We start from the raw sequence: 72,089 nt of genomic DNA, 5'->3' as shown, positions 1-72,089 counted from the left end.
CAGGTACTTCTGCCCGTGAAAAGGGTCTTCAGAGTTGCCTGAGCCCTTGGAAACAAAAACATTCCTTAAAACATTTTTTATGGTTAACATGCCTTCTCTGGAGAGATGAGTGCTGACCGTCCTGGGTGAGAACTGGGGAGGAAGATATAAGAACGAGGAAAACTGCGCACATGGCAACAAGGAAGACAGAAAAGCCTTCCTAGCGGGTTCATTCTCATCAGTAGCTTTAGTGACCTGGGCATTCAGAGAATGCCGGCGACCTCCCCTCGTGGCAGAATGTGGACTGTCCTCAGGCAGTGTCTCTGTTGGAACCCCGCCAACTTCAACTGGCCCCCCACTGCGGAGCAGATCCAGCAAGGGACCCCCGGCACGAAACTTTGCAAACCTCTTTGGACACATTCGATCCGTCACAGCACCTTCGCCACACACTGCACAAACCTTTTTTAATGTTTCAGTTGCATTTTTACCTTTCTTGAAGTGATAAAGCGTAATATGCCAAAAATGTTGCTTATTCCCTTCCATCTTCAATATTAAAAATGGCTGCACAAAAATCTACCATTCTGATAAGTTTTATTTTATAGGCATGCTGATATGACAGCTGTCACAACACAATCTGTCAAAACTGGTTCCAGTGAAGTTAAACACCACCGAGCACCACTACAGCCATTGTAGTGGGGAAATGGACTTTTTGGCCAACGCGAATTCTAGGTTTATTTACTCATTTTAGCGTTACAGCCACACTCTTGGTGAGATGCTGAAACAATAGCATGCCTTTCGAGGGGGGGTGTCAGGTAATGAAGCCTGGAATCATCCAGATGTTAGGTGTCCATGGTTGCCATTCTGGTTCCACCAGCCTATGGAACACAGGCGGCTGCCTTGGCACCGTGGTGGCCAGCATGGTGATTTACTTTGAGAGAAAGTAGACTTTTTTCATGGAGAGATCTGCATGAATTGGGAACATAAAATATTTATGCTCCAAAAAGGAGAAATAATGATTGTGTTTGGCGGAGACGTAAGTCCTGGTTGCATGTGGTTTGGGGAGTGTCTCTGGTGTGGGCAGCTTGTAACAGTAATGAGGCAGACGGGAGTCTCACAGAGGGAACCCAGTGCAAAGGCGACAGGGGCCGATAGTTTATGTAGTTCAGCAAAACCACAGAACCCTTACAGAGACCAGACTGATAAAACCAAGTATAACCGTTATAAAAATAAACCATAAAGGCTGAGCTCACTTTTAAAAAGGGCATTTAAAAATTCAGCTTCAGGGTAAGAAACCAAGCCCAGTGTTTACTCAATACCGGGAATGATTTAAGAAATACTTAAAACTGATTGACATAAAGAGATGTAAAAAAAAAACCTCATTAAATAAAACAAACAAATAAATAAAAGAGATGTAAATCTTACATAAACAGAACCCTCTGTGGCAAGGTAAATATATATTTAAACAAATTTACTCATGGAAATCATTTCTACAAGTTGACCTCGGTGGTTATTGTAATGGAAAAGCCAGCCTGCAGGGCTTGGGCCATGCAGACTGGGAGTAGGTAGGGCGAGGTTTGGAGTCTCAGTCGGGCTGCTCTCGGCCGAATGCTCTTGGACACCCTTCCTCTTGGAGAACTTTAAAAATGCAAAGCATAGTATTTCTATGGTTTGATGATCTATTTTTTCTGTTTTTGTGTTATCTTTTATTCATTTTCACATATCAGGCTTCTCAGAAACATGAAATTAGAGCTTGTCAGTCCCTTAAAGATTATGAACACACACACACACACACACACACACACACACGCACACACATTTTAAGAGATTAGTCAAATATGGCTCAAAGGTTGGAGGATGGTTGAAGCAGGCCGGGATCCACACCGAGCACAGAAATCCAGACTTCCTGGCCAGCACCTTCGACTCCCTTCGTCTGTCTCTTTGAATGTGTCATATAAAATGCATCAATATGCGAACATTACATTTGTTTAGAATTCTTAAAATTATGGTGCAAGAAGAAAGAAGCCCACATGAAACTCCGACAAGGTTGGTCATGGTGAATTCCCTCCGTAATCACGGGACTGGGTCTGGGAGAAGGGCTGCGGGAAGGCGTTGGGCTGGAAGCCTGTCAGCTGCAGACAGGCCTTCCCGGAGGGAGTGTCCCCCCGCGGTGTCCCTCAGAGGGGACACCTCATCCTCGACTCACACTAACTCCACAGTTTCCAATTTACTGGTCAAGAAAATTTAAATTACAGTTGCTTAAAAGACAATTAGGATTAATAAAATTATCAACTGACTTACCACGGATGCCAGGCAAATGGTGATTACTCAAATGTTTCTCAATAAAGACACTTTTTGCACATATTTGTGGAAAAGGGGCTCTGACGTGACATTTGGATTGCATAAAGGCAATAGAATCAGTGTGACATAAAAGGAGAGATTATGTCACACTGAAAACCCTTCAATAAGGCCACGGGGAGCTGCCCCTTCCCGCCTTCACTCACTTTCCTTCTGTGATGTAACCTCATGCTGGTTTCTCTCCGAGTTCTGCGGGGCAATAGCTTCAGGGAAAGGCAAGACTCGCCTCTTATTCCGAGTCGTGCTTTTATTGCGGTTGCTGTTTTCCCCAATTGACCCAATAAGGTGTTATTAAAAGCTGTCACCTTTTATCTCATGAAATACTTTGTGATGTTTAAATATTGCATGATCCCGTACAACTACAATAATGGGGTTTACAATGACAAAGCAATTTTAATTTATATCAAACTTTCCGTTGAAAACACTGACATGCTTTCGGCACGTTCGTATTTCGGAGGCCAAAAATCACCCAGCCAAGCAGGCATTAGGGCAGGTTGAGCCAGGTCAACATCAGCCCCCTCCCTGTGCACCGCGGTCTCGTTTGGCTGGCACGGTGCAGTGACGCCCCCTCCCCCCAGGGGTAAGTCCTAACGCCCCCAGTGGGTGGCTGACCCGTGGAGAGCACCAAACCCCAGATACACTGTTTTTCTGCATGCACACACCTGTGCTGAAGTATAAACCATAAATTAGGCACAGTAAGAGATTAACAACAGCTAATGAAATAGAACGATGATAACAATGTACTGAAATATGCGTTCTGTGAATGTGCTGTCTTTCTCTCTCCCAAACATCTCACGGTGCTGTACTCACTTTCTTCTTGTGACGCCGTGAGAGGGTACACACCCAAGTGCCGAGATGAGGTGAGGTGGAGACGCTAGACCCAGGGCGACTCACGGCCTGGGCAGAACGGAGTGGGCAGCGGGGGAGCTCACCACGCTACTCGGAAGGACGTACAATTGGCATCTTATAAAACGGCCCTGGAATTTCTCCTTTACTATTTTCAGACACAGCAGAGCACGCATCCTGATTCCGCAGGAAGCCAAACAGCAAAAGGTCGCCGCCGTTCTGGGGGTCACAGCTGAGTGCCCCAGGGGTCAGAGGCCGGGTCAGGGCAGGGCACAGGGCAGCGTGGATTCAGCCTTTGGCAGCTTCTCATTCTGACAACACAGCCAGTAAAAGGAAGTTGTTTTTCCTGACATAAGACTAGTTTGTTGATGGGATTATAAAGCCAGACCCCAAAATAGTGACCGGTGCCGGGAACCTTGGGCTTTGTCTATTTCAGTAAGAGGAGGACTTTTCTTGGTAAGGCCGTGAGGAATTTACACCAACACCATGCAGACGGTTGATTCCTGACTCACGCATCTGAGGTCTGAGTGCTCGCAACAAGGATACGGCCAAGAGCCAGCCCAGGAAACAAAATACAGTGTTCCCAAAATATGTTCAGCTTATGGTCCAAGTTCCATTTCAGTGCAACTATTTTAACAAAAGAATTTAAATCATATTCTAGTTATCAGAACAAGATGACTAATGGCATAAAGAATGCGGATCAGTGCACCTGTAGATACAGATTTACTATTGCAATGTTACTTTTCAGCTAAGAATTTCTATCCGTACCATATGATCTTGGAATGCCTACAGCGAAATATATGTTGCTGGATATTGCAGCAACAGGGATTCAGAGTCCTGAGCCGAGTACCATTCTAAGAGTCTCAGAATTCTTAGTGGTCAAGTCCACTCTGCCGAAGTCTCCTGAAAGGAATCAGGTTCTGGAATGGCGATCAAATAAGGTGATGGGGACCAAGCTCCTAGTGACTTCCAGGTAGTAACCAATCAGCATGTGACTGCCAGGACCTGGCGAATCAGGTGGTTGGAAGGAAACATCCTTATAGTTACCCGAAGAACTAAATGACACACTATTGTCACTTTGTAAACTTAAAATAAATTTCTCCTATATCAACTAACTTTTCTAACATCACTGAATAAAATGGGGCACACCTATTTTTGAAAATTCCAATAAGGTTGTAAAGTAATTCCCCTGATACTTAAATTTTTGCCCTTGAATTCAGTTGACGAGGTCCTGCCTAATGCAGCTACACCAGCAAGTCAGTGCAAGATTTCACACGTTCTCAGTTAGTTCCGTACTTAAAACTCTGTGACATGGATAAGACTAGTCATCGTGAGGGGAGAAGATGAAATAAAATATTTTTCAAAAGAAGATATTAATATTTTATATAATCAAATGCATTATTTAAAAGCATTCTACAGGGAGCATTTAAGGCACTGGAAATAAAATGTTGAGTGTCGACTGCATCACCTATTGCTCTTCTATAACAGGAGATGCAGAGAGAGATTTTTAAAAGCCAGCGAAAAGGACAAAACACTTACAGATCATTTCATCAGAACAGAGTGATGGTAAGGAAACCAGAAGGAGTGACTTCATGATCAACTCTCCGCCTGTGCGTTTTTAACCCCGTGTACTTTGGAGTTTAAAAATTGAAGAGCAACTTGTACCACATTAATAGATATCAACTTATGGCTATAAACTCGGTCACAGGATGTTATGCACAGCCTCGGGGACATGATCAGTGATATTGCAGTGATTTTGGTGACAGATGATACCTGGGTGATCATGGGGATGACAACCTGATGTACGTGAATATCAAATCACGATGATGTGCACCTGAAATTAGTAGCACAGTGTATGCCACTCTGTGTCAAAGACAAACTAATAAAACTCAGGGGGTGTGGCTCCAACAGTGAACTACTCACCTGTGAAAAAATCAATAATGTGTTCTACATGAGCGAGAACAGTGCTAAAATGCGAATAGAAGTGTCTTCCGGCAGCTATTTGAACAATGACTTGCCTGGAAAAAATTCAGAAATAAATAACATATTTGTGCAGAATGCTACAAAAGTTTCTACAAGAAATGAAGCTGCAGGAAACCTGTTCATGGCTAGAGAAACTCAGCGATGTGGTCAGGTTGGCTCTTCGCTCGTTCGCGCACCTGCCTGCAAACGAAACCCTATCACAGCCAACCACGCTACACAGGTCATTTGCAAGGCAGATTCTCAGACAAATCTTGAAGGATAAATGCACAGAATAAAGCCAATCAATTTGGGAGAAGATTTCTGGAAAGGCATCAGAATGTATTTACACAGGATGAGATAAGTGTATCAGTTGTATCACACAGTCTATGAATTTATTCAGGGATTCAGGGATTTCGTCCTAGGATGGCAGCTGCCTTTCAGACAAGTGGAGAATGAATGGATAATGAAGATGGCCATGCTGAGAACATCTTTGGAAAGTTAGATCTCTTTCTTGGAGCATTCACAAAAATAAGCACCATTAAAAATGGTCTAAAGTATTATTATAAAATGTAAGTTAACATGTTTATGACTTTAAACAAATCCTGTCGAAGAAAACATGGGCAGTGTGGATGTCAAGATTACAGAGACAAATGTGTGTGCAGTCTATACGTTTTCCTTAAAAAGTTCTGAACATCCGAGATGCATTGAGACACAGTAGCGAATAGAGCGGACAAACTCTCCTGGAGTTCAAATGTCACCGNTGAATGGATAATGAAGATGGCAATGCTGAGAACATCTTTGGAAAGTTAGATCTCTTTCTTGGAGCATTCACAAAAATAAGCACCATTAAAAATGGTCTAAAGTATTATTATAAAATGTAAGTTAACATGTTTATGACTTTAAACAAATCCTGTCGAAGAAAACATGGGCAGTGTGGATGTCAAGATTACAGAGACAAATGTGTGTGCAGTCTATACGTTTTCCTTAAAAAGTTCTGAACAACCGAGATGCATTGAGACACAGTAGCGAATAGAGCGGACAAACTCTCGTGGAGTTCAAATGTCACCGGGGAGACTTCAGATGAATACAACATAAAAGGGAAAAAGCACAGTACGGAGGCTGTGATGGGGCGTAAGAGAAGCTCCATTATTTTGACATCGAGTGGTGAGGAAGGAGCTCTGTTCAAGAGACCGTGCGCCCAAGGGCTTGGAAGCCTGGGCGTGGGTCCCGGCGCTCTCTCTGGAAGGAGGGTGGAGTGGTTGCTCAGAACCCCAAACTCCAGCCTCAGCGCAGCACAGGGGTGGCCAGGGGATTGCCAGGAGGCCAGGCACGGTCCTCCAAATGCTGTAGGCAGTGTCTGCTGCATTCGTGATGTGAAATCAAAATGAGGTTGCACATGTCAAACAGCAGATGGTTGGTGACTAGCCCCATCCATTCTGGCTGCTATCCAGCTGGCCTGACCTAAGACCGGTGGTTTTGTGTGTCCAGGGCTTCTGCTCGGGAATTGGACACAGCGTGTCCTCCGAGCTTCCTGGGAAGATGTGTGTTAGCAAAACTCTTGTTGAGCATGTGCTTGTGTGTCCAAGAGCACTCAGTCTTCAGATGGTATTCATGTTTCAGCAGATCATCTCTTTGTGTATCTTTGTATATTTTAGTTGTTTATATTTCATTGTTCTTTTCACCTTTATAACAGATTCATTGGAATATAATTCACCTACCATTAAAGTCCCAGTTTTTTTTAAAATTCTCATCTGAGGACATGCTTCTTGACTTTAGAAAGAGGGGAAGGGAGGGGGAGAGAGGAGAGAGGAGAGAAACATCGATGTGAGAGAGAAACACCACCAGTTGCCTCTCCTGTGTGCCCTGACCAGGGACTGTACCTGCAACCCAGGCGCGTGCCCCGACAAGGCATCAAACCCACCACCTTTCAGTTTGTGGGGCCATGCTCCAAGCCACTGAGCCACACCAGCCAAAAGTCACACTTCAAGGTCACAAAGTTGTACTACCGTCCGCACTATTTACAAAGGACTTCCTTCACCCCTTTTTACTCATCTGTTTCCTTTCTGATGAACCACACTTCCGGTCCAATGCCTACCTCTGCATTTCAATGCTTTTCATTGAATCGTTCATGGGGAACAGGGAATGGCTGTATGGAGAAGCAACCATAATAAACAGGGAGAAATGGGTCACATAATTCAGAATTACTTTTCTGCTGTTTAATACTTTATGGTATTTGGTAAATTTCTTTTTAATTGAAGTTATTGGGGTGACACTGATTAATAAGATCGTATAGTTCTGTGATATGTGGCTTCACATTGCATTGTGTTCCCACCACCTCAAGTGAGATCATCTTAGTCACCATACGTTGGCCCCTATACCCTTCGTTACCCCATCCCTAACCTGCCCTCTCTGGTCACCCCGACACTGTTGTCTGTGCTATGGGTTCCAATCTTACCTCCCGCATGTGAGTGAGGTCCTGTGGTCCTTAGCTTTTCCTTATTTCACTTACACAATATTTTCAAGGTCCATCCAGTGTTGTTGCAAAGAACAGCACTTCCTCATGTCTCACGGCTGAGCTGTAAGTATTCCGTCGTATTCATGCAAGACGTCTTCCTCGTCCTGTCCTCTGTCAAAGGACACTGTGTGGTCTCCGCGTCTTGGCCACCGTGAGTAATGCTGCAGTGACCACAGGGGTACAAGTATCTCTCTGAGTAAATGTTTCCGCGTGTTTCGGGTAGACGCCCAGGAGAGGGGTTGCCGGGTCACGTGGTAACTGTAGTCTTACTTTTTCCAGGAGCCTCCAGCTTGCAGTCCCACCAGCACAGGATGAGGGCTCCTCCCCCACGGCCGCTCCCACGCGTGTTATTACCGTCGTGCTGATGGCGGCCATTCTGGCAGGGGGGGGTGGTGTGTCACTGAAGCTTTGACCTGCATCTCCCTCAGAGGCAGTGAAGCTGACCACCTTGTCCTGTGTCTGTTGCGCGTCTGTGCGTCTTCCTGGGAGAGGTGTCTGTCCAGGTTCCCCGCCCATTTCATGTAGGTTTGCTTGGTGTTGAGTTGTGTGCGTTCTTTAGAGTGTGTTGGATATTAACCCCTTGCTGAAGCTGCTGTTTGCAGATAGCATCTCCCATTTGGTTGGTTGCCTTTTTGTTTCTTTTGCTGTGCAGATGCTTTTTAGTTTGATACAGTCCCATTCATTTATTTTGGCCTTTCCTTCCCTTGTCTTTGGGGTCAAGTTCACAAAATCTTCCCTAAGACCAAGGCCCATGACTTTAGTGCCTGTGCTTTCTTCTACGTAATTTATTGATTCAGGTCTTATGTTTAGGTCTTTGGTCCACTTTGAATTACTTTTTGTGCCTGGGGACAAACTGTAGTTTAGTTTCATTCATTTGCATGTGGCTTTCCAATTGTCCCAGCACCATTTATCGAAGAGGCTTTCCTTTCTCTATTGTACATTTTGGCTTCTCTGTCAAAAATCATTTGCCATGTACATATGGGTATATTTCCGGGCTCTCAATTCTGTCCCATTGGTCTGTGTGTCTTTTCCTGCCAATACCATGCTGTTCGGTCATTGTCACTCTGTGGCGTAATTTGAAGCCAGGTAGTGTGGCACCTCCGGCTTCATTCACTTTTCTCAGGATTGCTTTGGCTACTTGGGGTCTTTTGTGGTTCAATAAAACTCAGAATATTTTTGTTTTATTTCTTTAAAATGGTATTGTGATTTTGTTGGGGACTGCATTAAATCAGTATATTGCTTTGGGTAATATGACCATTTAACTATGTTGATTCTTTCAGTCCATGAACACTGAATATCTTACCATTTCATTGTAATTTTTTCAATCCCTTTTAACAATCTTTTGTAGTTTTCAGTACAAAAGTCTTGTTAAGTTTATTCCTGGGTATTTTGTTCTTTTTGTTGCAATTGTAAAAATAATTGTTTCCTTTTTCATTTTTTCTGAAATCGTATTATTAGTATATAGAAACACAACGGATCTTTGTACATTGATTTTATGTCCTGCAACTTTGCTACATTTGTTTACTGCTTCTCAAAGGTTTTTGGTGGAGTCTTCAGGGTTTTCTAGATGTAGAATCGTGTCATCTGCAAAAAGTGACACTTCTTCATTCCCAATTTTGATGATTTTAGTTCTTCCTCTCCCCTGATTGCTCTGGCTCAGGCCGCCGGAGCCGCGTGCAGGGAGAGTGGCGGGGGTGGCACCCTGGTCTGGTCTCTGATTGTGGAGGAAAGCTCCGCGGTGCTCGCCACTGAGCGTGATGCTGGCTGCGGGTGTGTCCCACGCGCCCGTCTGCATGTCGAGTGACTTTCCCGTCTCGAGTGTGTTAATCATGAATGGATGTTACAACTCATCAAATGCTCTTTCTCATCTGCTGATAAGAACGTACGATTTTTATTCTTTGTTTAGTTAATGTGCTCTATTACATTGATCGATTTACATTATGTTGAACTATCTTCTTATCTTTTCTTTGCATTATAAATTAATATAGCAGCTTGAATATTAAATGAAAGAAACAGTAAATTCATGTAAACTATAATTCATAATGTCAAATGAATGTATTTTAAGCAAGTCTGGATCCTGGCTGGTAGATATTGTATTTTATTTTTTTATGTCTATTTTATATAACATTCTTTGGTCAATGCAAAAAGGCCACCAGTAAATCAAATTTTCTAACAGGATTTTCCAACATCAGAAGGTGTTAATTTGTTTCCTTAGTGAAGATTACAAAATGCATTATTTCTATCATGGTGTTCTATATTTGGTATGCTTTTTATAAAAGAGAAATAACAATATTAAATATTATAAGTTATATAGTGCTGTAAGACAATCATGTAAAACTTCATTAAAATAACATTTTATGAAAATCATACATTTATTAAATTTTAGATCTTTTGTCTATTCCGGGATAATATATATGTATGTATATGGCTTAATTTTTTAAACTTATCTTTTAATGTTGTTTATCCTAGAACATTTATTCTGCAATTAATATTTATAAGTGTCCATTCAATTCTCACCTCTGATGAAGCTTTGTCTGAAATGCAAAGGTTTTCTTCACCATAAATATTAAGGAGATCAGTAAAAGTGGAATCTAGACACAGTAAGCTTTCACCCAATTTTCTAACCTAAGTGGATCTTTTAAAACTCAGTCAAGACCAAATAGAGCTATTTGCCCTCTCAAAAGCTAATCTGAGCTAGCATTTTCAGCTCTGCTTAGCACAGAGATTTGATAGCCAAAGACACACTTTACAGCCAGTTTCAAACTAGAAAGGCGTGACTGCTCTTGGTGAGAGTGATAAAAAGCCATTCCTGCTTAGTATTCTTGAAAGATCAGACTAAGTATTCCCAGAGAGAGGTGCCACACTCTGTAGTGGGTGATCGGATATGTCGGGCGCAGTAAGTAGTGTGGGTTTGACATATATTTTCTTTCTCAAGACAGTAAGACCACTGTAGACCCTCTCAATAAACTAAACTAACGAAGTCTACTTTTTAACTCTCAGAGATTGCCTTGTATATTTGGGGGATCCCTGGGAGACTTTTTTATGTATAATCTAAGAAAATAGTTTATTTCGAATGACAGTGTTATGAGTTAATAATATATAATTTCTATAAAAGTATATGTCAAAATTATGAGCTGTGTAATAACATCGGAATACACATAACTGTAAGACAAACCCTTAGTTCTGCTACTGAATGAATGCATACAACTGAGGCGAATTCCGAAAGAAAAACGACTTTCCCGATCGGCTCAGCTCCAGCATCTGCTAGACCCCAGCACAGACCCTGGGTGAGCAAAGCCGGATTAGACAGCGCTAAGATTCACGTTAGATTCAACTATCATTTAACAAGTTACAGTTTCCCACTCAGTGACCATTTAAGAACTGTAATGTGTTATGCTTATACAAATGTATGCAAATATGTAATATATTACAAATCTTGTCGAATTCAAATGTAAGGGATAAATTGATGTGTGATATTCTTGGTAATCAACAATACTGAGATTGCTTTGTAATATTCATCCACAAAAAATAATTGCTTATATGTTAAAAGCCAAAGTAGCATTGATAAATAAGCCATTGATCTCCTATAAAATTAATTAGTTCAACATGTAATTATCGGCTATTATTTTTAAACATTTCAATAGTTGTTGGGGTAACTAGACAACTTATAAATGGACATTTAGGAAATACAACATGGCCAGTCCCAGTTTTCATGGGGCTTGTATTTATTAGGAGAGACAAACAGAGAATTAAGCAACAATTTTATTACAATTACAAAAAGCAGCATTAGCGTGAAGTGTGATAAAGAGTTTGTACAGTAACCTGGTCTGTCAGGGATGACAGGAACGTCTCTTCTCGGGAAGGAGCACGGAGCTTGGAGTGCAGGGCAGCTGAGGAAGAGGATGGCAAAGCCAAGAGCTTGGGACCGAGCTCGCTCAGGAGCCCGAGGTTACGGGGACTGCCGTCAGCCACGCCGTCCCTCCGTGCCAGTACAAGTGGGGGTGTCGCAGCAGTGGCGCCCTCACAGGCGATGCTCAGCAACCGTTCGGAGGGTAGGCTTGCCCAGATGCAGCAGCGAGACACACGAGGTTCACGGTCCCACAGACTGACTTCCTCTGCGCAGCCAGAGAGGAGGTGAGCAGCCCTCTGTCCTGGGGCCCGAGTCTCTCTCCAACCTTGCATTCCCAAGGGAGGAGACAGGTAATAAACCGTGAGTGTAATATGTCAAATGGCGAGAGACACACACCGTTTTACTGTATCAGTATAATAGATACGGCAGAGTGTGGGAGGTTAAGAGGAGATCTGTGCGGGGTTTGTAGCGGGTGGTCCGTCACTCGGAGTGCAACGATGGAGGGAAGACAGAGACGGGGAGCAAAGCGGCCTGCGTCGAACAGGAGGAAGAGGCCAGGCGCAGGGAAAGCCCATGCAAGCGAAGGCTGGCATATCCAGGCAGCTCGTGGGTGGGCAGAGAGGCCGGGGGGGCCAGAGGGGTGAGGGGCCAGAAAGTCAAAGGAACGATGGAGCGTGGTGAGGACCTTGCCTTTAGACTGAGTGAAAGGGACGCCATTTAAGAGTCTCAAGCAGAAGACTAGAATATCCTGAAATATGTCAAAACTGCCTCGGTACCGGGGTGCAGAAGAGACCTCCTGCACCGGCGAGGGTGGAGGCCGGCTGTTGCTGTGCACGGCGACGCCCCGGGCCCAGCAGGTGGGGAGACGTGGTCAGGTCCCAGTCCAGTTTGACGGCGGAGTTCGGAGGACTTCCTCCTGAAGCAGATGTGGAGTGAGACAGAAAGAAACAGGAAAAGTTGGAGAGAAAACATCCGTTTTTGCCGTGGTGACTGGATGAAAGCAGGTGCCGACAACCACAAAGGGGAAGGCGGCAAGTGGGGCTCATTTGGGCAAATTTCGGGAGATTGGTTCTGAACGGGCAAAACTGGAGCTGCCCACGGACATCTGACTTCAGCGGTTAGAACTGATGTCGGAGTCAAAGATGCGAATGACATGAATGTGGGATTCTGACCAGAATTAGACGCCACCGAAAGCTCTGAGACTGGCAGCACCCTGGACGCAGGGCACCGTGCCGGAGAGAGGCTCCACAGACTGCCCATCTGGGAGGAGAGAAGGAACCAGAAGGAGCAGGGAGAGGGTCAGAGAGGCAATGACCCTGAAGACATGAGGCAGCCAGGACAGACGCTGGCATTGGCCAGAGCCACGCTGAGGCTGTGACCCTAGGAAGAGGTAGCTGAGGCGAGTTAGGGACTGGGGGACCCAGGATGCTGTCATGTCAGCCATGACCTTGTTGACATCTGCAAGCGCTGCAGTGTGATGGCCGCGGGTGAAGGTCACGAACAGCCAGGCATTACACTCAGGGAGAGAGCAGACAGACCGCGCCAATGGCTGCTTGATTAGCCCGAGAACGAGCAGTGGGGGCCATGCAACTTGATGGCGTGCGTGGGAACCCAGCAGGGACACAGGTTTGAGACTGACGAGGGGGAAGGAGGAGGCCTCCCAGCCCCCAGTCCCAGGGCAAGGACGGCAGAAACACCAGCCCCTCCAGAGCGAGAGAGGGCTGCAGGCAAGCCGTGTCTCCAGACGAGCTCCANACATCCGTTTTTGCCGTGGTGACTGGATGAAAGCAGGTGCCGACAACCACAAAGGGGAAGGCGGCAAGTGGGGCTCGTTTGGGCAAATTTCGGGAGATTGGTTCTGAACGGGCAAAACTGGAGCTGCCCACGGACATCTGACTTCAGCGGTTAGAACTGATGTCGGAGTCAAAGATGCGAATGACATGAATGTGGGATTCTGACCAGAATTAGATGCCACTGAAAGCTCTGAGACTGGCAGCACCCTGGACGCAGGGCACCGTGCCGGAGAGAGGCTCCACAGACTGCCCATCTGGGAGGAGAGAAGGAACCAGAAGGAGCAGGGAGAGGGTCAGAGAGGCAATGACCCTGAAGACATGAGGCAGCCAGGACAGACGCTGGCATTGGCCAGAGCCACGCTAAGGCTGTGACCCTAGGAAGAGGTAGCTGAGGCGAGTTAGGGACTGGGGGACCCAGGATGCTGTAGTGTCAGCCATGACCTTGTTGACATCTGCAAGCGCTGCAGTGTGATGGCCGCGGGTGAAGGTCACAAACAGCCAGGCATTACACTCAGGGAGAGAGCAGACAGACTGCGCCAATGGCTGCTTGATTAGCCCGAGAACGAGCAGTGGGGGAGGTGCAACTTGATGGCGTGCGTGGGAACCCAGCAGGGACACAGGTTTGAGACTGACGAGGGGGAAGGAGGAGGCCTCCCAGCCCCCAGTGCCAGGGCAAGGACGGCAGAAACACCAGCCCCTCCAGAGCGCAAGAGGGCTGCAGGCAAGCGGTGTCTCCAGACAAGCTCCAGGCGTCTCGGAGGAGAAGAGTGGGAGGGACGATTCGGAGAAGAGGCTGGAGAAGTGATGGAGTTTGCTGGTGAGGGGTGCAGGTCCCACGGGGCGCAGGAGGAGCTGGGAGGGCACCCGGCCATGGCTTTAGCGGACAGCACTGTTGTAACCTAGGCAGGCTTCGCTGGATGTGCGTGCGCTGCCCTGACACGCCCCACGCCCAGGACACACGTGCAGAAGGGCTCCTAGCATCATTAGTAACAGCAGTACTCACACCGGAAGCAGCCAACGCCCCTCCCCAGCAGAGTGGGGAGGTGCTGGGTGACAGTCTGTGGCTGTGCAGGCCGTCGTGTCAAAGGGTGATGACGAAGTCGGGGCTTTCTCCGGGTGACGCAAACAGAAGAGGGGAATAAAGCAGTTGTGGCGGATTCAGGGTCACTAGAAGGTGGGAAAGCGAAGGTGTCAGGGCAGCCAAGGGGCCTGGGGACACTGGGATTTGGTTCCCTGAGCACCTGGTGGCTGGAGTGAAGCCTGGAGGAGATAGGTCTCAGCCCAAGGGGATGGACTCACCTCAGTCCATGGCAAGGGAGAAGGGGGTCGCCCCTCGGCCCTCAGTGAAGGCTTGGGTGGGTCTGGGCCCCTAAAGGTGCAGTGTCCCCCTGAGGTTTGCAGAAAGACAAGCTCCAGCCCAGTGACTCTGGCGACCTGACGGGCGTCATTAAGCAACTCGTGGGTCAGGCAGCGTCTCATCCAGCAAGAGTGGGGCACTCCGCGGGGTCGTAGGGACGGGGGGCTTGCGGGCGCCGATGACTTGGTTCTGATGCGGGACGGCATGGGCCGGATCACGCCATCACAGCAGAACTCTCCCGCCTTCAGTAAACTCCGGGGGCGGGGGGACAGACACAGACATGTGACGGCAAAGTCCGGAGATGACGGTCGTTTGGACCTGGTGACAGGAACCGTGGAGTGGGCGGCACTTTGTGCAAAACAACCCTCTGTGGGCTGAAGAGTCCCAGGGAGGAGTGGGGACACTCCGGCACTCCTGGCTTCGGCCACCAGGCGGGACAGGCGGGCGGTAGCTGGGACGAGAAAGGCTCTCAGCCGGGCGCGTTGAAAACGAAGGGCCGGACGTGCCTTGGGACGTCTGACGCTGGAGCCGCTGGTCCGCAGCCCAGGGGGCGTTCCGCGTGGAACGGGACGCGCGGGCGAGGTTCGTGGGGAAGTCGCCGCAGGAGACGGAGGCGTGGGGGTCAGAGCCTCAGCAGCTCTCTGAAGCCTCGTGTAAGCTCGGCTTCAAAGAGTTTTACGTATGATTAGCTTCTCAGCACAGAGAACTCCGGGGTTCAGGGCTGACGGCTCCGCACCCAGACTTTACTGGAGAAGAAACACAGGAGGAGTTCAAGGACTCCTCAAGGTCACACAGAAGTTGGGCCCCGAAGCTGCTCCCATTGAAACGCCTTATATTCATTCACTCATTTATGTTTACAGCAGATTGTTGAATAAATGATTCAGAACAACTTTCCAGTAATTTTTTAAAAAAGGAAAAGAGGGAGAGAGAAGAAAGGAAGAAGGAAGGTTGTCCACGGTCCTGAAGTCTCACCTCAGATGGATTAGATAAATTAACAAATATTTCGGTAAACTCCATGGACTATTCAAAACTCGGTATTTCTCTTCTAGAAATTTTCTTGTGGAAGACTGATTACCTTCCTGCCTTCTCCTCCATGCTAAACAAACAGAGGTGTTTGATGGTTTTGTATTGCCTGTGCTACAGTCCACAGAGACTGTAATCTCTACGGTCTATAGAGATTGTGTGATGGCTTTATGAGTGTGGGGGAGGGGCGGGGAGCTGGAGGAGCATATGAGGGACAAATGGTGGCGAAAATAATGGACAATAAAAATGGGTAAGATGATAACTTTTTAAAAAATGAATGCAGTCTAGATAAGGGAAAACAACTACAAAAAATTTTAAAGTATGTGTGAGGAACAGGGAGTAGGTGACGTTCCAGATTTTAAAAAGGAAGACTCACTGATCTTGCTAATAGCAGTAATGAGGGGAGTCACTGATTACAAGCTACACCATCACCAGTGCACAGAGGTCTCCATTGGGGTTTGTAGCGGAGGGTTAAATTCGCTGTTTCATCTGCGTGACGGTAGAGCCAGCACAACCCAAGGGCGCCTTTATTGGGGTCCAGTAATTTTGTTTTTAAATTCTACTCACAATGGGACTAGATGCTAATGCTTTCTGGAAAATAGGTCACCATTATTAAATACAACTTTCTCACCTTCCCTTCCCTCTAGAAACGCTGTGTCTATTTTTACCAGAAGACCGCGTGCTATTAAGGTTTGGGCGGTGACTCACCGGTGAAACAGGAACAGCAGAGGGGCGTGTCAGGAAGTAGTTTGTAGAAATGGGAAAATCAAAGTTCCGGATGGGACGCAGCTCACTCCAGCACAGTGAGAGGCACCCAGCCCTGTCTCCATTCGCCCAGAAAAAATAACATTTACATTCACTGTCGTTCATCCAGTTCCTGGAGGAAACACAGAGATTTCTTTCACTGTCACAGCTCGTCCTGTCGTCACCATCCTTCCTGTGCATCCGGCCCCCACGCAGGGAAACGTTCCCTGGAGTGACCGAGTCCAAGGCTGTCTCAGCTTCCCCCTCCCCCTGGGCCTCAGCGCCAGTAAACTGACCTCAGAGGGGACACTTTCGTAGGAACAGATGTAACACTGCCTCGTCTGACTCATTTAACCTTTAGCAACTGTGTCAGCCTTCGGGACATTTTATATAGTCATTCATGCCAGAAGGTGGCACCAAAAGACCCAACTTCCAATGCCGTTATTAATACATTCACGAGCTTTTTCTATATTTGGATCTCCAAGTGCAGGGAGACGGCCACGTAAATGCGGCTTTAAGTGACGGAGATGGCACAGACGGGCCGAGGCTGTGGGTGACGCGGGGGCGAGACTGTTCTCGGTTCCCATGTGGCACCGCAGAAATCTCACACTGTCTGCTTGTCCGTACAAATGTCTTCGTAGTCCTGGGCTTTGAAAAAATAGTTACTTGTAAATCCTCAAACAATAGTCCACAGGCTGAGGGGAAATGTCAAATCTCCTCCTTGCAGGATGTTTCAGACGCCACGTGGTTTAACTTCTGTGACTAAATTTCTGCCGTTTCGGTCAGTGTGATCACTTTGAAGATACAGCCGGTGCTGCATTAAGAGAGAACTTCCAAGCTCCACCAGTGTTTGCAACACCACAGCACTCCTTTCTTGTTTCCCTCCCCGTGGTCAGGAGCTCACCCCCTGGCGCCAGATGCAGGGCACAGACCAGCTGCGGGAGCCGGGGCCACCTGGACAATGTCTGCGGTCTCTCTCTCTCTCTGTTTCCCCTTCTCTTCCCTTGTTTAATTTCTTAGGCATGCATTTTTATAGACTCACAATGGAACTTAAATAAGATAAACATTTAAAATGTGATGACACTCAGTACCTTGTAAGCGTTCAACAGATATTGTCATTAATGTTATTTCAAAGAGAAGACGTCCCTTCTGGAAGTTGTCCCCAAACACGCCTTGACTTTCACTTTCCACATGTTGTAATAAAACCCCTTGATTAGAAATAATAGAAATGGTATATGATTAGCTTCTCAGCACAGAAAACTACACTGATTTTTAACTTCCCCCCCAAGTTGTCCCAAATAAAAAAATATAAACATTTTAACCCACTATTACAAAGAACTTCTTGCAAACATTTATTCCTGAGCACTCACTTTTCTGTAAAATATACAAAGAGAAAAATATATGGAAGAAATAAAATGTATGCAATGACAACACTTATGAAGTCAAAAAAGCTAAAAGTTTATTTAGACAGAGAGAGCAAATTTGATCAAATAAGGCATATTAATAATGAGCTCTATAGACAAGACAAATAAGGCCTTTACTGAGTTTTACATATGTATGTAAATATATACATGAATTTTACCTATGTACCATATATGTAAAACCGATGCGGGGCTGCTGTGAACACATGGCTCACTCATCTTTGGGCCACGAACATCTAAACTTGAAACTCGAACACATTAAATACACGTGTTGCGGGGAGAACGCCGTTCCCCTTGTACGTGACGCTGCGGCTGCTTCGTGGGAACGGAAGCGTGGGTTCAGTTCGTCACTGTTGGCAGAACGGGTCTGCCCGACGCAAAGCCCGCGTTCTCGAGCCACAGAGGCCAAGGGGACCGGGGGCCGTTGCTCAGTCCCGTTTCCAAGCAGACTCTTTCTGAGGGGCTGCCTCATGCAGAAGACATTAGAACGTCACTCTCTCTCCTGCTCCCCACTTCGTGTGGGGGTTCGAATGTCACAGACACTTTCTATGCCGGCAAATCTGAAGCGGGGAGAAAAAGTGCGTTAAGGCTTTTAGTTAGATAATCTGACATAACACCCACTAGAATTAGTTGTACATTAGATTGGAAGAACTGATTTACTCATATAGGTATTTTGGGATCTTCCCCCCTTTCAGTATATGTTAAACTAATGTCCTTGTTTGGCACAAAATAAGATTTACTTGTATGTCTCCTTGCAAGCAATTCTGGTCTTTGTTCTTACATTCGGGTCTTGGATGCAGCTGGGCTAAATCTGCACACAGTGTGAGGCGAGGCTCTGCCCTCGGCTTTGGAACGGGGCTCTTTGGGGGTCCTGGCACCGTTGGTGGGAAAGGCTGCTCACCCCCCCCCCCCGGAATGGTCTTGTCCCCTGCTGCAAATCGGTCGACCGAGGAGGTGTGGGGGTGTTTCTGGGCTCTCGAGTCTGTGCCATGAATCTAGAGGACGCTCCGCCCATCACATGCTCCCGATTCCTCCTGCTCAGCGGGCACTGAGGTCCTCAATGTGAGCCGTCTTCTCCGGGCCTCATTTCTTGGCTGTTGAGGCCGTACCATCGCCTTGCATGTCCACGTGGCTTGAGAAGAAGCTCATCGATGTCCACGAAGACGTGAGCTGGGACTCTGGCGGGGACGCTGTTGGGGGCCCAGGTCAGATGGGGCTGTTGCCCTTCAGCAACATCGAGTCCTGTGACCGCGAACAGGGGGCATTCTCCATTCTTTAGGTCTTCCCGGATTGCTTTTACCAATCTTTTGTGCCTTTCAGAGAGTACGTTTTACACCTTTGATTAAATGTATTCAAAGAGTTGTGTTCTTTTTAATGCTCTTGTGCATGTAATTGTTTTCTTAACTTCATGTTCAAATTGTTCAGGGCAGGTGTAAGGAAATACAGCGGATTTTTGTAGTTAAATGTGTGCCCTGCAACCTCACTGAACTCACTTATTAATTGTCGTAGTTCCCTAGTGCGTTTCTCAGGATTTTCTGCAAGACTGTATCATGGGTGAATAGAGACAGTTTTACTTCCTCGCTTCTAATGTGAATGCCTGTCTTTTTTATTAATTTTATTATAGTCAGGTCCATAAGCTCTCTAGTATTTATGAACTTTTGATTTCATTTATCTACTAATATTTTAAATTTCATTTTAATATCCTATCCAGCATTTTTTGTTTTGCTTGAGACATTTTTCTTCATTTTGTTAGTTAAGCCAGGTCCAGGGAGCTGAATATTGTTTTGTGTTTTTCTATTTATAAATATCTCACCTGTGATGTATCTTGCAAGTGCCCATAAACTCTTCCTAGAAATGCTGGGTCTTCTGGACATTTGTAATATTTAAATTTGCTTATGACACGCTATCAATCCATGGTCAATCTACTTAAGAATAAAAATACAGGCATTGATTTTAGCATTAACTCTTGCATTGACTTTAAAATTATTTCCAAATCTCTCTTCATCAAAACCCTTTAGGCATCTTTGGAAACTTTTGTGTTTTTCTCTTCCCGTATCTCACCGTGCGTGCCGCTGGCTGCACAGGAGGCAGATGCGATGCCGTAAGAAATGTGCTGGGTGGGTGCCGCGGGCACGTCGGCTCAGCAAGGCACTCGGGCCGCAGCGTTCAGCGCCAGGCGCTACCACACACGCTGTATCCTTATTCAGCGATGAACTATGAGCACCTTTTTTAATGCTTTCCTCTTGACTTACTTCGTTATTGAACTCCTGTGGCCAACTTGTATAAACATTTTCTTCTCAGATACAATTGTTCAATGTTTCAGGAATCATTTTAAAGCCTGAAAAAATTACCAATACTGTATAAATTCTTACTGATAAATATCATCCTCTATCAAGGTTGCTAATTATTTACTACAGCTCAAATATAATTACCAAACTATACTCAATATGAAGAAGATGTTTGGCCAGAACAGAACAGTGGTTATTCTCCCATTTTCCCCTCTAATCAGCAGGTCTTTGAGTAGGACCTTTTCTCACTTCACGACAGCCCCCAGGGGACTATTGGGCACACCCGATGTGAGCTCCCAGCCTCCCCAGCCGGTGGTGTAACTCAGCCCCCGACTCTGACCGGGATGGATTCTGTACCTTATGGATCTTTTTATCTACTGATTTGCTAAAAATTCTCATAGAATGCAAATTGCGAACTAAGGGAGTAGGCTCAATAACATTTTAATAAATCATGCCACATTTAAGCCTTCCACCCACTTAGGGACATTTCTATGTCCCTTACCTGAGAGCCCTGGGGCAGCATCGGGCACACAGCTAGTACCCTCCCAGGCAAGCACTTGCCCCGAGTTCAGAGCTGATGCCGACACGGTCACCATCGGTCCCATCTGCAGGCCTGAGTTGTATCCCAAGGACGAGGTGACCAAGGACAATCAGAGGGCAGAGCTGACGTGGGGTCACACTGTCAATCGCCACAGGGTGAGGACTCCATGTGAGGCTATCCAACTCCATCCCAAGTCACCATTACTGCAAATATTCCGGCCATAACTGTTTTCTAACGTGAGCCTGTGAAAACAAATGAAAAACAATCCTGATCCCTGATTTTCAGCAAAGGAGATGAAGTCCAGAGTGTAAATCAAACATTTACCGGTAAAGCATTCACTCTAAGTGTCTGTGGGATGTGCAAAAGAAGAAAATATATATGTGTGTTTTTGTACATATATGTGTGTGTATGCGAATATTGACTTTTAAAGAAATTAGGTAGTAAAAAAACAAAGACAAAATAATTGAAGTCATCAACTTATAGTTTAAAAACGTGACCTACTTCAGGGAAGGAGAGAGTGTGGCCTTGACGAAAAAGGGCTTGTGGGAGAGAAGATGCCTGACCCACCCAAAACGGAGGCTGCGCAGAGTGCACAGGCCCTGGGGGGCCGCCGCCTGGGGGCCGAGGACTCCCCGAGAGCAGCAGTGCTGGCCTACGGCCGGACCGCAGCACCCTGCGCCAGGGGAGCCAGGAGAGCCGGTTCGATTTGACAAACTAAATAACAGCGCGGACTTGCACACATACAACAGGGGGGGAAGCAATGATTTGTGAATGTTATGGTGTCAACAGCCTTCGGGCCGAAATGACGGACACAAGACAGCAGATCATAACCATGAACTCATCCAACAAATATTTAAAATCTGAGCGGAGATGTGGCTTTGCATCGAAGGACAGCCAGTCTGGGTAGAAAGTTTCAGGCCAGACTCCAGGGCAGAGAGCAGGTGTGGACAGCGTGGGGGGGGTCAGTCCTCCCTGTGCCCTGCTCTGTCTGGCACCTGGCACCGGTGAGGTTGGCACTGCACCTGCTGGCTGCCTCCCGCCACACCGCTCCGTCCCCTATGCATAGAAGGAGCGGTCATTGCGTCCTGGGTGGCGGAGAAGTCAGGGAGCGGATGCCTCCAGGTGTCCAGCGTCTAGTTCCTCCACAGTCAGAGTCGCGTCTGGATGTGGCCTGCGGCCACCAGAAACATCAGAGAGAAAGTGGCTGCGAGGAACCACAGAGACCAGCGGTAGAAAACACGGGGCAGAGAGTCGGTTCAGAGGACACGGTCACAGGAGGAGGTGCTTAGGAAGAAATAAGGAGAACAGAGAAGAATCGAGAGCAGCCAGGAAGGAAGCCAAGCGCTGTATTTTCACTCGGGTGTAAACCTGGGAGACATGTCTTGGCCACAGTGCTGAGCCGAGCTGGGACCCGAGCTTGTCCCTCTGCCTGGGGATGGTCCTCTCCCTGGTCTTCCCTCCCACGAGACTAGCTGCTGTGGAAGCAGGGACTTCGATTCACAGGGACTTGGATGGTGGAAACTTTGACTTCCCAGGGAGGTCCCTGGGCGAGACTCAGCTTCTGAGCACCGGGCCTCTGCTGCCCCAGTGCCTGGTCTCGGGCCCGTCTTCCCCGCCCATTGCAGCAGAGGCGCCACAGGCTCCACTGACCTCAGGGACGCTCTGCACCTCGGAGGGACATGCTGCAGCCCCCAGGGTGTGAGTTCCGATCTGGTGCCTCTGTGCGGTCAGGAGCCCTTCCCTTGCCCTCCCCCCACCCCCGCTCCCAGGATGCGCCTTCCAGGAGGCACAGCATCACTGGGACATGTGCCATCCGTGGTGGTGGGACTCTAAGCTCACGGCGGGTCTGTGGGACAGCACTCTGTCCGGTAGGCGAGATTCTGGGACCCTGAGTGGGGTGCTGGGCAAGCTCAGTCGCAGGAACAGGCTCAGTGGGGGTGAGTCTGACACAGCGAGGGTGAAACATGCTCTTTCCCGTGGTGGGAGCAGGCGCTGGGAGCAACCTGCCACCGAGATGCCAGGTGGCCTCCTGCCGGGCTCACGGCCTCGGCCTTTATTGCTGGCAGGACGGGTGCCCAGTGTGAGGACTGGTCGGTGAGCTTTGGCGACAGGAGGTCATCGCTGTTATATGTACTCAGACAGGTAACAGGTACTTGAATGGAAAAGTTCAAAACATCAGTTTCTGGAGAATATAGAGACTGTAAGTAGTTATAAATAGTAAAACACAGAAAGTAATCATGTATGTGTATGTGTACACATGTATGTGTGCCTGTGGATACATGTGCACAATGTGCATGTATGTATATATACTAGATGTGTATGCATATAGAGTGACTTCCTTAGTTAAGGGATTTCCCATGCACAAAATGTGGGAAAACAACAAAGGAGTTTGTGGAAATTGCAGAAACCATGAGCGCTGGGGAGGGTGGGAAATACAAACAAAAGCCTTGAGCAGAAACGTATGAGCAACTGCATATAATACGACACGTACAGTGAGTTTGGGACATTGTAGGTACCGTTACCTATCATTCATGAAACAGTTAACCGGGTTTTAAAGAGACGCTGTGCTCTTATAAGCCACTGCCAAGTTAGATAGCTATTTTGTTCCCAGAGATCTTGCTATTTTTATTTTCAATAATTGAGCCTATTCGTTATAGTAATGCACTGAATTTAAATTAAACTTAATGACTTTATACTTTCATGTACAAAACTCAAAGAAAACCAGAGAAGTCCCATGTACCAGCTTTTCGGATCTAAAGGAGCTAGGAATAACCGGAAGTTACTTTGTTGGACGCATCGGAATCCAAAATGACCCTAATGGGCTGGAATTGTGGGCTGCGGCAAAAGTAATTGAGGGTTAGAGGCGGGGAAACTTCCCCAACAAAGGAAGCGTCACTGCGGAAGGACACGTGCCCCGAGGGCATGGAAACTCCGAGCCAGCGCCCGCCCGCCCGCCTGTGGTCTGCGTCCCTGGGCCGTGACCAGCCTGGCCCCTGCAGAAAAGCTTTCACGGCAGGCGGGTGACACGGAGCACCGGCTGCTCATTGTCTTGTCTCTGGAGGCATGTCTTGCTCATGTTTCGGGGGTTTTCAGTTTAAGAGACTTTATCTCTAACGACCTTGACACTTAGAAGGTATCACTCTTCCAATGAGATCTAATTCGTTAAATAAAAAGCAATTATTTTTCTACTATGTTAAAAAAAGAGAACAGTTTCTCAAACCCCACACGATTACTATCTAGATTAAACAATTAAGGTTTTTTTCAAATGCATTTGCCCATTCATTCACTGCTATTTATGGGACTGGTTTGAAGGCAGGCATCACTTCTCGGGTACTTTTATCTGCATACACTTCTGTGCAGGCTGCTCACACCCTACCATCCACAGTTTCACTCTTACAAATCACCAACGTGACGCTAGTAGATAACGATGTTTGAACATACGTGTTAGGGGTAATTTAAAGAGAGAAGAGACCTAAGGTCTGATGCTAACCACTGTCAGATATGGGATGGGTGGCTTTGGCGGGGAGAAGGGTGTAGTTCTGCGACGCCCAGAAGGCTGGGCCAAGGCCGGCGTTCGCTGGGGGTGAGAAGGCAGATCATCCCCCACAGATTAGGCGAGGCCTTCATCCGCCCTGCGGGCCTGGGGTGAATCAGCGACTGTCTTGATTTTTAATGTGTGTAAACCAAAATCTTGCTGGTCATAAGACTGGAAAGTTGAAAACGTTCCAGGGGCTTCATGAGTAAAGATGGTTTAAGGTAGAAGGTTGTATCATCCACCCAGGCATGTTTGAATGCTGCGTTTAATTTATTTTTCTATTTAAATTGTTGTTCAAGTACAGTTTTCTGCCTTTTACTCCCATCCCTGCCCACCTCCCAGCCCTGCTCCCTCCCTCCCATCTCCAAACTCCCTTGTTATTGTCCGTGTGTCCTTTATACTTGTTCCAGGAAACCCTTCCCCTTTCCCCCTGAGATTCCCTGTATTTAACTGATTATTTCAATGCACATGTGTGTTAAGGAGGGAAACCTGTACTGCACATGAAACAGAGTTGGTGTTATCCTGAAAGCTCCGGGCCAAGATCATCCCAGAGACAAAGAAGGGGCAGTTTCATGGAGGGCTGTTTCTGGAGTGAAGCTCCAGCCTCACACGCGTGGGATTCTTGCCTCATCGTCGGTGCTCCTGGTTTTCCGTGTGCACTGCACACAGGCACCCAGGGTCGTCCACACGTGCATCTCCACAAACCTAAAAAAGGACATTTTAAACTGTCAAAATATAAATGTGAAATTTTTCTTATAAAAGTATTACAATAGAGAAAAACATAGCAAACTTCCAGGGGAAAAATTATAGTGGACAGTAAAGAATAATAAAATGTTTAGAAAATATCTATGTAGCTTACCAGATAAATAGTCCTTTAAAGATTTAAAAAATACTTAGTCTTAGTGTGATGAGTTGTCTGCATGTTAAACTTTTCACTCATTAATGCATTCTTTAATTTCAAGTTCAAGTCACCAACCACAAAGACTAAGTCCCAAGGCTCTACCCCCCATCCCTGAAAATCACCCACCGTGCAGCTACACGCTGTGCAGCTCAGATGAGCCCTGGCTGGTCCCAGAGGCGGGTCGGCGACATCGGCACAAGGTGACGGTGGGTCCTGAGCTGCCGGCCCTCGGACACAGGTGGGAAAACGCACCCCGAGAACCGCAGTTGGAAGGTCTGCGTGCACCCTGGTGAGGACCGTCGGCTCCCAGGAGCACGGGCCTGAATCAGAGTGTCTTCAAAGGCACCTAACTCTTTAGTGCGGGTGGCACTAACCCTTTGGTGCCTGTCAACAGTGCCACCGATAGATGCCTGGGATGCCACCACCTGTTTGGTTCCAGCCATAGTATTCAAGGTGCCTTCCACTCCAGGACATCGACACTGGGGTCCCAGCCAGCCCTGGGGTCCCAGCGCCCCACGACAGATCACGATGACAAGGGAAAAGGGAGGGACCGCCCGCTCGTCCTCACGGATGTGGGCGACTTTGCCACAGGGGTTTTGCGGCTCGTTTTTGCGAAGGGAGGCCAAGAAGCCAAGGTGACTTGTTAAATAGCTGGACGCGGTTCTGCCTGTGTCAATGCGCGTTTCACCACTAACAGAAAAGGAGACACAGGCTTCCCAGTTGGCAATTAGCAGTCTTTCACATTTCCCACACAAAAAAGTTTAAATGCCCACGGAAAAAATTACTTGAAAATTTTGAGAAACAAGATTTGATTTAATTAATATATTTTAAATAGTCTTTTTAAACATGTTCATATTAATAATTTCAATATTTCCTGAATGTAAAATTTGAGATTTTAATGACATATAATGTATCATTCTGTATGTGCCAAAATAAGAAATGTTCATTTCAATTCAAATTAGTCATGAGCCTTGAATAATGAACATGGCATGGTTGAAATAATCTTTTATAAAGCAGGTTGCATGTGATCAATAGTCATTTTAGGAAAAGAGTTGCAATTATGCCCCTTACAAGAAAATGTTAAGTTTAGCCTTTAATACTATATTTAATTCTGTTACCAAGGAAATAATATGAAAGGGATGTATTTTGTTCTAAGATCCCTGGATTTATTGAATTGCCATTATGGTGTGTATTTGTATATTTTTATGTTCTGTACCTACAACTGAAAATTGGATCACAGAGCCATGACCCAATGGCACACGTTGGCACACATATGTGTTAGGATTGGTTGTGTGAGGCTTTTTACACCACTATCTCTTAGCTTTATAAAAACTAATAAGTTAATTCTATTAGAAAAGGTTTTATCATCACTATGCCCTGACGCATTTTCCACCCTTTCTCGTTGTATTAGCACCTTCTCTTCGTAAATACTAGACTTCCTCCCAGAACATTCGAATATCAAGCCAGCCCTCGGGTGGACCTGCACCAGGATTCCATGGCCCAGTCCTGCCCCAGCCGCCCCTCGACCACTCCCCGGCCCGGCCTGGCCTCTGTCACCCCGACAGCCCCACCACTGGGACAAAACCAAGCCCCCAGAACATCTGAGATGGCAGGAGTTGCTCAAGAAAAGGCTGAGAAGCAGTCAAGTTGAAGGAAGAGGAAACCGGAAAGCTCTCCAGTAAGTTCCAGTGTGGCCTGCTTTTTGGGTCTCGCTGACCCATGAAGCTATTGTGCTGACTGGTGACTCTGTCCTCAAGAGCAACTGGACACGGCAACGAACAATAACTCAGCTTTCCTTGCTGGCAAATGGGATCCACATGAGAAAGACGAGGTTGGGGTGGTTTTCCTTTTTCTTTCCAGGAGAATTCAGTCACATTCGTCAGTCAGTGCAGAGGAGGCCACAGCTGAGTGGGAGACCATGTAACAACTTGCCCGAGATGCTGCTGCACGTACTTTGCTTCTTGCTCACAGAGGCCAAGGGAGGGAGCAAGGGCGTGAGGGTGGCGGCACACCCACTGTCCTGGGGCCCCCCCATTGTCCTGGCGGTCCTCCTCCCAGGTGACTGTGGGGTCCACCTCAGGCTGGGCAGGTGCAGAGCAGGTGCAGAGCAGCTGTCCCCAGTGCAGAGGGCTCCCACACCTGCCGAGTCACCTCTGAGTGTCCCCTGGCCACCCCTGTGCCACAGCAGTTGGGCATTCCCAGTCCCAGGTCAGTGGGGCCCAGGCTCCGCCCTCTTTGGTGGTGGCCAGACTGTTGCACTTCACCTTGGAGCTGGTAGCGTCGAGCATGTTCTCACTCCTGCCTTTTCAGTCAAGGTGTCCTGTGCACACTGAAGGCGCCTACAGCATGCGACATGGGAAGGCTGGCGGGGACCCTGGGCTCCCAGAAGCCCTGTCACGCTTGTGGCTGCAGCTTGGATGCCGTTCTTCCTGGAGGATTTGCTTGTGCCTCCTTCACTGTGCCCCCCAACACGGGCCCTCTGACTGAGGCGGCGGGGGTTGGGGGAGGGCTCGCCTCTGGAAGTCAAGAAACAAACCATTAATGAGGAGTCCCGGTCCACTAGGGAAAGCAAATACATAAAAGATAGAGAAGAGCAAAAGTTAGCCTGTTTGTTAATTTTTAGCAGGCTGTAGAAGCACAAGAGTTTATGCTGGTTTATACTCTTTGCTATTTTATGCGGTAGATATGAATGCTGACCACCTGTAAATGTTCAGTGATATATCCTCAGGAGTTTCTGACCTGTTGTCTTTATACAGCCTTCAGTTCCCGCTTCTTGATAAGAATTTTTTGCTGCTTTTCTGAGTTACTTTGGCTCATTAGTGTTTTTAGAATAATAATAACACTTGAATTAGAGTTGAATTTGATGCCCAATTTTAATATTAGTTGTTTCTATGTACAACTGTCATGAGATCATTTATTAGTAATAACACTTCAGAAACAAAGTTAGTATTGTCACTCAGTGCACCTGCTTTACGAGATACGATTATATTTTAAAAAGCAATGGGTACAAAGAGCCGGCACTCAGCACCCCTGACCCCAGGGTTTCGGGAGAAGCGTTCTCTCCCGAAGAAAACAGGCGTCACAGGAAGACGGCCTGACACACTTCAGACAACATCGGCTGTTCACATCGCTGCCCCAACATCCCATCTGTGGCTTCCAGCGAAATCACTTCTTTTATGGGAAACTCTGGAAAAAGCTCCTGCCCGGAGGAAACGAGAAGAACTATTGCTTCTGGGGATTTTGTGCACATGGAAATTCTGAACCAAGAGTTTGAACTGTATTTTAATGACATAAGAGGGTCATCTTAGTTACATAAAATTCATTAATGTATATTCTTTAGTAATGATTTTATATCACACATCACTGGATATTTAAAGAAACATGTTGTTTGTGTTTATTATCTACAGAAACTAGATTGAAGACACTACATAGACATTACGATGCTGCTCATTAAATATTCCGTCTTCAACAAGCATATAGTTCAAGGCAGCAAGGTTGGTCAGTCTGAGTATGGCCATGCAGGGTGCAGCCTTCACTAAGAATTCTCATCCACCCATGCACGGTGCAAATGGCCCTTAACCTTGGCTGAACATTAGATCCACATGAGGAAATTTTAAAGTTTCTGGTGCCAATTAAATCTCTGCGGGGCGGGGGGTGTTACCCATGGGTAGTGTTTGCTAAGCTCTCCAGGTGACGATGACCGTGCACAGCCAGAGTGGAGAACCTGCGCCGTAGAGAACGTCCTTGGTGTGTCTTCACCGAGCTCCCTGCTCTGTCTCGTGACACCCCCACAAATCCCCCACCACTTCCATCACTGGGGGTCCAAAACGACCAGGTGAAGAAAACAGGTGAGCTTGCCATTCTCACGCTCTTCGACTTCCTTCCAGACATTTGGCAATGACTCCAACATTCAGTGCCCTTTTAACGTCTCTGAAACCATAAAAAAATTAATCTTCCTCAACAAGTATTTGAGAAATTTTTATGGACACACTGTGTAGCAGGTACTTCATTATTATTTCCTCCACACTCCCTTTTTTGTGCCGTGACGTTTCCCCTGAACTATATCTAACACATCGGATAAGAATGTAATCACGTGGGTGGCCAGTGAGCAGTGCGGCGTGGCGTGGCGTGGCGGATGGTGTGGCCCTTCCCCGCGGAACGACAGGGAAGGGCAGTCAGACATGTGTGAGCGGGTGTCCCAGCCACACTGCAGTAGGGCCTCGGACAGAGTAACCTGTGCGAGCCATGGTTACCTGGCTAGGAAGCGGGAGTGGTGAGCGGCTTCCCCATAAGGCTTTGAGGGCCAACGCAAAGGTCGAATGTGAAGTGCCCAGGGCGGATCTGAGCATGAGCGCACCTTTGTCCGTCCGTCCGTCCTTTGTGTGATTTGTTCTCCAGTGTTGCCTTTGCAGACTCTAAGAGCACTGGGGTGAGTCGGCGCATAGTAAAAGTCTGCCCTGAAGGTACTGGAATTCTCACGAGGGACCCAGACGATAATAGAAGAACACAATAATAAAAAAACATATATTTTGTGAGGAAAGCAAGGTAGGGCAAAAAACCCGACAGATGCAGAGGCATTATACTCGGTAGGTAGGTTAGTGAAGGGCTTTGGGAAAACCAAACATTTCGGCAAATGGAACGAAGCAAAGGAGAACCTGATGCATGCACTTTGAGGAAACTTCTTGTTCAACAAAGAAGGAAGAGATGGTACAAAGTCCCTGCCACTCGAATGAAATCCATGTTTTCCAGGAGCCCCGGAGCCCATGCGGCTGAGATGCACAGAGTAGCAGGGAATGGACGTGGGGTGCCCAGGGGTGCATCGTGTGAAACTAGAATCAGTGCTGGTGGGGGTGGGGTAACGGTGCCCGAGTCGCCCACATTTTAATCCCCAGGATCTGTGAGTGTTTGGTTCCATGGGATGGGCAACTAACATTTCAAATGGAATTAAGGTTGCTGATCGGATGACCTTAAAATAAGAAGACCGCCCTGGTTTTCCGAGCGGGCCTACTGTAGTGCCAGGGCCGCTCCCCCCAGGAAGGAAGAGCAAGGCAGACGGGCAGTGTCAGAGTCACACAGCGCGGGACAGCTTGGCCGGCCACTGCTGGCTGTGGAGGTGGAAGGGGCCCCGGGGTCAGGGGCACAGACACCTCCAGTAGTTGGGAACGGACTCTCCCCTGAACCCCCACACGGAGCACCACCCTGCTGACAGCTGACTGGAGCCCCACGAAAGCCTCTTCAGATGTATGAACTCTAAAACCTAGCATAATAACTATGTGCTGCCTTCAGCTGCAAAGTTTGGGGAAATTTGTCACAGCATCTATAGCAAACTGACACAGTGCTGCAACATGACCTTGGCCAGCCCACCCAGAGAGGAGAGCAGCCTTATCTAAGTCACAGTGTAGAAAGGATTCGGCTCCAGGTGGAGAATAGGGTACAGGGAACGATGGGGCAGCAGAGAACCCCTTGGGCAGGTGTTTCCACTGTTCAGGTGAGAGATGATGGGCACCTGACCTGGGGGTGGATGGGTCAGGGTGAGAAGGAGTCAGATTCAGGACACGCTGATGACAAAAGCGACGTCGTTCGCTGGCGGATTTGATGCACAGGGAGATAGCAGCGGGAGCCTGGGTGGGTCCAGGTCACTGGGTCTGAGCTGCAGCGGAGCTGGGAGGCATTTGCTCAGACGCACCTGGTTGGGGCTCCCCTGTTGCACAGGTAACCCTAACGCCGTCACAACACAGGGAGCGCTCAGTGGCGCTTACAGAAACCAAGGTGCTGGCGATAAAGGCAACATCCACGGTAACGGTGCAAATGATTCTGTTGATGATGACAAAGCAATCAGAACCTCAATGGCCTCTACTGATCATTTCAAATAAACATATTAAATGCTACTGTTTAATTTTCCCCTGAAGCTGTTGTTGGAATTCTGCTGAGTCAGTTATAGCAAGGCAAACAGGATGTGCCAGTGAATGTTAATTTCTATGGTTCTTATAAACCTATAATGCCACCGTATCACATAATAAAACTCTAGTACAGCCTGCACATTGACCCTCGTCAGCATTTAATGACGGAAGGTGTTTTCCGTTGGGATGGAACACGGTTGAGTTAACGGCAGGGCCTGTCACCAAGAAGAGCAAATCACACGTGAGGCTCTCAGTGAAGACTGGTTGATAAAGTGGACCAGGGAACACGTCCTGTCTAGTCCTTGCTTCTTCGCCATCGCCTGAGTAATGTAGGTCCTGCAGTGACTCAATTCACCACAACGTCCAATAAATTCCGTTTGGTTGACATTCTGTGTGGATTGCACCAGAAATGCTTCCGAGGACAACATAGATCAAATCCAACACCCAAAGTTCAGACTTTATTAAAAAGGAAATTACTTTTGTGTGGGATGATATGTTTCTTTTAGGATGCTCCACAGAAATAATAAAATTCAACTTAGATTGAATGGTATGTTTATTAATATACTACTAATTTTATCTCTAATCTCATATAAAGAAACATATTGCTAAAGAAATACTTCATTACTTTCACCTGGAGAATCACAGAGAAAAAAGTCAGATATTAGGTATGCAGAGCACAGTTAACTTCGTGTTTGTGCCTCGTTAGGTGAGTAGAGCTCATTTGTCTTCCTCATTTCCAGTTTCCACGTTCATAACCCCAGGGACAAGTCCCAGCCAGAACCTCCAAGTATTTAGAAACATTTTTTAATATGTGATATTGGGAACACTAAAAAGGGGTCTTTATTAACAAACACACCATATTTAATAAAAAATGGAGGGAACATGTTGAAGAAGTTGAATACTAATTTTGAATCAGAGTTGAATTTGATGCCCAATTTTAATATTGGTTGTTTTTATGTACAGCTGCCCTGAGATCATTTATTATAACAATATTTATTTGTTTTTCGACTGTTCATTAAATTTAAAACTTACTGTTTAACCAACCTCACGTTGCCCATGACTGTAATGAATTTAAACTGTCACAAACTACCACTCATTACGCACCAAGCGAAGGTCCCAGCCTGTAAATGTGTTGGCGTTTCTGCTCCTGACCAGTTTTATCCTGCTAAGCTTGAGTAATAGCTCAGTTAAGAATTTTTTTAAATGCTTAAAATAATAATATTGCATTTAAATGTAGACCGAGTGGGGAACTCTTTTCATCTTCGGAAATGTGCTTCTTTATTCACAAAGAAATTGTAAAGAGTGTTTCATTCTTGTTGTTATTCTATGGGTTTGGTTTGGTGTTTCATGTTAATAGTAAGATTTGGGGGTTTCAGAACTGTGGTGTATTCTGGTGGCTTGGTGGCTTTTGGGCAGACTTACAGAGGGAAATGAATTTATCATGTATGTGACTTGCAATGATTCTCTCTGAAGTACATCTGAGAACGAAGAATCAAAGTGAATTTTGTTCAATACCTTTCCAGTAATATTCCTACTGGCTTTGTATCAGTTCAATGTCTGATAAGTACAAAATATGTCACCATTTTTACTAATATCTGTTCAGAGATATATATGTGTATTCACAATTCAATATTTATAGTTTACAGGTAATTTTTTCATTAGATTATTTTCTGAGTTGGGTTGAAGAAATGACTATGGTTTATTATACTTTATTCACAATTGAGTTCATTTCATGGCCCAGTTGAAGAAGGAAGACTTTGGCTATGCATCCCTTATCCCCTTATAATTACATAGTAGTCATTTCTCTTCACTCCCAAGCTCATAAGTACCCGGGGTCATTAGCCCCATTCCCTGAAGGTTCTGTTCTCTCTTTTCATCTCTGTCAGCACTGCCATGGGCCCATCTCTGTGGGTTACTTTTCTTATTGTTGTTCTTGTCATTAGCACTTTAAATAAAATAAAGAAGATGGTGTTCATTGGGAAAAATAAAAAACAAAAGAAAAATAGTATATAAATCTGAAAAATCTCAGTAATATATAGATTGCTACAAATCTTCAGAAATTGAGGATGTAAATTACTGTGTGTCATTGACTTGCTCTCCATGCGTATGTGTAAGGACATAAAAATGTACTGTGACCACTGCAGAAAGGTGGGACATCCTGTGACTGTAACAGGCAGCCTATTGACCACCGATGTTTTTACTGGTGATGTAAGACCGGGGGGTTTCCACCCAGCAGGAAGCTTCTTCTAAGGATACACTCCTCACAAAGTGCGGTATCAGACCTGAGAGAGAACCTGCGTAGTGCGGGGACGTCGAGAAGTGGTCTTTAGAGATTGCTGTCTTTAGTGTGCAACTCAGCTTGGAATGCCGCACAAAATGCCACAGGGGGTGTGGCTTAAACAAGAGAAAAGTAGGTTCTCACAGCTCTGGAGCCTGGCCAGTCCCAGTGACGGTTCCAGAGGGTTCGGGTCCGGGCAAGACCACCCTTCCCCGTCCTCTAGTGGCTGTCCTTGGTGAGTGAGTGCAGAGAGAGGAAGCACTGCTGTGTCTTTCCTCAGAAGGATGCTAATCCTATCCCTCTGGAGACCACTCATGACCTCACTCACCCTCAGTCACCTCCTGGTAGGTCCTTCCTCCACAGACCTTTGCAACGGGAGTTCGGGCTTCAACTATGGACTTCAGGGAGACAAAGGCTAGTGTGTTGCCATTATTAAGTAATACTCCTAAATGCTAAAGACTGAGTTTTGTTTCTCCAACACTATATGCCCCACCTACTTCTAAGTGTTTCACGGGTATTGGCATCCAGTCTTCCAACCCTAATGGAGCAGACACCATCATCACCATCACCAGCATCATCACCATCATCACCATCATCACCATCACCTTCATCACCAGCATCATCACCATCATCACCAGCATCACCATCACCATCACCTTCATCACCAGCATCATCACCACCATCACCATCATCACCTTCACCAGCATCATCACCACCATCACCATCATCACCAGCACCACCATCACCATCACCTTCATCACCATCACCAGCATCACCATCACCATCACCATCACCACCATCATCAACACCACCATCACCATCACCTTCATCACCAGCATCATCACCACCATCACCATCATCACCTTCACCTTCATCACCAGCATCATCACCACCATCACCATCATCACCTTCACCAGCATCATCACCACCATCACCATCATCACCAGCACCACCATCATCAACACCATCATCACCATCACCAGCATCACCAGCATCATCACCATCATCACCATCATCACCAGCATCACCATCACCATCACCTTCATCACCAGCATCATCACCACCATCACCATCATCACCAGCACCACCATCATCAACACCATCATCACCATCACCAGCATCACCACCACCATCACCACCACCAGCATCACCACCACCAGCATCACCACCATCACCAGACCATCACCATCATCACCATTGTAAATGAGAAAAAATGATCAAAAGACCCTGACACGTGTCCCTAAGTTTAGGCGTCCCGTGCCTGATGGCGTTTGGAACTAGAGTAGTCTGTCTGACTGCAGCCATATGTGAACCGAATCACCGTGTAATAACTCTGTGGGGGAGAAACTATGAAAAAAGGGAAAGAAAGTATTTAGTTAGAATGTTAATCAAGAGAGTATCATTTCTCAGGGCATGGAGAGCCTCAGATTTTAGTCATAATTAACACATTTTAGTGATTTTAAAATTATTCCAATATTAAAATTATAATGTGAGTGCTGATTAGATACATAAATATCAAAAATTTTATGTGAAAAGATTTTAGAAACTTAAAATCACATTAAGACTCACTAAAAGTCAACTTCACTACTATTTAATTATTCTCATATTTAACTAAATTTATGCTACTTTTGCCTCACTTATCAATTTTTAACATGTATCTCCTCTTCATAACACTTTGTGGCTTCCCTATAGCTTATAACATACATTTTTTAAAATAATCTGAGTTTTCTATCAAATAATACTGTACTATTTCCTGTGCAGCATAAAAACCTTAAAGCAGTATATTTTCAGTTCCTCCCTTGAAGATTTTGCGCCATTGAATCCACACATCTCACTCTTCTCCGTGTTATAAGCACACACTGAACAGTCATTTATCCTTTATGGGCATAAACAATTAGAAAAATATGCTACCCTTTATTTATTTCACATTTGACACTTCATTTACTTGAGTAGCTGTCTTTGTAGTTCTGACTGCCACGTATTCTATCTGACTGAAGACAGTCTTTTAACTTTTCTTGTAGAGCAGGTCTTCAAAAGCTCCATTCTTGGTGACTATTTCCATTGGGTATAGAATTCTCAGGTGACAATTTTAATGTTTTTCTTTCAGCGCTTTAAGGTCATCCCTCTTGTCTTCTTGCTTCCACGGTTTCTGATGGGAAGGTTGCTGCCGTCCTTATCTCTGTTCCTTTGTAGCTATTGTCTGTTTTCCTCTGCTTGCTGTGGGCTCTCTCTTTGCCTCGCGTCTCCATCGATTGGGACGCTATGCATTGGTTTAGGTTTCTTGTCCTGTGTCTTGTGTTTCTCTTGCTCTGTGTTCTGTCAGTTGGTGTCTGTCTCTAAAAAACGCCAGCCATTGTTTCTTCAAATGCATGTGCTTCCTCCCTTTCTCCGAGATCCCAGTCACGTGTGTATTAGACTTCTCGTCTGGTCCCAGAGCTGTTGGATGTTCTGTGCCTATCCTCCCTCCATTTTTTCTCTTCGCATCTCAGTTTGAGTAATTCATAATAACCTATATCTTTAACCAATTCTTTCCTTGGATGTCTTAAACCAACTACTGAGCTCATCAAAGGCGTCCCTAACTTATGTCGTTTTTTTCTAACATTTGTATGTGGTGTTTTCTAGTACTTTCCATCTCTCTGCTGAAGTTGCCTATCTGATCTTTCATGGTATCTACACTGTCCATTATCTCCTTTACACACTTATTGCACTTGTTTCAGATTGTTTGCCTGATAGTTCTAACATCTGTGTTGTATCTGAGCCTGGACTGATTCCTTTTTTTTCTGACTTATTTCTACCCTTTTGTGTGTCTTCTAAATTTTGGTGGAAAGCTTGACAAATTGTATAGAACAGAAAGAAACCGATAAAAACACGATTGTTGTGGGCAGAGACAAGTACCTCATTCCTCCCAGTTAGCCTGGTGCAGCACAGTGTTCGTGTGGCCAGGACTTGATTGTGCGAGTTCTGAGTGTGGTCACTGCCTTCTGATGGGCTTCAGGCCTCCTCATTTAACTCCAGATTTTTCCCTGTGTGGTTCTTACCAGAGAAACTCTGTCACTTACAACTTTCCCGAATGTATTCTGATGTGATTTTCCTTGATAATTGTTAGCATGAAAGCAGGTCTGAGGTAGGGAGGTCATTGTCTGATGGTCTGATTAAGCCTCAGTCCTAAGGAGCCACTGTAAACCTTGAACTTCGTGTTTGACCTTCACAAGTGTTGCTACTAACTCTCCGGAAGAAATCCTAGTCCTGCAGGCACATCTGACCCTTTTCCAAGTGCAGTGTTTCCCCCCCCCGCCACCCCCCCGCCTCTCTCTCTCATTCCCTCAGCTGTTCGGCCGCAGTGGGTTTTTACAGTTAGGTCAGTGCCTACAAGTCACTATTCTGTGGTCCTTCTCCCCACGACACAATGCTCTGCCCCACAGGACAGGTAGGGGCAGGCTCAGATAGCGACAGATTGCTCAGGGGTGGCCCCGTTTAGCTCCCCGCCTCCAGTGTGGATCCACTGTCCCCTGAGGCTGCCTCTTTCCTTCGCCTTTTGTTCTACAAGCAAAGGCCACCGTTTCATGGGAGACGAGGAAGATGTTTCTAGACATGTTTTGGCAGCAACTGTTAATATTTCTCCCCCCGCACCATGGGGAATGCTCTTCTCAGGATTCTCAGTCATATTTCCCGCAAGGCTCTTGAGGTTCTTGAAGAAAAGCTTTCAAAATGGTGTAAACGTCCCTATTTCTGTGCCTCCCAGGAGCTTTACATGCGCGGCAAGCCCACACTCAGTCTTTAGCAGCTTTTACAAACTGGCTGAATCCTGCTCGTCCAACACACAGCAGACTCTGCACCCCGTGGGCAGAGTCTCCGGTCCTTTCCCTGCCGCCATGCAAGGGCGGGGTCCCTGCAGATTAAAGGGAGTTTTTTGTCTCGGGACTTCGGTTCTCCCATGGCTGCGGGGACGGCTTGTGCCTTTGTCCTCATTGTGCGGAGCGAGCCTCTTTCTAGCTCTTTATATCCTCAAGCTAAAACTGTACTCCCTTCTGTGAATTGCTTTGTTTCGTTCAACGAGTACATTAAACATTAATTTAAGAAATATTCAGAATACCTTCTGCATGTTAAAGACAGCACTTGTTAACAAGTGCGTGCGTAGAATATGGGTTGAGGGTGCGGAGCGCTCCCGGTCCAAAGGCAGGCCCCCAGGATGCTCCCTGCGATCAGGAGAGCCTGCAGGGCAGCCTGCTCAGCCCTGTCCAAGGTTCTGACGGGAGGAGAATGGCAGGACTCGGGTCACGCTGACGTGGGTGTCCACAGAGCTGGGGTGCGTGAAGGGCGGTGGCGGGGCCTGTCATACTGCGGATGCTCACAAAGATTAGACAGACGCTGCCCAGGGAAACCTCATAAAGGTCTTCTCTAAAAGCGTCACATGAAAACATGCACAGGAGCCTTCCTGAATGTTACATTCTGTGGTCAGGTGCTAAATAGTTGCATTTCATGTTGAAGTCCAGCCAAAGGTTATTTTGAAAAGGCGTTTAGCAAAGTCTTCAGCTGGCCTTGCAGTGCCAGTGTAATGAACACATTTACGTTGTGTGAGCACCACGGTGCAGGGCTTCTTGCAGCACATGCGTGGCACACGGGATTGTCATCTGGAATTCACAGCTACATCAAATGGTGAGATAAAAACTCAGCAAACGTTAGAGAAAAATGGGTATGTTTTTCTGTTGCTGCAGATATTAAATTAGGAGTTCACTGAAGAGACACGTACAGCTGACCCTCGTTATTCATGGGCTCCCACCAGATGCAGTTTACTTGTAACATGACAATTAATACCGAGCACGGAGCTGTTAGAGCCTCTGCAGGTGGCAGACAGAAGCCCGCACACACCGGCAGTTCCCGGGCTCGGGCTCCGCACCGAGGTGCAGGGGCAGCTCCGCCTTCGTGTTTCTGTCCCACAGGAGGCGGACTCTGCCGGGACGGGTCGTCCAGGTCACAACCTGTGTGCGAGTGTGCATGCAGCCGGAGCTGGGGACGCACTGCCATCTCCTCTGGGAGCAATGGTTCTGCACTTGGTACCCCAGGTTCCCGGCAGAGTACAGAACACTCCTCCTGCACATGGGGGAGTTGGCGAGGTGCTGCCGTGAAAGCAGAAACGTGTGGCTTAACTGTGCGTGGTGAGAAGCCATCTCTCATGGGTAAGCCTGCCCAGGCAAGACAGGGCTGTGCACTTGGAAACAGCAGCGCGGTGAGAGGTGTGAACGGGGAGAGATGGTGGGAGACGTCAGGCGATGGGCCACTCAGGTGCCACCTGAGCCACATCGAAGTGACGTGCGAAGCGATTCACCATTAGCAGAAGGTGTTGACCATGGGAATAAGTACAGAAAGCGATGTTTGAAGAGTATTAATCTGGAAACCACATAGACATTATCATCTGATAAATGTGAAAGAAAGATCAGAGAATCATGGCAAGCAGATAAGAAGATGAATCTGGGGACCACTGAGAAAGGAAAATTGATAAGCGATCTGATCAGAGGCCAGGCAGAGGTAGGATGGTGTCACGCTGCACTGTGACCAAGTCCAGAACAGCAATGATCTGGGCAGTGGGTTCCGGCAGCGCAGCAGGAGGAGCAGACGGATGCGGAGCAGGACCAGGGACAGCTCCCGGTCCCCCTCCGGCAGGGACGCAGAAGGAAGCCTATCAGGATGCAGTGCGCAGCGAGCCCGCCCTGGCAGAGACGTGGAAAGAGGGGAGCGGTGGGGGAAGCGCCCCCAGTGCCACCGCCCAGCCAGGACGAGTGAGGGGCCCTTTTCGGCGAGGACGCAGGGAGCAGGGCTGCCAGCCCCCAAAGGCACACTGTGGGGCCAGAGACGGTGCTGCACAGCCAGAGACTTCTGAGAAACGGGAGGTTGCAAAGGGGAAGGCGTTTTTCTCCCGACGCAGTCACGGGGTGAACGCTGTTGGTCCGTTGTGATGAGGCGTCCAGGTGTCAGGGCAGCTGTTTAGTCTCCCATCTCCCAGAGGCCTCCCTGTTCCTGGGGAACCGCGGGGCACAGGCGTGATTAGCGTGCAGAGCGTCCCTCTCTCTCTGTCTGAGGAGCAATTGCCCCTGCTTCCCTCCACCCCCTCCCTGGTCAGTGGGGAGACTGGTCCCTTCAGGCCCCACCCCACACAGGGTGGACGCAGCCCCATCTCCACTAGTTTGGGGTGGGGAGGGCCGTGCTCACCGGAGGCCCAGCAGGACTGCAGGGAGGAAGGCCTGCGGGTTCACAGGTGCTTTACCCTCCTGCCCCGCCCGCGCCAGGGCTCTCGGCGCAGCCTTGCCTGAGCTCAGCACTCCCCACCAGAGGTGCGAGCCCTTCCTCTCCCTTCTCAGGCACTTCCGGGTGAAGTACTGCATTTACAAGCCTGAATTTTTGTTGCACAAAGATTCCTGTTTTCTTTGAATCGTCGTTTTGGATCTACTGTGGTTGGGGAAGGAAATGTCCTGGAAAAAGGAGGGTGGACAAGAAGCAAGCACAGGAAAAAACATTCCCCAGGGCCGTGGTTCGGGTCTGTTTCCAGCACAATGACAGCAAGTGCTGTCTCTGACCTCTCGTGTTGGACTTCGTCAACCACGCACGGGTGGTAGAAAAATCACAAGGCAGAGAACAAAATGACAGCCTGGAAGGAACAATTACCAAATGACCAAATGAATTTCACGTATTTTCTTTGGGGGAAATCAAGGTTTATTACATCTCAAGTAACTTTAAATGTCAGATGTTCACCAGGTGGATGCACAAGGAGTAAATTTGGGCAGATCTCGCACGGATGGGCAGTCAGGCGCTTCCCGGGCACCTTGACTCATCCCGCGCCCGTTCATCGGTCCCCTGCCCGGTGCAGCAGCAGCGGGGACCAGGGCGAGGCCAGTCTGCCTTTCGCCTTCTCTGTGTCTCCTTTCTGCTGAAGCAGCAGCTTGTCAGTCGCTCAGCTTTGCTGATGCACAATTTACACAAAATAAATTTCACCTGTTTAAATGTGCAGCCTGATAAATCGCCTGTACAGTAATGTAACCACCATCACAATCCAGATAGAGGGCATTTCCGTCAACTAAAAATATCCTTGTGTGGGTTTTCCACTTGAGCTCTGCCCCAGCTTCACCCCTGCACCGCCCCCCATTGGGCCCGCCGCCGTGGCTTCCCTCATCTCCAGCGCATATGTGTCTAGGCATGCCTTCTGCAGGGTTTTGTGTTTCACTTAATGCTTTCATAATCATTCACGCTCTTTTCATCCATATTCTACTCTGTTAAGTCTCTGAGCACAACAGCATAATATGCACATAACACTATTTTTAACTCACCAGCTGAGGGACTTTTGAGTTCTATCAAATTCTATTAAAACAACACTGCAATACAATTTGTCCTGTTTCTAAGTCTTTCTCTGAACACATGTTTCTACTTGTCCTGAGTGAATTCTGCAGGATGAGATTGCTAGGTCATATGACACGTGGGTGTTTAATCTTATAAAACATGGCAACGCCGTCATCCAGACGGATTACGTCGTTCTGTGTCCCACCCCAACGTGCGGGTTTCGTTTAGACCTGATCTCTGTGATCTCTGTGGACACTCCCTACGCTTGGCCTTTTCACTTCTAGCCATTCCCGTGAGACTGTAGTAAAATCTTACTACTGTGGTTTTAATCTGCATCTTGAAACGCTAAATTTATATCTTCTATCAATTTTAGAAAATTTTGTTCATTATTTTTTGAAACATTTTTAGCTACATTTTTTCTCCCCTTTCACACTGGGATTCTAAGTCCTTGATATGTTACTTTAATAATATCTAATAGTCCCCCAAATTGTCATTCAATTAATTTTTCTATTTTTCTCTTCTGTTCTTCTGTCTACATGTTTTATTTATCTGCCTTTAACTTCACTTACTCTTTCCTCTGTTCTCTCCATTTGGCGGTTACGACTGTTAATCGATTTGCTTTACACAAGACAAAGAATTCTCACTTCTCCAATCGCCACTTCTTTTTTAGTATTCAATTACTCTGCTGAGATTTATTATTTCATTTATTGCAAACATTTAGTTTCATATCACTGAAAGTATTTTAAAGAACCACTTAAATTTTCTCCTTAAATGCCAAGAACTGAGTCATCTCAGGGTCAGAATCTGTTACTTTTCTTTTCTCTTGTGGATGAGCTTTGTGTTGAAGGATTTTCGTATTTCTGTCACTTTGGGTTTGGATTGAATTGTAAGTAATTATAGTTTTAGACTGTGTTGTTGTTATATTTCTAATAAGTATGGTTTCTTTTTTTTTCTTAGCAGTTTAGACTTGGTTAGAGTCAACGGTCATTCCTTATTTTTTTCCCAACGTTATTGAGGTATATATAATTAACAAATAAATATTTAAGATATACAAAGAGATATGTACACACACACATGCACACACGAGATGACTAGCAGTGGTTACCGTGATCAAGCTATAAACATCCAACACCTCGGAGTAACCTTTTTCGGTTGACGTAAACAATAAAAAAATCTTTATATTTCTATTGGTCATTTGTATGTCTTTTTTGGAATAGGGTCTGTTCAGGTTCTTTGCCCATTTTTTAATTGGGTTAGCTTTTTTTTTGAGTTGTTCAAGTTTTGTATGTATTTTGGATGTCTCCCACTTGTCTTTTTGCTTTTGGTGCCTATGCTTTTTGTTTTATGACCAAACAAACCAATTTCAAGACCAATATCAAAAATTTACATTACAGGTCTCATGTTTGACCAGTCTATTTCAAATTCACTTTTGTATATGGTGTGAGAGAAGGTTTAATTTCATTCTTCTGCATGTGGTATCGTTGGGGTTTTTTCCAACACCCTATACTTATTTTCCTTATTTTCTTTTCTTGGCATTTCTGTGGAAGACCAGTTGACCATGAACTCTTCCAGGGCTCTCTGCTCCGTGTCACTGGCCTGTGCATCGGTTTCATGCCACCCAACATGCTGACGACGATGCAGTGGGTGTGGAATCAGCCAGTGAAATGCCTCTATGTTTTCCGTTCTTTCTCAGGGTTGATTGGCTACTTAGGGTTTGGGGGGTTCCATGTGAATTTTAGGATTATTTTTTGTATTTCTGTGAAAAATGTCATTGGAATTTTGGTAGGGCTAACATCGAATCCATAGACCACTTTTCACAGCACAGGCATATTGACAATATTAACTCTTCCAATCCATAAACACAGAATATTTTCTATCCATTTGTATCTTCTTTGGTCTCCTTTCTGAATGTCTTGTTATATTCAGTGTACGGATTTTTTTGCCCTCTTAATTAAATTTATTTCTAAGTATTACATTATTTTTGATGCTGTTGTAATTGGGATTGTTTATTTTAATTTTTTAGATAGTTTATTATAAGTATATAAAATCACAACTGATTTTTCATGTTGATTTGGTATTCTGAAATTTTACAGAATGCATTTATTAGTCTCATGGTTTTTTGGTCGAGACTTTAGGGTTTTCTATATATAAGATGATGCCATCTGCGAACAGAAGTAATTTTACGTGTTCTTTTCTGATCTCAACACTTTCTGTCTCTGTGTCTTGTCTAATTGCTGTGCCAGGACTTCCAGTACTTTGTTGAATAAAAGCAGTAAAAGTGGGCATCCTCGTTCCCCATCTTAGAGGAAAAACTTTGTTTTTTACTATTGAGTATGATGGGCTGGTCACATTTGGCCTTTATTGTGATACACTCATCCGTCTGTAATTTGTCCACATTCTTTACCATGAAAAGATGTTGTATTTTGTTGATGTTTTTCCTACATCAGCTGAGATGAGCATATGATTTTTCCTTTCTGTTAAAGTGGTGTGTTACATTTATTGATTTGCATATGCAGAACCGCCCTTGAATCCCAGAAATAAACCCCACTCGATCCGGGTGTGTGATCGTCTTAATGAGCTATTGACTTGGCTGGGCTAGAGCTTGGCTGGGGATCCTCGCGTCTGTGTTCATCAGGGGTATTGGCCTGTAACTTTCTTTTCTTGTGTTGTTCTTTCCTGGCTTAGTATCGGGGCAATGCTGGCTTTGTGGAGGGAATTTAGAAGTACTCCTTCCTTTTCCACTTTTTGGAAGAGTTTAAGAACTGGCGATAACTCTTTTTTAAATGCGTGGTAAAGTTCACCAGTGAAGCGGCGTGGTTCTGGCTTTCATTTTCAGGGCGGTTCTTTTCCTGGTTCCACCCGGTGATTCTTGAGCATGTCTTGATTCTGCAGCTGTTTTCTGCAGAGAAACGTCACCTTCGGTAAAATGAAAGTTTGTTGTGCTCTGATATGTGGTGGTTTTACTTCCTCAGCCATACTGACTTCAACACATTGATTTTTCAGTTCTGAGAAAATGTTGAAGAGCTTTTATTTTATTCAAGAAAAATATTAGTTAACTCTGTTAGGAAAGAGAGAATATTCTACTTCGTTTTGCATCCCTAGCGTTTAGTGTAGTGCTGGACAAATTGTGTTTTTTGGTAGAGCCTTTAATTAATGAACAAACTTTTTAATCAATCATTTTGTGAATCAGTTTATTAATATTGCGGCACAAATTCCCTGTGACAGTGTATAAGAAATAGATGTCCTCTCTCATGGAGTGTAATGAATAAGGATGACTTTGCTGACATAGACGGGTGCGCTGTGGAACATCAGTTACAAAAGTCCTTCCAGGGGCAGACACAGAACAACCCCGATGAAATGCTCCATTTTCATGTATTTATCTCTGGCTGATTTACAACCCCATTAATATGTCTCCCTGTCTGTCCCTTTACCATGCTCTAATCTCCACTGTCGAGTCACTCTCCCAGCGACATGTTGTGTGAGAGTCTCCATGGAATCCGTGTTGTCATCCGTCTTGGTAAGGACCCAGAGCCTGCAGCAGGACCATGGCCCGTGTTTCCCTGGCGGCTCCATCCCCGCCCTGGAGGAGCACGTGGCACAAAGGGGAAGAGGATGCGTGTCGGTGCCCGTGCGCCCTCTCTCAGAAAACCCTGGCTGCGTACCCGCTAGCGGCGAGGCTTCATTCCAGGCTCTGGGCAGAGGGAGACAAGAGGGAACGTCTGCACCTTCCCTGAGGCGTTCGCGCCGTGGGTCACTTCTGAAGAGACAAAGGCAGCGAGTACCAAACACACACATGCGATAAAGACTGTAAAAATTTAAATCATCACCATCACACACGGCTAGATTGACACCAGAGTCGAGCACAAAGTCAGTCTGGCAGTATTTAAATACATGCAGGAAACCAAAAAGAGAAACATATTTGGCTTATAAATAAAATGAACAGTTTATGTTTCATGTGTCAAGATATTTTACTACTTTCTTTATACTCCATTAATTATATAAAATATTAAAAAGCAGTGCTTTTCTGCGAAGTAAATTAGAAAAAATATATCTTGCTGGTTTGAAAACTTGGCTGTTTTCTTATTCATTTGAATGTAATTCTGGGTAGGCAAGATTACCTCTTAATTATTGCCACGAAAAAAAAATATTGAGGATGCAGTCACATAACATGTTCTTTAATGTGTGAACTGCTCTGTGGAATTTGTACCTTTTTATTCATAAAGATAACTTTATGTATTTTATCCTCAAATGTGCTATACAATACAGAGTTTAATTAGTATAATTACTTTCATAAGAGAAACAATGGTTAGAGAAAATTTGTTGAATCATTTTAAGAAATGAAGAGAAAATCTCGAGTCTCCTCATTTGTTGCTAATTTAGCAAACAGCGACCATGTAGGAGTGTAATTAAGAGCCCCCTGCCCCATTTAGCGCTCCATGAGCTGTAACAGATTTGGAGGCGCTGAGCCGGGGCGCTGCGAAACCGCAGCATTCGAGTTAATGATACTGATGGAGAAGAGACGGCACTTCTGGACTGAGTGTATCCGAGCACAGGCTACGGCGTGTGTGCCTTGGCATTCAACTCGGAAGGGCATCGCCACACTCGCCGAGGAAATAGGGGCTGATGCCCACCAAGCAACGTGAACGGCATCGTCCCCCGCATCCGCATCCACACACTGCTGCTTCTCGCGGACGTGGGCTGTCAGTGGCTTGCGCCTTCCGACAGCGCACTGTGGTGATCTTCTCCGTGTCAGGAGTTCTCCGTAAAACTGTAAACTTCCCTCCTCTGCAGACTCAGCGGGCAGCTGACCTCCATCGCACCCACCTCATTCTAAGAAAACCGCACACCCTCTCTGCAGTGGGCTCTCCCTCGGGAGACAGAAACACACAGCTGAGAGCATGGGGCAATGGAGCGACACTTGAGTCACACTCAAACGTGCAACTTCCACGGCACACTAGGCTCCAACAATGCGCTTTCTGTATTCTGCCTGCTTGAGAATCCTCAGGTCATTTAAAACACCAGTGAAAGTGCTAAATAAATAATTGGCAGTGAGTGATGTCTTACATCTAACCAGGATGGAATAAATTGAGAGGGCTTGCTTTAGAAAAAATAGTATTTTACTTTTGACGGTACGTTCGATTTTTGTAAATTTTTGAGTGAATAACCACTTTTTTAAAAAACATGTTAAGGGGACCCTAGTTCACTGTTGGTGGGATTGCAGACTGGTACAACCACTATGGAAAATAGTATGGAATTTTCTAAGAAAACTAAAAATGAACGTGCCTTTTGACCCAGCAATTCCACTATTAGGAGTATATCCTGAGAACCCTGAAACACCAATCCAAAAGAACCTATGCACCCCGATGTTCATAGCAGCACAACTCACGATAGCCAAGAGTTGGAAGCAACCTAGATGCCCATTGGTCAATGACTGGATCAAAAAACTATGGTACATTTACACAATGGAATTCTAGGCAGCAGAAAGGAAGAAAGAGCTCCTACCCTTTGCAACATCATGGATGGAACTGGAAAGCATTATGCTGAGTGAAATAAGCCAGGCGGTAAAAGACAAATACCATATGATCTCACCGTTAACAGGAATCTAAACAAAACAAACAAACAAACAAAATATGACCAATGACACTCAAATACGGAAGAGGCTGACAGGGTCCAGAGGGGAAAGGGGAGAGAATCATAGGGGAAAAGGGGATGGACTCACATGAACAAGTATAAAGGACACATGGACAATAACTAAGGGTGGGGGGCGGAAATGGGAGGGAGGTGGCGAGCATGGGGCGGGGGGCGGGCAGGGTTGGGAATATAAGACAGAAAGCTGTACTTGAACACGAATTAAATAAAAAAATTATTTAAAATAAAAAAATTTTTAAAAATTAAAAAAACATGTTAAGAGAGTCAAGTAAGTTAAGTAAGTTATTGAGACAAATGATTAACTCCAGTCCTATTTTATATCAAAATCTATTATTTAACTTATGAATCCAATATTTACTTTCTTTCATATAAAGTAACTATATCATGATTATATTTGTTGTTTAATATACGTATTTAAAATACTAACAAATTAAAATCCTGTGATATTATTCACACAGTTTAAAAGTCCATAAGTTCAAGTGAACTGCAAAGCAAAGGCATTCTATTCGTACTCACCAATTCCCCAGGTTCACTTTAGCAAAGCGCACGGACAGTGTGACTGCTGGCACTTCGCAGGGTACCTGGGTTCTCGCACCTGCGATACAGAATGATCTTATTAGAGCTAATAATGTGTGGATTCTGCAACACTGTTATTAAGATAACAACTAGTGAGAATACTTTATGTTAAATAGCTGGCTCCCTGTTTAATAATGTAGTCATTCTAAAAGAAAAAAATGTTTTATGATGTTGCGATGACACATGAGTTAGAAGCCCAGATCTGGATACAGCCAGAAACCTCCTGAGGCCACCACACTACAAACTACGTCAGAGATGGGACCTCCGTGCCCTAGCGGAGGGCTGGGCTCCAGGCAGGAGCTGGGACTGAACTCAGGCAGGAGGAAAACTCGGGGAGGAACCCAGCTCCATCCCACTGTAAAGTGTCTCCATCCACACTCCTGGGTAAACTAAGACTTAATTTATGATGTATTTTTAATGCAGAAAAAAATTAGTAAAACATGAAAATGGTCTAAGACATTTTGAAAGTAAGACAACTTTAATAATGTAGGTAAGGCAGCATTTATTTTGAGTTAATATTATACTGGAATTTTTGATGCTATGATAATAAGATCAATTATGTAAAATTATTAATATGCATATGTATGAGGTTAAATGTTTGATGGCTGCCAAAATGTGAGGCTGAAAATGGGCACGTGACCAATTTGCCATCCGTGCAACATGAATCTCCTATTTCCCAAGAATCTTTAATGACTAAGCAATGCACTTGGAGGTATGAGAGAGACGATTTTGCAATTTTATGTTTTATAACCTGTGATGAGTGTATGATTTTTATATTAATTTCACACGGATAATACAAGCTTATGTTTGTATTTAGAGATACAAGTTTCATGTGAAAATGGCTCACCTTAGTTTTAGTATATAATGTTAATTAGGTAACACACAGCTGAAATGCTAAGCTATATTTTATTGTCTTATTTTTATAATTGTACATTCATCTATGGGTTTATTTCTCCAAAATGTTTAAATCTATCAAAATTGAATATTTAAACTTGCGATAACATCATATGTCTCCTTAGCGTTTTTTCTCTCCTTAAAATTAGTTAGTAAACACAATCTGAAATAAGGATTAAATGGTGGTCACTCTACCATAATATGAAGAAGTGAAAAGAACAAAAAGAAGTCAGTGGATTTTGATATCATCTGCCGTTTCGTAATTAACATATTTACTTTATTACAAATCAATGACCTATTTTCGTGCTGAGTTATGGAAATCAGCCAGACTGAAGCACATTAAGTATTTATTTCAGGAATAGGTACTTGGCCTCTACAGTTTTATTTTAGAAAAATGTCATCTGTGCCTGATACAATAATTGATTCTGCCCTTCAATTTACCAGTATACCGTTTGAAGACATGAAATACAGATTTCCATGTGTACCGTTCCCTAATAATGTCCTTTCTTTATGGTAGATTATTCTCCAATACATCTTGGATGACATGTATGTTTTGCATTTACCTCCCAATGCAAGTACGAGCATAGTTTAATGTAACTTGAAATATATTTTAAATGATTACTGTGGCAATAGTTATTAATTTTAAAAGCTTCTTAATTTTGCTACATGGAGTGTTTGTACATTTTATAGCTTTTATTGGCAGAGGCATAAGTAAAAATGGGAAGGAATGGTGAGAAGAACTGCTCCTATCTCGGTACTGTTTAACATTTGCCTGTGCGTCACAAATGTTTTTTCAAGTACTTCAAAATACCAGGTAAAATGTCATTATTTCTTTCAGTCGATTATCATGGTTCCCTCATTGTAAGAAAACACATCCAAAGGCCCTCACGCATTTCCAAGGACTCGGGGCCAAACCTGACCGACAGGCCCCGAGTGCGAACCGCGCTCCCGAGGGCCACCTGGCGGAAGACCCAGGTGCAGGAGCTCACTGCCCTGCCTGCCCGTTCTCAGCCTCCCTTCTGTGGGCAACACCACCGCCCCGCTGGCAGGTTGCCCTCCGTGCCTGCCACGCCGCAGCAGCCACTGCCCCGGGGGCTGTCCCCCGACCCAGCTTCCAGGGGACTGCGTGTCTCTCCTCTCCCTGCACACAGCGACTGCTCTTGGGAAGGGCACGCTGGAGAAACCGCACGTTCTGGAGAGAGCCCAGTGACAGAGTATGACCTGCTCATCCCTGGGGGTGGCAGCACGGACCCGCCCGTTGCTGCCGATGGGCACGGCGTCTGCTTCACCGTGGTGGTGGCATTGGAGCCCACCCCGCCACCAAGGCCAGGCTGGACACCGGGGCCAGGAGGTGGCGTGGGAGCGCTGGTGGACAGGAGCTTTGTGGTCTAGGAGCTGGGAGCCAGGAGCACCCCAGGATCCTGTCTGGGCAAGTCCAGATGGAAACCAGCTCAGTCCATCGTTGGTTTTAACAAATGTGCCTCTTTTTAATGGAAAATATCAAACACGTAAGTGCCAGATGGTAAGACCAGCATTAGACTTCTCCTATCTGACACTGGAGTATATCCGTGTAGTTAACTCCTAGGTGGTGGATAGGAGGGCAGGGGGAGAAGTGAAAAAAATTACAATATACGGCCTTTATAGCCACAATGACCTTCACGTACCAGGAACGGAGAAGAAGCCTTCCAAGTGTGGGAGGTCAGCGGGCACTCCCGTGCACTCTGTCTGAGGTCAACCGCAGAGGAACTACGCTGACACCACTATTGAACTAGAGGTCACAGCTCCACCCAGGAGAAGGGCCTGCATAGACAAGATGAGTCTGGATAGTTAGATGGTTTGATCTAAATGGATTATTATAGTGTCACTGGGAGTTCTGTAAAACGAAGAGACGGCAGGTGTCGTTAAGTCAGCCACAGGGCAGTGCCTGATTACAAACCGCTGTCCAAAAGACACTCGCCACGATTTCATGTGCAGTTTAGGACAGGGTGCAAGACCCGGGGTCTGAGGCAGACACAGCAGAAATGGCAGCCCGAGTGGCCGCGGGCAGGCACATCTCCATGCCCAGGTCCCACAGAAAACAGGACATCAGTGCCATCAGAAGCCCAAATGACAGGGCTCAGAGCTCAGACACGGTGATGGCTCACACTCCTGTTCCTCCTCCATTTCGGGGGCAGAGAGAAGGGCTTTGGGGAAGGGAGACGCTTGTGCCCCCTTTCCTACCATTGAAGGCAAGCAAGTGTGTCCGAGGAGGAGGCCTTGGTTCTGAATGTTTTGGGAGGCACCGCGTCTGGCTTCTGAGGCTCGTGTGCCGTTCAAACATCCCGGTCACTTGGAAGGTCCGGACAGTGCAAGAATGCAGGGAGTGCGTGAGACACTGTCTTCCCTCAGACGCAACGGGAGGGACGCCAGGGTACAGTCTCAGGTTTCTCAGCCAAGCGCTGGGGCTGAGGGTCAGAGAGGATGAGGGCGCAGGAGACTGAAGGGTTTTAAAGGACTCGCCTTGGAGGGGGAGGGGAGGGAAGTAAGACCGGTCTCTGGGAGGTACACCCTTTCACCTTTGTGATGTGTACTTTCGACACGGACTCTGCGTGTGTGAGGGCTGGGAGTGGGGCAGGGATGAGGCCTTTTTGGAAGCTTCACGGCATGTCCCACACGAGGAGGGCCAAGACCAGGAACTTGGCACGTTCGGCAGAAATATGGAAATAAAGATAAAACAATATCATGTTAGTGTATTGTTAAAGGTGAACTGGTAAAATTCCATTCCATAAGGCAGAGTCAGGCAATGTGAGCCAAACAGGAATAAAATCCTGCCAAATATCGTTTTGTTTGTGCTCCAATAAAATAAAATGTATCGCAGTATTATAAAAAGTATAAACAAACAGTGCCTGAAAACATTAATATCAAAGTAGAAATTAAGACTAAAAGGGTCATAAAGCTAGGAAAAAATAAAATTACAATGATTATCTAAAGCAAAAGAGCAAGAGTAAAATACAGAAATCAAGAAATTATTTAAAAACAAAATGTGACAAATGAAATAGAAAAATTAATATATTTTATTCTTATATTCAACAGTTACATTTTTATTCATCTTTGGAACAGTATCTAAATTTTGCATTAATATAGGCTAAAGGCCAAATTTGACACTCATTCATTAATAACATCATATTACATATAAATAATAAAAAGATAACCCAGATCCTTAACTACTTGTCCACTAAGAGTAATTTAAGAAAATAAAAACTGAAATTACCTGTTATTTAGAAATAATAGGAATAAGCATGCTTCTTCCTCAAACCTCTAATATACTGGTAAATATCTGCTGATATTTAAATGTATTTAAAACACGACTGAATGCTAGTTTAAAAAAGTTCGACTTAATAACTAGCAAATATAAAACAAAGTAACTAACAAGCACATAGAAGAACTCAGCAAAGTAGCTGAAATGTAAATGGCTGGGGCTTGTCCGAATACTGAGAACGATGGACGAACAGGATGTGAGAGTGGGCTTTTTGGGCAGCGCAGCCAGGAGTGGGGGGTGGGCCTGCCTGGCAGACCTTCCTGGGAGCTGGTGACATCAGGGGACCGACCGTCTGGCCTCCGTCAGTCCTGGCTTTGCTGTCCCTAATAGAGCCTGTAGTAGTCGTGCACGTGGACTGCGTGGCGTTAGTCGTATGTGTATCTGTGCATTTGCACAATCAGCTGTGCCAGTCAGACACAATAATAATTCAGAGGCTTAGTGAAACCGAGTGCTTGTTTGCTGCACAGGAAAGAATCTCAGAGGACAGGGGAGGCTGGCCCAGGTGGCCGTTTATAGGCCGAGGTCCCCCGGATCTTCATTTTCCCGGTGGGTCCCCTGGGCTGCTTCCTTGGCTTGCATGTCCTCCCGGAAAGCGGCGGGGTGAGAGGGGGCTGTCGGGGAGCCAACCTGAGAGGCTCTCTGTGGCCGAGTGCCGTGGCTCTTCGGACACCTCCCCGGGCCCTGGTGAGAGCCGGGTCTCCCCTCTGAGCCGACGGGGAACCCCGGCTGCTGCTCCGTCACCAGGAAGGGGGTGTGGATCCCCAGGGGCGGCCGTCAGCCCACCCCAGCTGGACGGGAAGCTGCAGGTCCCAGGGGGTGCACGTCACAGTTTGCTTTGACGTGTGAGAAACCAGGACGAATGTACTGTTGAGTCTCAGGGAGCGATGTTCTCTACGGTGGCATTATTTAACTTTTAAAAGATACCATCCTTAACATAAAATGTGACAATAATTTGGAGGCTTTACTTGAACTTTATAGTGTAATTTTTAAAGGAATATGTGTAATTCATATATTTCTGTAAATTTATTAGGAGAACTTTATTCATCGTGTTATATAAACTACTATGGAACCTGAAAACCTCCGAGCCTCCTTTTCGTTCTGAAGAACGTGCACACACTTGAGTTTATCTTGGATTTTGGAGGGAACAGCAAACCTTTGGAAGATAAATAACTTTTTCTCAAAATAAAAAAATATCCAGGAGAAAGTTTCTAAAAGCAGCGCTGATTGCCCTGGTGGCGCTGAGCTCCCCACCGCGGCTTTTCCTTGGCACTAACCAAACCCAGCCACGCTGACGTCACAGGAGCCTGGTGCGGACCCAGGCCTTTCTCTCCCAACCGTGGAGAACCTGGCATCGAGGCCGTCGTTCTCTCTCACTGTGGTTACTGTCGCTGTTCGTTTGCGTGCAGTCTGTGATCCTTGAGAACATCGGTGATGGTGTGTGCGTGTGTATGTGTGTGTGTGTGAGGTGGTGACACCCCTCTAACCAGCAGTGAGCGGTATGCGGTTTGTACAATTGGCTGTAGTAGGGTTAGAGAAACACTGTGTTTGTTTTAAAGTGGTCATGCGTTCCCAGAGTCACATCCTGCCCTTCATAAAGGTGAACGTGGACAATTAAAGGAAAGCTATGGGAATCCACGTAACCCTTGGAAGCAGTTCCCAACTCACGCCAGTAAACCGAAAGTCACACCGGCCACTTTCTCTCCTCTACTTTTGTGAAACAACATTTACAGATGGGACACAGGGGCCGGGGGGCGGGGGCGCACGTGCCCAGACAACTGCTTCGCAGGGGCCACCTGCGGCTCAGTGTCCCTTTCTCAGCCTGGGGTCTCAGGGTATCCTTCTCCAAGGACACGTCTGGCTGCTTCTGCTGCTCACACTGCCAACAGCCAGGTGTCAAGGAGGCCAGTCGGGGCTCAGACTCAGCCTGTTCACTCCCTGCAGTGGTACAGAGAAGAGGCAAACAGGACAGGGCCGGGGGAGGGTCCTACCCCCATAGCCCCCTAGAATGGCCCAGGTGAGGGTCAGGGGGTGCAGCACAGACAGGGTGCCCCAAGCAAAAGATGTTCACCTCTTCAGGGTGACACATTTCTGGGCAAAAGTATCAGAATAATTGTAAACAGAAGATGAACCTACCTTATATCATTAGCTGCATAATTAATCCTGAACACAACTAATTCAGCTCATTTGACTAAAGACCTTTAACTGAAATAGCTCTGTACATAGTCATTAATATCATCTAGTTACTGGAATACATTTACTAATAAACTCAGTTCTTGCATGAATTTATAGAATATAAAAGGAATTTGAATCTAAATATACTTTGACACTGCAGAAAATGACACCAAAATTAAATACAGTAATGAAACATCTAACCCTCTCCTCTGTTTCCCTTAATGCTCACATCTGCACTAAACAAAACGAGAAAAGGGTTTTGGTGTTCTCATCTTCAGAAAACATGGATATTTTTGTATGTATGTTTCGTATATTGTTGCTAAAGAGAATTACTTCGAGATATCTGTGATGGAAAAGAAAGGAAATGCAAACCTTATTAAAAAAGACTTTTCTTCAACATCTAAAGGCAAAATTAATTTTTAAATCATAATTAATGAAGCAACAAATCATGACTTTCTTTTCAACATTGCTGCTTCTTATGAGTTAATAATAAAGCTATTCATACATTTCATGACATGACTAAATCAAACAACAATGTATCTGAATCTTTGAAAGTCTAGCAATGTCATGCATGAAAAGCAGGCCTTATAACTAGAGTTCCTTCCCGGGGGGGATGCGTTGTTTACAGGGCCCAACAAAACTGAAGCGAAAGCAGAGGACGGACTTGGGAGAGGCCGTTTCTCCCCAGAGCATCGTTAGGCAGAAACCTCAGTAATGGACACGCTCCCCGGGGGACGCAGGCCCCGTCTTTAATCCTCGGGGAATGATGGTTTAGCTGTCCCCCGCGGTGTGTGCATGGGAGGGAAAGCAAAAATCGCTAGTGAATTTTCATTAACTTTTCCATGCAATTTGACCGCAACCAACTGGAGCTTTTTCAGAATATATTATTTGTGCTCTGATATATATGTTTTAGATTACCATAATTCTACCTTTGTTTTCTTTTCTACGTATGTGTTTGTAAGTGTATTTTACGGGTTAGCTTACTGGGTGTCGTTAATGCTGGTGTTCATTTGAACAAGATAAACTCCAGCTGGGGAATGCGTTCCAGCAGAGAGGCGCCAACTCCATCTCCCGTGAGCCGCACTGGGGTTGGACATTGGAGCTGTGGTGACAAGTGTCAACCCCAGATGCTCCTGCAGGGTCCCTGGTACGTGGCAATCACGTGGGAGACAAGACAGTAAGACAACACATCAGCGTGTCCGGAAATCTGTGAGATGTCTCCCAGGAAAGAAATTGCCTGCAGTGAGTTGGTTGAAGAGCCTCCCTAGGCTAGCACGGTCTTTAAGCAATGCACTAAATCCTTGGCGAGTGGAATACCATGACCCTTTCCAAACAGATGATTCTTGTGAGCACCTACTTCCAAAAGCCTTTGTTGTTCACTGTGACGTTGGGAGACACACCTTCCTCCCCCACTGAGAAACGCTTGGAGAGGGAAGCCCATGGAAAGGAGCAGGCTGACTGTTTCAGAGCTCAGCGGCGGAGGTGCCTTGGCAGGACGCACCTGCTTCCTCGCTCCCTTTGGTGAAGCTCGTTTAAAAAGCATCAAGAACCGCAACATTTCTGAGAGTCCCACGTCGGCGTCTGGTCAGACGCATGCCCCCACGTCGTTCTCTGTAAGCAGCACTCAGTTGTCGCCATCCCCTGTCCAGCAAATGGCAATTTTGGGGCCTAAATATTTCCCCAGCAGCTCAGGAAATGGGAGAAAATCTGTTCCTTTGCAGTGAAATGGGACAAAGACAGTCTGGAATAGTCAATACAAGGAAACACCTCTGTTTAAAGAGGCATCGACAGTATTTGTGCTTTGTGGTCCAGCTGAGTCTGGTAAAGGTCAAGTTGCAGGAAGGCTTAAGGCTTTAAATGAAATCCATCTCGCTGGACTCCTTTCAGAGGAACCAGACTCTCAGAGGCAGGGAAGCGGTGTCTCAGGAAAATCCAGGCCCGAACACCGGGCAGCCTGACAACTCCCTGCTGGTTGGTTCAAGCGCTTCCTCCCTGTGACTCAGAGCTGGCTCTCATTCGAGGCAACTGGTGTCCTAACAAAGAAGGGAGACTTGTAGCCAGAGACAAGCATGTGGACAGGGAAGACAATGGGAGGGGACTGGGAGAGACCCTCCTGCCCTCCTGGCCTCAGACGAAATCAACCGGGAGGACTTTCCATCCCCGACCCCTGACCCCTATGAGGCCAGAGGTTCTGCCGCAGTGTTTTGTAGCAGCGGCCCTGGCAACCCGCCCGATGTAACTTTACTGACCTAGTGCTGTTACCACGTCACTGATGTTCGAGTTACTAAAGCCGACGTTCAGTCCTAGCGTTTTCACTGCGTTTGAAACCACCGCCCCTGAAGAACCCTGAGAATCTGGAACTGACGCATAGCAGTCGAGAGTTGACTTAAAATGTTAAATGCAGGGCGTTTTCTCTCCCTCTCATTGGGTGTCACCATGTTTTCCACTCAATTTCCTACCTTGTTCCTTATTTTAACACAAAATTCAGAGTTCCGGGGCTCTTCTTTGATGGTGTTTTTGTCTTTGGAGATGTTCAGCCCACCCATTGCGGCCCAGTTCACGGAGGGCTGGGGACTGTGGTGCCTCCCACTCAGCACGGCCTGGGTACTGCAGACCCACCCAGTCCTGCGAGACTCGAACCTAGAAAATGTGAATTCATGTTCAAAAGAGCCAAGTGTAAGACTCAGTAGGTATAGAGACGTGAAAAGGTGTTCTCAAGACAAACTACCGTGTATTTTATCCATCATTCAATAATACTGCTTAATTGTCCGAAGTGTATGGGTTTTGTTGGCTTTCTAGAGGTGAAAATTGCCTGAATTACGAAATCCAGGAATATGTGCTAGAAATGAAGTAGGAGGGGCCAGGCAGAGAGACCCCGCGTTCTTCGTGTCGATGTTGGCGTGGAGGGGTTGGGGATAGGGTGCTTTGAGAATGTGTGGGTGCAGGCCTGGGGGCAGGGACTGGGGTTGGGGGACGGGGAATGGATGCGGTGTCTGAACGGAGCGGGATGGGGACGCAGCGATGCAGGGCAGGTTTAGGGTGACGGTGGCGTGCGGACGTGTTTCGCCAAAAGCGATCACCCCCATCACGCTTGCAGTGCTCTGAGGTTTCCCCCCTGCATTTTGCTCGTGATCCCCCTCAACCTGACATGAAAGCTCCCAGATTTGAATTGTATCATTTACTCTCACCTCCCAGTTTCTGATTCCACTTCCATCATCTCGGGGCTGCAGGTTCCTCCATGTGGGACCCAGTCTGTCCCTTTGTCGTCCTCCAGAGCCGGTCCCACTGTGTCGTCCATGTCGGGACCCACTCAGGAGACGGCTCATCAGAGAATAAAAGAGTTTCAGATACCAGGGCAAGTACTTGGCACTAAATTTACTTGTACGTTCCTTCTGAGTTTTAGAATTTGTGCACTGTGTGCCTGAGATTAAAAACTGTGAATTGGAGTATCCGGTGTAATTTTTCTAGGTTTTATTTTTAGCAGAGAACTTGATTTCTCTGGCCTCTCATTTCTAAAATCACGGCCCATTGAGAAGGACAAACACTGATCAGAAAGACCAGATTCCCAAGGGGAGGTGCAGGAAGGAAAACCGTACTCTGGTCTGGCCTTTGGTCTCACGGAGAGAAAGGCCCCCAGGAAGTGGCTGTGGGGAGTGACCGGAGAGAGACAGTACAAGGTCGGCTGGATTTACCCTGTGGTGCTCAACCAGGCTGATTTAGGTGGAAACGTTTACCACAACCCATAAGTTTTGAGGCAGAGAGGACAATGGCGTGAAAGCGGTTGTAACTGGACGCACTGTGCGATTTTAGGCTTGTCGGTAGCATTTGGGAAGTAACCATACGTGTGGGAATGTCTGTGCCAGCGTGTCTCTGTGCAAGTGAACGTTTCACTCTCCCTTCTCCCTGAGCTGACCAGGTCCTGGGGAAGGACAGGCACTGGACGGCTGTCGGGGGCTCCCCCGGGAGCAGCAGGATGGCCAGCAGACGGCCACAGTAGAGTCACACTTACAGCAGAGGTTACAGGTCACACAGGACACTGGTCATTATTGTAGGTGGTCATCCCTGGGGTGGGCGACTGCTCCTGACATGGAGGGGCCCCGTGGGCGGGTGGAGGCGGCCGCTGAGCCTCCTACAAAGCGCAGAGCAGACTCCGCAGCAGAGAGACCTCCCTCCCCTCCCTCAGCAGTGTCAGGGGTGGGGGATGGGGGAGGTGCCGACTGGGAGCTTGTTGACTTGACATGCCAGCTCTCACATGTCAGTGTCCTGTCTAGTGGCCTCTGTGGGACCTTGGCGGGCTCTGTTTACATTCTCGACCTCACACCCTGTGACAGGGGCTGTCCCGGGCAGTCATCACACGCTGCTCAATGCCGTCCTCATTCACGTGGGGTTCGGCTGCCCCGTGAGCAAGCGTGCTGTGAACGCAAGTTTCTCTGCAATTGGCCTGCCCTGCGCCTGCAGGGGAGGGAGCAGTTGTCTGTTGAATTCGCTCTTTTCTCTGCGAAGATGCCGTTTTTATCCTTAAGCTTACGAAAACCACAGAGCTCTGTGCCATTAACTACGGCCCAGTCCTAAGAAGACGTGTTTGTACCGCGGCACCTCCAGCAGGTACACAGGCAGTGCTTAGCTCACAGGCGTTGTGCTCATGGGTGGTCACGGGCAGTCGTGGTCTCGGCCCTGCCACATCTCAGCCTCCCTGGCCGACGGGGGGGCTCTCCAAGCCCACAGAGTCATCATGGAAGCCAGGTGTCCACTGGCGGCAGTGGAGGGACCACATTCAGGACATTCTGGGAATGGGCCACCATGCCCTGGGTTCCGTGAAGACAGACTCCGTAGCTTGTCCTTCGTGGGCACGGCTGGGGCAGGGAGAACCCTGCGGGCCGAGCGTTGGAGATCATTCCAACTGGTGACACTAGCCAGTGAGAGTGCACGCAAGTCCCTGAAGCCTGAGTGTTTTCTGGGCAAAGACACGAAGAACGCAGACTCTGAGTGAGAAAAGGCCTCTGCGCATGTCGTAAAGCTGAGATCTGGGGACCTCAGGAAGGTTCCCCAATAGGAAGGCCGGGGCTTGCAGCCGGGGCCCACAGGAAAGAGCCTCGCCTGACCGGGAAGTCTGCTGCAAAGAGGAAGCGCAGACGAGAGTCATAACAGGATCAAGGACGAGCACCCTTTGGGGTCTTCTTGAGCACTGTGCAGACAGAAGTGAGGTACCAGGAGCAAATGGAGTATTAGGGAATAATGAGAGACAAGACTCCTAACAGATGATGGAGGGGACGGTCAGGATGAGACAGTGCTGAGGGCCAGGCAAAACTGGTTTCCCCGGCGACACCTTAGGGAAGAAATCGACACGTGCAGAGAAAGGGAGCCACCCTGCATGGTCTTTCTGTCTGTTGTGCATAATACAAGGTGTTCTGCTGAGCAGCCGTGGAGGGCCTGAGGGTGGGAGCCTCAGTGACAGGGAAATATCCAGAAAAACAGCTCTGGGGGCTATGACGGAATCGAAAACGAACAGTGGTTTCCTAAAGAGCAGGTGGGCTGTAGGTAGTGCCTGCCTTGCGATGGAGCAGAAAGCTGAGTCTGACCTCCAGGCCCCAGGAGGAAGCCAGGGTGTGGGTCCCGTTCATGGGAGCTCAGCCAGCCAGGAAGGGGATTCTCCAGGATGACAGGAACTTACCCACTCAAGAGTCGGGGACAGAGGTCTACGGTGCAGAGGGGAAGAGAGCCCACTGTGTCCATGAATGCATTTATTCAACAAATGCATTATGCTACAAGGCAAATTTTGCAAAACAAAACAAAACAAACAAAAACCCCAATGGCATGGCTTGTCTTGCTCATTATTCACTGAGTAACAACTGTTTGCAGTGTACAGGGTGAGGCGTAGGAGGTTCACACTTGTCAGTGTGCAAAACACAGTTTAGTATTATCATTATGAATTATTATACAAGTTTCCATATGGACAACTTTAACCTACTTTGGCCCCCCATGTACAACTAACTATATGTCAACTATCATCTTTGTTTGACAACAAATGTTGTATTTGAGTGTAATAAGCCCACCTGAGTTTACCTTAAAAGGTACTTCATGTGACCCCTGTTCTGTATCTTAGAAATGCCAACTCTAACACTCGTAATGGTTTCTTCTGATGCTGCAAAGCCACTAGTAGCTATTTTACTTTCTATTTCCTGACAAACAATTCAGGTATTTTCCCTTCTAAACAACCACTTTCAAGGAGTGCTATAAAACTAAAAAAACAACTTTTGAAAAAAATGTCATAGTATATAATCCAGTTAACCAACCCGCACAGAGCACAGCAGGTAGCTCTCTCCGAGGAGAGACCGTCAAGGTGCCCGTTGCCCAAGCACTCTGCCCAGAAGGGGTCTGGAAGCACGGGCTCGCTCCCAATGAGCACACCTTCGGCCCTCCTCTCCTACACGTTTTTGAAGGGTGAGTTAAGGCTCCATCGTGAAGAAGCGTCCTGAGGTTTGTTTTTGTACGAAGGAAGGGCCTCCCGCCCCGACCCAGTGGGCGAATTCCATGGCTCTCCGGATGGAGTGTGACCGCCAAACCAGCTCCTGTCCGGTGATGGGTGAGAAGGGGCTGGCCCGCCTTCCGTCCACCTCAAGTGTCGTCAGCATGAAGGGACGGGAAGATGGGAGAAGAACACCGTGCAGGGCAGGAAAATGGTTCACCGATCTTTGAGCTTCGGGTGTCCCGTCCAGACTGTGAAGTGAGCCGTAATTTTCCCAGAACGACGTTGGGGGTGGAACAAGATTTGAGAGTTCTCTGTAAATGCTAAGAACTGCTAAGATTTAGCCACATGTGCAGAGCGGTGAGATCTTGGAACAGATCTCATGGCCTCTCCTCGCTGCGCCCGGCCTGTGTGGCGGTCTGCTGTCCGACACGGGACGCGTGCTGAGGACCCTTTGCTTCCAACCGGACATTTAGAGTCTTTCTGACTCCCGTGGGTTGTGCAGACACTGCGCGTCACGTCCCTGCCAAGGAGGAGGAAAGCTCACTCGCCAGAAACCCAATTAAAACTTACACTTGATGTTAATAATCTGTTACAAAGAATTCCCAGCATTTTCAGAAGGCACTTTTCTCAAATCGGGGAGCACAGCACCCAGACAATTAACAAGCAGGAAACACAGCACAGTTAGTGAGACCACCTCGCTCCCCTGTCCATCCCCCAGGACGCCTCACCTCTTCACGCCCCTGGATGAGCCAAGAGAAAGGGAATTAAACCAAGCCAGAATAGGTGTGTTCCATTGTCTCGGAAGAACAGGGACCACGGCCTCAGCATCTGGATGTATGCCCTCCGCCCTGCCCTTGGTCTCCTGCCACGAAGCCTGCGGCTGGGGAAGGGGCCCCACCAGTGAGTGTTCATGGAGGACCACCTAATTTCAGTGCCCGGTGAGAGAGCAGAGGAGGACAGGAGCTACAGGGGCAACTTTCTGCGAAATCCACAGCCTCCGCAGCAGCGGCTCTGGAAAAGGCACACGCAGGCGTCTTCGAAGGTGGACACGAAATAGTGTTTCCTGAGGGAAGAACACACCACGTGACCCTTTCTGGACAGAAATGAAGCCATCAAAAAGAAAGTATTTCCTGTTAACTTTTAAAGAATGAAGGGCTTTATCTTACTTCATGATTAAGAATATGGTGCATTTATACATTTTTCACATTGTGTAATTATTATTATGTAACTATTAGCTGCAGTAAGAACTAGAATATTGTTCTCCTATTCAGAAGTACCCACCTCCATCTCATTTTTTAAGAAATAATCTCCTCGCAATTATTTCTGCATGTATTAAGTTACAGTAACAGCTTTGTCCCAGCCTTAAGTTTTCTGGAAATCATTTCTTCCAAACTGTGGATTTTAGATCAAACACTACCCTCTAAGGCTCAAAGTCCTATTCCTTGTTGAGCTGACTGCAAAGAAAAGCAAGTGTCTCGGAGCTTTTCAGTGAGGCTGTTGCTTTCCTCAGGAGACGTCCCCAGGCTCAGGGGGCCAGCCTCGGCCAATGCTACGTCACGTCGCTCTGGACGGCAGCGCCTCCAGGGCCCAGCAGGAGAATGACCTTGCGCCACAAGCCAACCCTATTTCTGAAGCCTCTGTGTGAACAGGCGGGGCAGGGGCTGCTGCGCCTGCACCCGCAGACTCTACAAAGATTTCCCATCCTGCTTTGTGATCCATGGGGAGCCTCAAACCACTGCAATTCCGTCCGGGATTCATGGCTACCACCCATTCGGAGATGTTGCTACACTCAGCAACTTCCCCTTTGTCACTCAGGATGGAACAAATATATCAACAGGGACACTTTATAAAATAGAAACGTATCGTATTTTAATCTGTAAGTGGACATCTCGATACATATTGTAGATGATTTACCATATGCACACACAAACACACATGCACACACAATCATACACATATGCACATGTACATGTGCACACACGTGCACACTCACACACACGCACAGCTGGAGCCCGGATAGCAAATCAAGTAACAGGCACACGGGGTGAGCAGGAAGAACAGAGAACTTGTGCATACTTCCTGAAGTTTTAGAAAATCCTTGTTTCTCACTTTCTGTCCACAAATTCGAAACGGAAACACAGGGAACAATGGGCACTAATGGTCTCAAAGGCACAAGTCTATTTTTTTAGGAGAAGAAATGAAATGCCCAACACTGAGATTAATTTATGCCATGGCTTTTAATATAAGTGATATTTAAAAACTTAAATAATGGGTTCAAGGACGGTTTTATAAAACCTACAGAAAGCTTCTGCAAATGGGCACTTCCAATATCTCTCACTGACAAAGGTGGAGTTTGTCACGTGAAAATGTGACCCTCCGGAACTGTATTTTGAATTTGAAATGTGCAAAAGTCCAGAACGGAAGACTTCACTTGAATTCCGACTGCTTCAGCCGAGGGTGTTCTCCCAGCGGATGCCGAAGCCACAGGACCCCAGACGGCAACCCCCGGCCTCTCCCCTAAGGACGGTCACGTGGGAAAAAAGAGCAAAAGCGTGTGGCACACTTACAGCAGTAATAATTATTAATCCTTTATCATGTTGATGTCTGCTGCTTGACATATTTACAATGACTGCAGTTTCTTCTTTGCACAAAAGCTTATTTGTAAAGAGCTGAAAGCACTTTCCTAATGCTAGTTTCCCTTTAACAAATCTGAATAGTGACAATTACAGTGATTAGAACATCGTGTCTGGTCCAAATAGTGCCCCCTTTTGTTACAACCCTTTTATTACAGAATCATCAGCGTGTAACTCTGTAACATAACAGTGTCACGCTCAAGCACACCGCAGGGCAAGTGAAATGGTCAAATTACAACTGCACATTATCACACCCACAGTATCACCCTGCCAGCCACACTCAAGCAGGCGACACCTCTGCTGGACCCTGCGTTTTGCAATCCGAATCAAATGGCAGAGACGTAAATAGTTTCCCCAAGATGAGAAAATCGGCGGTGCCCTAAGGAAACTGCTGACTCACTTGCCCATCTTTGGGGAAGGTCACGTATCAGTTCTGAACAACTGGGTTGAAAACTAGACATTTTTCTGCGGACCAGATGTCACCGTGCTCCGGAGGCACAGTCTTATCACAAAGGCTTGACCGATGCTGTCAGCATCGCGCAGCTCTGTCACTTTGGTGCCCGGCTGAAGGGCCCTGACCGACAGGGACCAGACATGTCACAGTGGCCCAGGGTTGGCAGTTACGAATTCTATTTCCATTCTAAAGAAAGTAAGCCTGGAGGAAGGGACTCAACTGTATCGAAATCGCATTTTAAGGGGAGCAGCACTCCCCGCCCTCCGCCCTGGGCCCTTCCAACGGTGCCCAGGAGGCTGGGCCAGGAGCCGGGCGCTGACCAGCGAGCCCCTCCCCCATGCACCATCCTGGGATGGCAGACTCTCCTTTGCCTGAGACTCGCAGAACAATGAAAACTGAGCATCGATAGCCATCTAAGGTGCTGAGATGCCAAGGCAGGTGCAGGAGTTTAGCGATGGCCGATGTCTCTGACCTCCCGGCGGCGGGGGCGGTTCCTGGGATGAGGGGCTGCAGGTGTTAACTCTGAGGCTCCTGCCACGGAAAACAGAGAGAACCCCTCAGGGAGGTGTGCACACCTCACGGACGTGTGTGAAAACGCAGGCAAACGATGGAAAAGCACTCGCCGCGTGTTCGTATCTCCTTGCCGATGAAGCTAGTCGTTTCCTTCTCCAGACTTCGGAGGCCTGAACTAAGTTAAAAGACGACTGTTTCAGGAAAAACGTCTCACAGTTCTGCACGTCCTCACTGCCAGGTGACCAAGCACACGGAAGCTGGTGAGGACGTCACGTCTGCTTCCCTTCGTTTCTCTCATCGGCATCAGCCGTGGCAGCACCGACCTTTTCTCTCCCAGAACCTCCGGGTCCTCAGGCCCGACTTTCCACACTGACCATCACCACATCTTTCTCAGGCTCTGTGTCCAACAAACGCCCGGTCACTGGGGCTGACATTGGGCCACCTCCAGGACAGGCGTGCGTGCGGGAGCACATCACGGACACGGCGCTGCTATCTCAGAGAGTGCTGTTAATGCACACACGTTAGCACACTTGACAGCCCCGCTCTTTCCAATTTTCAGCCCTGTTTTTGGTCATTTTTCAGTACAATAGGATGCTTGAAGCAAGCTCATTGTTCCCTGATGTGGCGCCGGCGTCTCTGGAAGACCAGGCAGCGTCATACATGGCACCAGACTTCGGCTCCCTGTACGGCCCTGTGCCCCGCTCAGCTGCACCGGTGGCCTCACGGCAGCGGGGCAGGTGCCCCTGTGTCCGCATCCAAACCGCTCCTAGTCCCTGTTTCCAGCCACGCACCCCCTGCACTCGGGTGGCCACGGAGCACCCAGCACCCTGCACGTGCTCACGAAGCACGCAGTCTGTGCGTCAGGCTCAGGAGACCGGAGGCAGCACGGGCTGGCAGCCGCTCACACATCCGTGGGCACACGCCGCCTCCTCTGCACCCCCAGACTTGGAGGTGGAGCGCCTTGCACAGAAGGCCAACACCCCACAGGGGTGAGAATTGCAATTTCCCCACCCCCTGAGTATGCCTGTGGATGGAAGAATTAGGCCTAAAATGTGCAAAATTAAAGGAACAGTGGGGAGGAAAATGAAGTTTTCAAGAGCGTTTCGGGCTGAGTGCAGGCCTGTTTGGTGACACCCAGAAGAACGGTAAAGTTCCCTGCCCGTGTAACGAATGAACAAAGAGCCCCTGACCCTTGCGTGGGGGCCTGTGGGAGGGCCAAGAAGTCAGTGTACTTCCACTGCTTCTTAACCAGACGTCATTCCTGGGAAACCGACGTTTGTGACTAACCGCTACTGTGTTTAGGGACCAAGAAAAGGGGCTTGGAATTGGGACTCCCACTTGCCATCGGAAAGAGGGGTGCAGAGAGAGACCCATTCCCACTGAACGTGTGATTTCCCGAGCTGTAGGTACCAACACTTCAGAGAAAACTGGACGAAAGAAATGATAGTTGACATCCAAACAGCTTTAGAACCAAAGACCTCTGCCTCTGTGTGTGTGAGTTGGTGTGAGTGTGTGTGGGGGGGGTATATGAGCGTGTGCCTGAGAGTGTGTCCAAGAGACTGTGTGAGTGTGTTTGTGTGTGACGGTGATTGTGAGGCTGTGTGAACATGTAAGAGTGTGTATGAGAGACTGTGTGAGGGTGGGGTATGTCTGAGTGGGAGTGTGTGTGTGACTTCGAGAGTGTGTGAGTGTGTGTGTGTGTGGATATTAAAATGCCAGGAGTGAAAGTGAGCAGAGACCTTTTCTCATTCGGTTCCGATGAACAACTAGCCGCCAGTCCTTTTCTTAGGATGTAAATCCAGAGAAATTGCTTCTAACTTGCCCTCCGTCAAAATTTCCTTCCATTCTTGTACTTCATGAGCGAACCCCTGAAACTGCATCTTCTCCTTTCATTGTATTGAGTGTTTGTGCCTTTGCCTGTGCAGAGTGAGTGCGTGCATGAGGCTAAACATGCTGTACACTGCATACAGCATACATGTTGTATGTGTACAGGCATGTACTCATGAAACGGGATTATTCTTTTTATCTTCTAATTAGATAACTATACAGCAGGTTGGTTCATGCTTTGGGAATCTTAGGCACAAAAAATCTTGCTTCTAACTTCATTTATTTAAAAATGAAAGATTTTGAAGTGGGCTTCTCATTTTATATTAAGTTAACCTTAAATGACCACTACATAACACAGTGAGCCATAACCGTACGTGAATACCGTATTTTGCTGTGTATGATGAGCACTTTTTTGCCCAAATTTTGAGGGGAAATAAGGATGTGCATTATACATGGGTGTAATGATTACGTGCCGTGGGTGTAATAATCCCGGGTCTAATGTGCCCCTAAGATATGGGTGCAGATCATATACGGGCAAAATACAGGAAACTGTATATTTGTTGTATTTCAAAGTTTTCACAAACATAATGCAATTAGTTACATTATTTTACACACACAACATAGATTTCAGAGTGTAGGCCACAAGAACACACAGACTCAGAAACAACCACATGCACACAGTGGGCGACATACTTTACCCTCTCAGTGCTAATCTAACGTGTCATCTTCCTAGGTGTTGAAAGCGTGAATAATTCAATATCTCAAACTTTTTCATAAAAAGAACTTGTTAAAGTCCCACCCATCTTATTTATTTAAAAAGTCTGATCCACAAAGACAACTAAGGAGAGAACCCACTGAAACCATTGCTCCCCTTCACTGTTAACAGTGTGTGTGCCAACTTTGTTCATGCTGACAGGTTTATCCATGTTTCCTATGCATGTGTTTGGAAAAGACTAACTCTAAGTAGAAAAACACGTCTCCAGCCGACGAATATGCCTGGGAGTCAAAAGATGGGTCGGAACCAGTCTCAGGGGATAGACCACGGGTTCTGTAGTGGTGGTAGCTCAGGTGAGAACGGGAGGAAGGGTGGGGCCTTCGCACTCCCTGCCTCCTCTTCTGGAAGCCCAGACCCCAACCCCAGCGGTGACCCGACCTCCCAGGGGCCGCTGACACAGTCACGGGGAGGCTTCTGCAGGCTCACCTGCCACAGCGAGAAGTCAGAGCAGCTCGTCACCCCGGGGCCCTGGCCCTGCAGCCTTCTGGTTTCCGCAGAGCCCAGGCTCAGGCAAGCAGGGGTCTACACCGAATCTTCTAGAACTGGGAATTTTTCCTGCAGTCTATGAATTTCAGAGGCGTGCCGCAGAACTGTCGTCTGAAGGGAGAAGTCACTGACTAATTGGCCCACAGGTTCAGTGTGGATAATTGGTCGCCTAAGCAGATTTACTCTGACCCACACTCTTTCCTTCCATAATTTGGTTAGTGTGTACGGCACATGAACGAACTAGAATAACGTAAGAAAAACTGTGCGTTGGAGAAGGTCTGGTTCGCTGCCTCGTGACAGTTTATACTGTTCCATCGACTCCTCCCACCTCACATTCAGGGGAAGCCCAGGGGCTGTGAAAATCGAGGCCTGGAGACGACTCCACACCCAACACCCACACTCTGAGTGGCGTGTAAGACATATGACACAGTTTCCCCAACACGCTGTACACGCGGTGCTGGGCGGTCAGGCGGAGCCACACGCACCTGCTATTGAAGCTGCTGGAGGTTACTCAGACCATTAACTTTGTCCAGGATGGGACTTTCTGCACCACCTCCTACTCCCGAGCCCTTCGGAGCCACACCAGGACGGCGTCCAGAAAGCCGCAGCCGTTGCCGTGCCTGTGCACGCCATTCCACGCCAGTCATGACTCACATGCACCAGCACCTGGAAAACTGTGGCCATCTGTGTGCAAAGTGAGTGTCAAGGATCATTAGGTTGTCATTTCCATCTTCTTGGTTGCTCAGTCCTCCTCCCAGGCTCGAGCTGAGATAGGACCAGGACCCCACCACATCATTGGGATCCCGTCCTGTCTGTCTGTCCAAGTCTCCCTCTTTCTTAGGGCTCCACTCAACGTGAGTTCTCTTATATCACCTGGCTGAAACTTAACGCAGTTGTAGTGGGCCTTCTCCTAAAATTTTTGCTCATCGGGGTTCAGTTCCCCCCCTTCCTTTCACTCTATTTGATGACTTAGCATGTTTTTTCACTCCCCCCTTGGTCTCCGCAGCAGACAGGTGCGCGGGTGTCTGGGCGCCACATTCCATCTGGGGAACGCCTCCTCAGCCTCCCCACCAGCTTCCCTGGGGAAGATCAGCTCTATCTCCGCCTTTTCTGACGCTCTGACCTGGGCACTTTGGGCCTCACCCAGTCACAGGTGTGGGCAGTTTCTGTTCTCCCGCCCGTGGTGACTTCTCTGATTATTCCCAGTGGAGCAGACTCTTTCCTGGGAAAAGCCAGGGAATCTGCAGGTCCAGCCCCAATTTCTCGCTGAAGCTGCAGTCCGGCCCCGTCACCAGAAGTGGGGAGGGAGGCTCTCAATGTGAGCGCACTCGTAAACCGCGTCAGTAACATGTCCCTCTCCTTACACGTGGGCTGCCTGTGCAAACGTGGCCATTCTCTCACGAGCACAGTCTCTCCCAGGAAACGCCACTTCCCCCCATTGAGGCTGTTACCTTGAATGTGTGTCGCCGTCTTTTGTCTTTTCAACATCAATATTCAGACTCCAAACCTCATCGTTGTGTACTTGTCTTTTCCTTTTTATTATCGATCTGATCACAATAGTATCATTTAATAATGATATTAGTGTCAAATAGCACACTAAATTTTGATTTCAAGTGAAATAAAGTACAAACTAGAAAGTACATCAAGGTCTTGGGAAGTCGTTGGCAAAAAATAGAAATTAAGTTCATTGGTACCCTCTTAATACAAATATTTTACAAAATTTTTCAGCGGTCTTTACACCATTCCAGGTCAATCTATTTGATAATTCCTTTTCTAGGCGTGAGAGGACTTCAATATTATATATAATACCATTAATTTTTCCTGACACTGGCACATGCATAGTCTCAGAACCAGACATTTAAAGCCAGAAGAAGTCGTGTGGACTTTGAGCTTGACCCTGAGCGGGCTGCAGTCAGCTGCTCTGTGACCTGGTCTCTTTGTGATGTTCATACAGACATTGCCCAGGGCAGGGACCACGGTCTTTAATTGTTTCGTGTCCACGATGGAGTTAAGTCTACGATAAACACAATAATACAGGGAAGAAAATTACTGAAAACAGCGTGCACATAAGGCACATGTATTAACTCATTTGAGCTGCCAGAACACAGAGAAAATATCTATAGACATACAGGAAACAAACGAAAACAAGTCACTAAATTAAAGAAAAATGAGAAAACAGCAGTAGAACCAACCATTTTTGCAACACAGATAGATACTGGGGAAGCTGGGAGGTTTGAGAAAATTGTTTAGGCCTCACACACCGTTGTCACTGCCATCATTTTTCTGTGAACAGACGAGTTCAAACGATCTGAACACGGGCAACTCGCATATTGTTCTTGAGAATGAATTGCTTAAAGATGTGCCCCAACCGACAGGTGAAATGCATCAAAATACATCATTGAAAATGAAAAATTGCTTGGCCGGGAGTATTGGCGGGAGCAGGGCACTCGGTAAATGTAGAACTCCCTGCACCCTGAAAGGTGAATACCAGGGCATGCAAAGGTCAGAACTGCCCTTTACAGAGTGACAATGTCTTAGTTTTCAACTCTAGCACTAAACACCGAATTTACTATCAAAGATAAGTAGATGGTGTTGTGGATAAAAATTATGTCATTAACATGTGTTCATCTCTTTATCACTCATCACAGATTGCAATAATAAATTGAATATACATTGAAATATTTTGGGAGGAATACACTAGTAACATGCTAAATAATATAAAGAAAATACATAAAATTGAAACAGTTCTCACGCGTGAGGTGTTAGAATTGATATTCTTGAATTTGTCTTCATAGATTCTATATTTTTAAGTATTTCTAAAATGAATACAGCACCTTCATAATTAGAAAAATATATTTTTGAAACTAATTCCCAACTTTAATCACTGCTAAGAAGCAGTTGCTACAGATCTATGAACAGAAATATTGTCTATTTACAAGTTTATACTTTTGTACAGATTACCACTGAGCTAACCTAAGCAAAACTTTGTGAGCCAAAGTTTTCCCTTGAAATCAGCTGCGTCTCCAAAACAGTGAGGATAAGAGTGCAAATGCTTAACATTGAGGCAAAGAACAATCCACAACTATCCCACACAATGAAGCCTACCTGGCAGGTGCAGAAGCCTAAACTCAAACAGATGTATCTGCCGAGAGACGGAAAAGCACCCCCCAGACCTGGGGTAGGGAAGCGATTTCTCCAGAAGCAGGTGTCCCGGGAATAAAATCACCCTTCTGTGACACTGACTAATTTGAGGATAAGGACACAGTAGGGGCAAGAAAGTCAGAAGATGCTTCTGAAGTGTCCTCAGAATATATTTCTCCTATAAAACAACTAAAATGAATCCATAAAACCTAACAACATGCTATGAGAAAGAAGCGGCAAGCAAGAAAAAGGTCATGGAAAATAAAAAGACAATTTTCTAGGAAAAAAATCAATACATGTATGAGAAAATAAAGCCTAGGAAATCCACCACCATTTGTCCCATAGCAGTTTCTGAAAAAGAAGAAAATGGTAACAAGTGGAAGGGAGAAAGTGGGGATGGAAGACATTCTTAGAACACGGACAAGAGGCTTCGGACTCGATTTGAAAGGCCCGTCCAGTGTCGGAGCAGAAGACGGCCAGGCAGAGACGCAGCCTCCTGCAATGGTGGGGCTCAGACAGGGAAGGTGAAGCCTTCCAGTCTCATGGGCGGGAAGGCGGGTTCAAGGGGGCGGTGGGTGTTCAGGTGCACGGCGAAGCAGACCCATTTGGGGACCGCAAGCTGGGTCCTCACCCTCACCCATTGCCAGCTGCCAGAGCCCGACTTTCTGTGCTGGAGACCGGCCCCAGCTCCTGGCGCCCAGGCCAGGGAGCCCCATTCCCCGCCCGGGGAGCCCCGTTCCCCACCTGGGGAGCCCCGCAGCTCAGGCCTGGCAGAACCGGGGTCCAGTGCCCCAGTCCTCCAACCTCAGGCGGCCTACCTGGAGGGAGGTCACCTGCATGGAGCCCTGAGACCCTCCTCGGGGGTGGGGTCGGCCGTGGGGGATCCATTCTCTCTGTTACTCCCACGCCACAGCCTCCAAGTAGTTTTTCGATTCACCTTCCAAATCAACTCTCTGGAATCAAGTCCTGGCTGCAAAGGCTGCTTTGAAGAAACCCAAACTGTGAAAAAAGTCTGCAGATCTTCACCAGGCTTTCCATCAGTGAAGGTCGGGAAAGAGCTCTTGGCAGGAGCAGGTTTGCATGTGAAGCGCTGCCCGCCCGTTTCTGCAGGGAAAACGAGCGTCCCGACAGCACACAAGGACCAGACACATTTCTCAGATGCCGAAATGTGACTGAAACGAAGGGATAAACAGAGCGAAAAGTATCTGAACTAAGGAAGGTCCCAGGGCAAGAACCAAATAACCCACCTAAATGAAGTCAGCAGGGGCTTACCTGTTTATCAAGTAGAGATGTTAATGACTTATTAATTTTTTTAAAGATTTTATTTATTTCTTTTTACAGAGAGGGGAAGGGAAGGAGAAAGAGAGGGAGAAACATCAATGTGTGGTTGCCTCTCACACGGCCCCCGCTGGGGAAATGGCCTGCAACCCAGGCACATGCCCTGACTGGGAATCGAACTGGAGACTCTTTGGTTCGCAGCCTGAGCTCAATCCACTGAGCTACACCAGCCAGGACCGTTTTTAATGACAAGAGAAAAATCTATAGAAAATTTTTGTGAAAGATTTGGGGAAAGAATATGTACGAGAAAGTAAACAATTTAAGATGAGTGTAATTAGAAATTCTGATTGGTTGACAAAGTGTCAGAAAAGATACTCCATCTGATCTTGATATTTGAAATACTGTGTGTAGTGACATATGATAATATTTGCTTCTCTGTGACTCAATCACATTACTCGGTTTAGAGGAAATGAGGTCTGTATCATAGGGGATGATCTCTGGCACTGGGAAGGCCTGGCCAAGGTCACAGAGTGCAGCTGGAAGGCTAAAGCCTTGACCTGCAAGCCCTCGGCCAAGATCAGAGCCAGCCGTGGCCCGGGGCTGTTTTCTTCAACGTGCACAGTGAGTGGGTTGGAAATAATGTCTCACGTAGATGCTCTGGGCTCAGAGGTCTAAACGTAGAACTTAAAAACAGCACTAACCAACACAAAACAAGAATTAAAAAGCCAAGTAGTAAATAGCAGAGGTATGCTTAGATTGCAGTATCTTCACTCACATAAGTTGCGGGTCTTCGAAGAAGACGTGACTAATCCCAGCTGAATCTGTAACTCAAGCAACCGACAGAAGGCAGGCCTGGCCACACCGTCAGCACCGAGCCTAGGGGACTGTGACCCAGGGAAAGCCGCCACACCCCGCCCTGCGCTGCACCCTCTGTCCACACGGAGGGCCTGCTGGGGCCCTGGGGAGGGCTCTGCAAAACGCCGCATTGGAAGAGGTTGCATGTCCAGAGAGGAGTCAATCAATAAATACGCGACATTGTGCATTCGCTAGTTCACTAGGACTGCTGCAACCAAGTGTCGCCAACTGGGTGGCTTAGCCAGCAGAAACTCGCTGTCTCCCAGCTCCCAAGGCCAGCAGTCAGGGACCCAGGTGTTGGCAGGATGCCCGTCCCTCTGAGAGTGGCTGGGAGCCCTGTCCCAGCCCCTGTCCCAGCTCCTCTGGGCCGCGGCCTGCGGCAGCCTTCCTGCAGCCGTGCCCGGCATTCTCCTGAGGAGGCAAAGTCCAGATCGCCCCTTTCGTAAGGACAC

Source organism: Sturnira hondurensis, unplaced genomic scaffold (assembly GCF_014824575.4).
Source record: "Sturnira hondurensis isolate 20B ecotype Veracruz unplaced genomic scaffold, ASM1482457v3 Scaffold0022766, whole genome shotgun sequence".
In the NCBI taxonomy this organism is placed as follows: domain Eukaryota; kingdom Metazoa; phylum Chordata; class Mammalia; order Chiroptera; family Phyllostomidae; genus Sturnira; species Sturnira hondurensis.
This window is presented reverse-complemented; position numbering follows the sequence as displayed.